Raw genomic sequence first — 67731 nt, 5'->3', positions numbered from 1 at the left:
TCATGACTGGAGGGCAGCTCATGACTGGAAGGCAGCTCATGACTGAAGGGCAGCTCCTGACTGGCTGGCGGCTCTGGCGGCTCCTGACTGGCTGGCGGCTCTGGCGGCTCCTGACTGGCTGGCGGCTCTGGCGGCTCCTGACTGGCTGGCGGCTCTGGCGGCTCCTGACTGACGGACGGCTCTAGCGGCTCCTGACTGACTGACGGCTCTAGCGGCTCCTGACTGACTGACGGCTCTGACGGCTCGGGGCAGACGGGCGGCTCTAACGGCTCGGGGCAGACGGGCGGCTCAGATGGCGCTGGGCAGACGGATGGCTCAGATGGCGCTGGGCAGACGGATGGCTCAGATGGCGCTGGGCAGACGGATGGCTCAGATGGCGCTGGGCAGACGGATGGCTCAGATGGCGCTGGGCAGACGGATGGCTCAGATGGCGCTGGGCAGACGGATGGCTCAGATGGCGCTGGGCAGGCAGGCAGCTCAGACGGCGCTGGGCAGGCAGGCAGCTCAGACGGCGCTGGGCAGGCAGGCAGCTCAGACGGCGCTGGGCAGGCAGGCAGCTCAGACGGCGCTGGGCAGGCAGGCAGCTCAGACGGCGCTGGGCAGGCAGGCCGCTCAGACGGCGCTGGGCAGGCAGGCCGCTCAGACGGCGCTGGGCAGGCAGGCCGCTCAGACGGCACTGGGCAGACAGATGGCTCAGACGGCGCTGGGCAGGCAGGCAGCTCAGACACTGGCTGCGCTGGAGAGGAGGAAGGCTCTGACAGCGCTGGACAGGTGGGAGCAACTGGAGAGAGAAGACGGAGAGACAGCCTGGTGCGGGGGGCTGCCACCGGAGGACTGGTACGTGGAGGCCAGATATGTAGAGCCGGCTTCATGGCACTTGGCTCAATGCTCAATCTAGCCCGGCCAGTGCGGGGAGGTGGAATAACCTGCACCGGGCTATGCACACGTACAGGAGACACCGTGCGCTCTTCCGCATAACACGGTGTCTGCCCGTACTCCCACTCTCCACGGTAAGCATGGGAAGTGGGCGCAGGTCTCCTACCTGACGTCGCCACACTATCCTTTAGCCCCCCCCCCCAATACATTTTTGGGGTTTCTTCACAGGCTTCTTACCGCGTCGTCGTGCTAACCTCATTCGCCGGTATCCCTCTGCACATTGCTCCATCGAATCCCAGGCGGGCTCCGGCACTCTCCCTGGGTCAACCGACCACCTGTCTATTTCCTCCCAAGTGGTGTAACCCAGATCCGGCTCCTGCTGCCGAGCTAGCTCCTCGAAACGCCGCCTCTCTGCTTTTGCTGCCTCCAGCTCTGCTTTGGGGCGGCGATACTCCTCTGGCTCAGCCCAGGGTCCTTTTCCGTCCAGCTCGTCCTCCCATGTCCATTTCTCCTGGTCCCGCTGCTGCTGCTGCTGCCGCTGCTGCCCGTTGCTACGCTGCTTGGTCCGAGTTTGGTGGGTGGTTCTGTAACGGCAGCCTTCCCTCTCTTCACTAGAAGAGAGAGTGTAGCAGGGATCGGACCAACACGCAGCGTAGCCAGTGCTCAACATGTTTAATAACACTAATAAACAGTGAACACTTAACAAATAACAAAATAACAAAATGTGGCAAACCGATAACGGTCCTATCTGGTGCAGAACACAAACACAGAGACAGGAAACAACCACCCACAATTCCCAACACAAAACAAGCCACCTATATATGATTCTCAATCAGGGACAACGATAGACAGCTGCCTCTGATTGAGAACCATATTAGGCTGGACACAGAAACAGACAAACTAGAGACACAACATAGAATTCCCACCCAGCTCACGTCCTGACCAACACTAAACAAGCAAAACACATAAGAACTATGGTCAGGACGTGACATCCTATTACCAAGTCATTTACGGTTTCTATGCCTTTATTTTTCCATGTGGGCCAATTTATCGATGAATTCTGAAAAGCTATCCAATGATTATTCCATAAGGTTGTGTTTCTACTTATGAGTAGTTATTTATGATGGAAAGTGATTTGTAGATTAGTCAGTTGGCACTGTCAGCTGCAATGTCGAACAAGCCTATTGTGACAGGGTTGGAATCTAAGTTTTGGTCAGTGTTTCCTGTGGGACCCTAATTAGTGTGGACTGTATAAAGCACAACTATTCTGTTTCAGTTTAGGCGTGTGTGTATGCGTGCATACTCGTTCGTGTGTGTGTGTGTGTGTGTGTGTGTGTGTGTGTGTGTGTGTGTGTGTGTGTCTGTCCAGTTGCTGTGCTACACTGAAAATATATATAAACGCTACATGCAAGAATTGCAAATATTTTACTGAGTTATAGTTCATATAAGGAAATCAGTCAATTGAAATAAATTCATTAGGCCTTAATCTATGGATTTCACATGACTGGGAATACAGATATGCATCTGTTGGTCACAGATACTGTACCTTAAAAAAATGTAGGGATGTGGATCAGAAAATCAGTCAGTATCTGGTGTGAACACTATTTGCCTCATGCAGCGCGACACATCTCCTTCGCATAGAGTTGATCAGGCTGTTGATTGTGGCCTGTGGAATGTTGTCCCACTCCTCTTCAATGGCTGTGCGAAGTTGCTGGATATTGGCGGGAACTGGAACACCGTGTCGTACACGTCGATCCAGAGCATCCCAAACTTGCTCAATGGGTGACATGTCTGGTGAGTAAGCAGGCCATGGAAGAACTGGAATTGTGTACAGAATTGTGTACAGATCCTTTCGACATGGGGCTGTGCATTGTCATGCTGAAACATAAGGTGATGGTGGCGGATGACTGGCTGGACAATGGGCCTCAGGATCTCGTCACTGTATCTCTGTGCATTCAAATTGCCATCAATAAAATGCAATTATGCTCGTTGCCCGTAGCCCGTAGCTTATGCCTACCCATACCATAACCCCACCGCCACCATGGGGCACTGTTCACAACATTGACATCAACAAACCGCTCGCCCACACAACGCCATACACGTGGTCTGCGGTTGTGTGGCCGGTTGGATGTACAGCCAAATTCTCTAAAACTACATTGGAGGTGGCATATGGTAGAGAAATTAACATTCAATTCTCTGGCAACAGCTCAGGTGGACATTTCTGCAGTCACCATGCCAATTGCATGCTCCCTCAAAACTGTGGCATTGTGTTGTGACAAAACCGCACATTTTAGACTGGCCTTTTATTGTCCCCAACACAAGGTGCACCTGCTTAATGATCATGCTGTTTAATCAGCTTCTTGACATGCCACACCTGCACCTGTCAGGTGGATTGAATATCTTGGCAAAGGAGAAATGGTCACTAACAGGGATGTAAACTAATTTGTGCAAAACATTTGAGAGAAATACGTTTTTTGTGCATATGGAGAATTTCTGGGATCTTTTATTTCAGCTCGTGAAACATGGGACCAACACTTGCGCTTATATTTTTGTTCAGTGTATAATAAGCTACATAAAATTGGCCCCCACACTCTCAGTCTATGGGGAACCGGCAGCATACATCCGTCTGTTAGCTATCTATTATAGCCCTATTCCCCAGAGCCAAAGAGACATCTCAGAAGCAGAGAGGGCAGCCAGAGGAGATGTTGAGGAGTATTTCTGTCTGTAATAAAGCCCTTTTGTGGGGGAAAACTCCTTCTGATTGGCTGGGCCTTGCTCCCCAGTGGGTGGGCCTGGCTGCCAAGTGGGTGGGCCTATGCCTTCGAAGGTCCACCCATGGCTGCGCCCCTGCCCAGTTATGTGAAATCGATAGATTAGGGCTGAATGCATTTATTTCAATTGACAATTGACAATTTCCTTATATGAACTGTAACTCAGTAAAATCTTTGAAATTGTTGCGTTTTATATTTTTGTTCAGTATACACTACCGGTCAAAAGTTTTAGAACACCTACTCATTCAAGGGTTTTTCTTTATTCTTACTATTTTATACATTGTAGAATAATAGTGAAGACATCAAAACAATGAAATAACACAAATGGAATCATGTAGTAACCAAAAAACTGTTAAACAAATCTAAATATATTTTATATTTGAGATTCTTCAAAGTAGCCACCCTTTGCCTTGATGACAGCTTTGCACACTCTTGGTATTCTCTCAAACAGCTTCACATGGAATGCTTTTCCAACAGTCTTGAAGGAGTTCCCACATATGCTGAGCACTTGTTGGCTGCTTTTCCTTCAGTCTGCGGTCCGACTCATCCCAAACCATCTCAATTTGGTTGAGGTCGGGGGATTGTGGAGGCCAGGTCATCTGATGCAGCACTCCATAACTCTCCTTCTTGGTCAAATAGCCCTTACACCGCCTGGAAATGTGTTGGGTCATTGTCCTGTTGAAAAACAAGTGATAGTCCCACTAAGCCCAATCCAGATGGGATGGCGTATCGTTGCAGAATGCTGTGGTAGCCATGCTGGTTAAGTGTGCCTTGAATTCTAAATAAATCAGACAGTGTCACCAGCAAAGCACCCCCACACCATAACACCTCCTCCTCCATGCTTTACGGTGGGAAATACACATGTGGAGATCATCCGTTCACCCATACCACGTCTCACAAAGACACAGCGGTTGGAACCAAACATCTCCAATATGGACTCCAGACCAAAGGACAAATTTCCACCGGTCTAATGTCCATTGATCATGTTTCTTGGTCCAAGTAAGTCTCTTCTTAATATTGGTGTCCTTTAGTAGTGGTTTCCTTGCAGCAATTCGACCATGAAGGCCTAATTCACACAGTCTCCTCTGAACGGTTGATCTTGAGATGTGTCTGTTACTTAAACTCTGTGAAGCATTTATTTGGGCTGCAGTTTCTGAGGGTGGTAACTCTAATGAACTTATCCTCTGCAGCAGAGGTAACTCTGGGTCTTCCATTCCTGTGGCGGTCCTCATGAGAGCCAGTTTCATCATACCTCTTGATGGTTTTTGCGACTGCACTTGAAGAAACATTCAAAGTTCTTGAAATTTTCCGCGTTGACTGACCTTCATGTCTTAAAGTGTCACGGCCGTTGAATGAAGTGGACCAAGGTGCAGTGTGGTGAGCGTACATTTTCTTTTTATTAGAAATGGCGCAGACAAAACAATAAACAATACAAAACAAACCGTGAAGCTTAAGGCTATGTGCCACAAACAAAGTCAACCTCCCACAAAGACAGGTGGGAAAAAGGGCTACCTAAGTATGGTTCTCAATCAGAGACAACGATAGACAGCTGTCCCTAATTGAGAACCCTACCCGGCCAAAACATAGAAATACAAATATTACAACCAAAGAACATAGAATACCCACCCCAAATCACACCCTGACCAAACCAAATAGAGACATAAAAAGGATCTCTAAGGTCAGGGCGTGACAGTACCCCCCCCCCCCCAAAGGTGCGGACTCCGGCCGCAAAACCTGAACCTATAGGGGAGGGTCTGGGTGGGCATCTATCCGCGGTGGCGGCTCAGGTGCGGGACGCAGACCCCGCTCCACCACTGGCTCACCCCACTTTGGTGGCACCTCTGGTGCGGGGACCCTCGTCGCCGACCGCGGACTGGGGACCCTCGTGCCATGGATCATCACTGGAGGCTTCTTGCCATGGATCATCACTGGAGGCTTCGTGCCATGGATCATCACTGGAGGCTTCGTGCCATGGATCATCACTGGAGGCTTCGTGCCATGGATCATCACTGGAGGCTTCTTGCCATGGATCATCACTGGAGGCTTCTTGCCTTGGATCATCACTGGAGGCTTCTTGCCTTGGATCATCACTGGAGGCTTCTTACCATGGATCATCACTGGAGTGAGGAGACGTATGGGCAGTCTGGTACGTGGATCTGCCACAGGGCTCACCAGGCTGGGGAGACATACAGGAGGCCTGGTTCTGGCAGCAGGCACAGGACTCACCAGGCTGGGGAGACATACAGGAGGCTTAGTTCTGGGCGCAGGCACTGGATACACTGGGCCGTGGAGGCGCACTGGAGGTCTCGAGCTTAGAGCCTGCACAACCCGTCCTGGCTAGGTGGTTATCTTCACCCTGCAAATGCGGGGCGCTGGCACAAGACGCACTGGGCTGTGCAGACCTATCGGAGACACAGTGCGCAGAGCCGGCGCAGGATATACTGGGCCGAGGAGGTGCACTGGAGGTCTGGAGAGCAGGGCTGGCACAACCCGTCCTGGCTGGATGCTCACCCTAGCCCGGCAGATGCGGGGAGCTGGGATGTAGCGCACCGGGCTGTGAATGCGCACTGGAGACACCGTGCACTCCACCGCATAACACGGTGCCTGACCAGTACGACGCTCGCCACGGTAAGCACGAGGAGTTGGCTCAGGTCTCCAACCTGACTCAGCCAATCTCCTCGTGTGCCCCCCCCAAAAAACATTTTGGGGCTGCCTCTCGGGCTTCCTTGCTAGCCGTGTTCCGTCGTAACGCTGCCGCTCTGCTTTCGCTTCCTCCAGTTCCTCCCGTGGACGGCGATACTCCCCAGCCTGCCTCCAGGGTCCCTTACCTGTCACGCCCTGACCTTAGTTCCTTTTTTATTTCTCTATTTTGGTTTGGTCAGGGCGTGAGTTGGGGTGGGCATTCTATGTCTGGTGTTCTATGTTGTCTATTTCTTTGTGTTTGGCTGTGTGTGGTTCTCATTCAGAGGCAGCTGTCTATCGTTGTCTCTGATTGAGAACCATACTTAGGTAGCCTGTTCCCACCTGTCTTTGTGGGAGGTTGACTACCCGGCCAAAACATAGAAATACAAATAATAGAACTAAAGAACATAGAATACCCACCCCAAATCACACCCTGACCAAACCAAATAGAGACATAAAAAGGATCTCTAAGGTCAGGGCGTGACATAAAGTAATGATGGACTGTTGTTTCTCTTTGCTTATTTGAGCTGTTCTTGTCATAATATGGACTTGGTCTTTTACCAAATAGGGATATCTTCTGTATACCCCCCTACCTTGTCACAACACAACTGATTGGCTCAAACGCATTAAGGAAAGAAATTCCACAAATTCCCTTTTAAGAAGGCACAGCTGTTAATTGAAGTGCATTCCAGGTGACTACCTCACGAAGATAGTTGAGAGAATGCCAAGAGTGTGCAAAGCTGTCATCAAGGCAAAGGGTGGCTATTTAAAAATCTCAAATATAAAATAGATTTAGATTACTATAACACTTTTTTGCTTACTAGATGATTCCATATGTGTTAGTTCATAGTTTTGATGTTTTCACTATTATTCTACAATGTAGATAATAGTAAAAATAAAGAAAAACCCTTGAATGAGTAGGTGTTCTAAAACTTTTGACCGGTAGTGTATATTATTTTCAAATAATCCTATCATCTCAGCAGTGGAGGCTGCTGAGGGGAGGACGGCACATAATAATGGCTGGAACAGAACAAATGGAATGGCATGAAACACATGGAAACAGTTTGATATATTGGAAAGAATGCCACCTATTCCACTCCAGCTATTACCATGAGCCCGTCCTCTCCAATTAAGGTACCCCCAACCTCCTGTGCATCTCAGGCCTCTAAAGTCGAGACATTTGTTGCATGCAGCACTGAGGTCCATGACTGTTTACAGTTTTTGTTTTGCCACTTGTGTATGACATAATAATATTATTTTTTTATTCATACAATGGAAACATTATACCAAGCCTTTATAACTTTGATCTGGTGATGATAACCCTTAGTGGAAAGGTTCCCAAACATTGTGTTATTGTGATCTCTAGTGGTAGACTGGAATAATAGAGGTGAGTTGATCTCGCTGATGGCTCATAAAAAAAGCAGTGAAAAAATAACATATCTCTCTCTGTTCAGGTTAGACAATTACTAGTTGTTACAACATCCCTAACCCTAACTTCATGTCCACATCCTGGTTCAACCATAACCCTAGCATCAACCACAACCCTAACCTCTTAGCTTCAACCACAACCCTAACCCTAACCCTAGCTTCATGTCCACATCCTGGTTCAACCATAACCCTAGCATCAACCACAACCCTAATCCTAACCATAACCTTAGCCCAAACCTAACCCTAAATACAATGTAAGTACGGCGCAACAATGGGTAATTACAAAACTTGTTAATGTAATTATAATTACACAGTAATAAGGGAACTGTAATATAAAGTACATTTATTAAGCTACCATATACACTGTTTTAGGACCGTTCAATATAATATGGAACTTATTCACATGTGTTGAATTTACATTTACATTTACATTACATTTAAGTCATTTAGCAGACGCTCTTATCCAGAGCGACTTACAAATTGGTGCATTCACCTTATGATATCCAGTGGAACAACCACTTTACAATAGTGCATCTAACTCTTTTAAGGGGGGGGTTAGAAGGATTACTTTATCCTATCCTAGGTATTCCTTAAAGAGGTGGGGTTTCAGGTGTCTCCGGAAGGTGGTGATTGACTCCGCTGACCTGGCGTCGTGAGGGAGTTTGTTCCACCATTGGGGTGCCAGAGCAGCGAACAGTTTTGACTGGGCTGAGCGGGAACTGTACTTCCTCAGAGGTAGGGAGGCGAGCAGGCCAGAGGTGGATGAACGCAGTGCCCTTGTTTGGGTGTAGGGCCTGATCAGAGCCTGAAGGTACGGAGGTGCCGTTCCCCTCACAGCTCCGTAGGCAAGCACCATGGTCTTGTAGCGGATGCGAGCTTCAACTGGAAGCCAGTGGAGAGAGCGGAGGAGCGGGGTGACGTGAGAGAACTTGGGAAAGTTGAACACCAGACGGGCTGCGGCTCATTTACAATGAGAGGACTGCATGTGGGCAGAATGGCCAGTAGATGGCACTATGAGCCATATATACTTCGTAAGAGAAATCCTTTGAGAGTGATCCTAGTGATTTATTCCCCCTCCACTACTATCTGTGTCCTGCCTCCTTCTCCCTCCCTCCTGCTCCCTATCCCGTTCTACATCTTTCTCAACTGTTGTAATATGTTTGGGCCTGACTAGCCCCATATGGCATTGTATGGTATGACGTGCTGCACATATGTCTATCTATCTGAGCAGTGTGAAAGGACATGGTGACAATGACTATAACCGACTATAACCCCATGTATCCAATCTCTCTCTCTAGGGGCAGCCGGCAGCCTAGCGGTTAGAGCATTGGGCCAGTAACCGAAAGGTCACTGGTTTGAACACCGGAGTCGACAAGGTGAAAAATCTGTCGATGTGCCTTGAACAAGGCACTTAACCATAATTAGCTCCAGAGGCACTGTACTACACATTTCACTGCACCTAACTGGTGTATGTGACAAAAACATAATTGTTTTCTTATACAGCCTCAGCTGCCTTGCTTCCAGCACTGTGGCTGCAAAATCAAGTACAGCCCTTTAACCATTACATGTTTGAGGCTGCAATTCAATCACACCTGGGTGTATGCTGCACTTGCTTAAAAATACTCTCCGGGATCTTAAGCACAACAAATTCGTATCATATTGCACACATTGGATTCGTAACATATCACACTAATTGCAAAAATCACACATCATACATATTGTAAAATTTGTGACATGGATGATGTAGTACACAATTAGATGATGTAGTACACAATTTGATGACGTAGTACACAAATATTGGGACCCGTTTTGGCTCCTGAACACCACTTTCAAAACTAGTGGCTGAAATTATACAAAAGTTTGAGAGTGCATCTTTAATACAAGCAAGACTTAGACTTAGACTCCCAAAGCTGGAACAACTACAGCGCCTTCAGAAAATATTCACACCCCTTGACTTTTTCCACATTTTGTTGTTACAGCCTAAATTTAAAATGGATTAAATTTAGATTTTGTGTCACTGATCTACAAACAAGACCCCATAATGTCAAAGTGGATTTATGTTTCTAGAAATGTTTACAAATTAATAAAAAATAAAAAGCTGAAATGTCTTGAGTCACTAAGTATTCAACCCCTTTGTAATAGCAAACACAAATAAGTTCAGGAGTAGAAATGTACTTAACAAGTCACATAATAAGTTGCATGGACTCACTCTGTGTGCAATATGTGTTTAACATGCTTTTTAAATGACTATCCAATCTCTGTACCCCACACATACAATTATCTGTAAGGTCCCTCAGTCAAGCAGTGAATTTCAAGCACAGATTTAACCACAAAGACCAGAGAAGAAGGGCACAAATTGGTAGACGTGTAAAAAAACAAAAACAGATATGGAATATCCCTTGGTGTTAATAATTACACTTGTATCAATACACTCAATCACTACAAAGATACAGACGCCCTTCCTAACTCATTTGCCAGAGAGGAAGGAAACCGCTCAGGGATTTCACCATGAGCAGTGGTGTAAAGTACTTAAGTAAAAATACTTGAAAGTACTACTTAAGTAGTTTTTTGGGGGCATCTGTACTTTACTTTAGGATTTATATTTTTGACAACTTTTCCTTTTACTTCACTACATTCCTAAAGAAAATAGTGTACTTTTTACTCCATACATTTTCCCTGACACCCAAAAGTACTCGTTGCATTTTCAACGCTTATCAAGAGATCATCCCTACTGCCTCTGATCTGGTGGACTCACTAAACAGTGTGAGTGTTGGAGCATGCCCCTGGTTGTCCATAAATAAATAAAGAAACAAGAAAATGGTACCATCTGGTTTGCTTAATAGAAGAAATTAGAAAGTGTTTATACATTTACTTTTGATAGTTAACTATATTTTAGTAATTACATTTATTTTACTTTTTAGACTTTAACTCAAGTAGTATTTTACTGGGTGACTTTCACTTTTACTTGAGTCATTTTCCATTAAAGTATCTTTACTTTTACTCAAGTATGGCAATTGGGTACTTTTTCCACGACTGACCATGGGGCCAATTGTGATATTAAAACAGTTACAGAGTTTAATGGCTTCGACAGGAGATAACTGAGGATGGATCAACAACATTGTATTTACTCCACAATGCTAACATAAATGACAGACTTAAAATAAGAAAGCCTATATAGAATAAACATATTCCAAACATGCATGCTCTTTGCAATAAGGCAAAGTAATACTGCAAAAAATGTGGCAAATAAATAAACTTTTTGTCCTGAATACACATTTGTATGGGGAAAATCTAACACAACACATGACTGAGTACCACTCTTCATATTTTCAAGCATGGTGGTGGCTGCATCATGTTATGGGTATGCTTGTCATAAGCAGGAACTATGGAGTTTTTAGGATAAAAAGAAATGGAATAGAGTTAAGCACAGGAAAAAATCCTAGAGTAAAACTTCTTTCACCTTTCAGCAGGACAATTACCGAAAACACAAGGCCAAATATACACTGGAGTTGCTTACCAAGATGACATTGAATGTTCCTGAGTGGCATAGTTACAGTTTTGATTTAAATCGTCTTGAAAATCTATGGCAAGACTTGAAAATGGCTGTCTAGCAATGATCAACAACCAACTTGACAGCTTGAATAATTTTTTAAAGAATAATGGGTAAATATTGTACAATCTAGGTGTGCAAAGACTCACAGCTGTAATCGCTGCCAAAAGTGATTATAACATGTATTGATTCAGGGGGTTGAATACTTATCTAATAAAGATAGTGTTTTATTTTCCAATTATATATTTAAAAAATTGACATTATGGTATTTTGTGTAGTTCATTGACAGAAAACATAAATTAAATAAATTTTAATCCCACTTGTGGAGAAAGTCAAGGGTTGTGAATACTTTCTTAAGGCACTCTATATAGCAGAGAAAGACTTGCAGTCAGTTGTGCCAGAGAAAGAGCAAGTAAGTGTTTTCCTTGGCTCATGAACACTTAGTGGAGGAGATCCAATAGCAGTCAGCACTCCTGGTCAGGTAGACTGATGAGAAAGAATAATTAGTAATACAAACCACCTCATTCCCTCCGGGGTGGCTCAATACAAGTACAACTCTCCTACAATTTGCCACTGATGTTTGAGGGCATGATAAGAGGGTGTACGTTCACGTTGTCTATATTGAAAGGCCTGAAATGAGAAAAGATGGGCTGGCCGCCAAATGCAGCTGTATAATTAGTTGCTTACCTTAGCACTGTACTGTATTGGATGTAAATGGCCTGCCGTAGGGCCCTGCATGGCAGTGACACCAGGTCTATAAATAAACCCCAGGCTGAGGCTGTGTCCCAAATGTCACCCTGTTACCTATATACAGTAGCGCACTACTTTTGACCAGTGACCTATGGGCCCTGGTCAAAAGTAGGACACTACAAAGGGCATAGGGTGCCATTTGGGATGTAGCCTGAGTCCTCCAGGCTGACTGAAGGTCCCTCACACAGCCAGGCAGGCAGGCAGGCAGGGGAAGACAAAGGGTCTACACCAGTGACTAATGAGTCTGGCTGATCAGTTACCACAGAGGTTGACAGCTAAGGACCCTCTCTGTGGGAGAGGAGAAAAACAGGGAGGTACTGTATGTGACGAGGTGAGCCCAGGAGAGGCAGGTAGAGAGAAACTAGGATCCCTAACGGAGCTTTCTACACTGTACAGGGAACAACCAACCATGATCAGAGGCTCACATTTAGAGTTGTAGTGCGGTTGAGAGTTGTGTTTAATTTGTCATTAGAGTTGTACATTTCTGGTTCAAATCAAATACATTTTTATTGGTCACATACACATGGTTAACAGATGTTAATGCGAGTGTAGCGAAATGCTTTAGCTTCTAGTTCCGACAGTGCAGTAATATCTAACAAGTAATCGAACAAATTCACAACGACTACCTTATACACACAATGTAAGGGGATGGAATAAGAATATAAATATATGGATGTGCGATGGCCATGAAGCATAGGCAAGATGCAATAGATGGTATAAAATATAGTATATACATATTTTTTTTAAATGTAACTAGGCAAGTCAGTTAAGAACAAATGCTTAATTACATTGACACCCTAGGAACAGTGGGTTAACTGACTTGTTCAGGGGCAGAGCGACAGATTTTTACCTTGTCAGCTCAGGGATTTGATCTAGCCACCTTTCGGTTACTGGCCCAACACTCTAACCACTAGGCTACCTGCCACCCCTGAACAACAAGTTGAGTTATATGAGTTGAGTAATGTAGGATATGTAAACATTATTCAAGTGGCATTATTTAAAGTGACTAGTGATACCTTTATTAAATCCATTTATTAAAGTGGCCAGTGATTTGAGTCTGTATGTTGGCAGCAGCCTCTCTATGTTATTGATGGCTGTTTAACAGTCTGATGGCCTTGAGATAGAAGCTGTTTTTCAGTCTCTCGGCCCCAGATTTGATGCACCTGTACTGGCCTCGCCTTCTGGATGATAGCGGGGTGAACAGGCAGTGGCTCGGGTGGTTGTTGTCCTTGATGATCTTTTTGGCCTTCCTGTGACATCGGGTGCTGTAGATGTCCTGGAGGGCAGATAGTTTGCCCCCGTTGATGCCACACTACCGTCTGGAGAGCCTTGCGGTTGAGGGCGGCGCAGTTGCCATACCAGGCAGTGATACAGCCCGACAGGATGCTCTCAATTGTGCATCTGTAAAAGTTTGTGTGTTTTAGATGACAAGTGTTTGAGTGTTGAGTGTTTTAGATGACAAGCCAAATTTCTTCAGCCTCCTGAGGTTGAAGAGGCGCTGTTATACCTTCTTCACCACGCTGTCTGTGTGGGTGGACCATTTCAGTTTGTCCGTGATGTGTACGCCGAGGAGCATAAAACTTTCCACCTTCTCCACTACTGTTCTGTCGATGTGGATAGGGGGGTGCTCCCTCTGCTGTTTCCTGAAGTCCACAATCATCTCCCTTGTTTTGTTGACATTGAGTGAGAGGATATTTTTCTGGCACCACACTCCGAGGGCCCTCACCTCCTCCCTGTAGGGTGTCTCGTTGTTGTTGGTAAGAAAGTCTACCACTGTAGTGTCATCTGCAAGCTTGATGATTGAGTTGGAGGCGTGCATGGCCACGCAGTCATGGGTGGACAGGGAGTACAGGAGACGGCTGAGAACGCACCCTTGTGGTGCCCCAGTGTTGAGGATCAGCGGGGTGGAGATGTTGTTTCCTACCTTCACCTCCTGGGGGGCGGCCCGTCAGAAAGTCCAGGTCCCAGTTGCACAGGGCGGGGTCAAGACCCAGGGTCTCAAGCTTAATGATGAGTGGGAGGGTACTATGGAGGGTACTATGGTGTTCAATGCTGAGCTGTAGTCAATGAACAGCATTCTTACATAGGTATTCCTCTTGTCCAGATGGGATAGGGCAGTGTGCAGTGGGATGGCGATTGCATCATCTGTGGACCTATTGGGGCATTAAGCAAATTGGAGTGGGTCTAGGGTATCAGGTAGGGTGGAGGTGATATGATCTTTGACTAGTCTCTCAAAGTTCTTCATGATGACAGAAGTGAGTGCTGCGGGGCGATAGTCATTTAGTTCAGTTACCTTAGCTTTCTTGAGAACAGGAACAATGGTGGCCATCTTGAAGCATGTGGGGACAGCAGACTGGGATAGGGATTGATTGAATATGTCCGTAAACACACCAGCCAGCTGGTCTGCGCATGCTCTGAGGACGCGGCTAGGGATGCCGTCTGGGCCGGCAGCTTTGCGAGGGTTAACACGTCTAAACGTTTTACTCATGTCGGCCACGGAGAAGGAGAGCCTACAGTCTTTGGTAGCGGCCCGTGTCGGTGGCACTGTATTGTCCTCAAAGCGCGCAAAGAAGTTGTTTAATTTGTCTGGGAGCAAGACGTCGATGTCCGCAACAGGGCTGGTTTTCTTTTCGTAATCTGTGATTGTCTGAAGACCCTGCCACATTCGTCTCGTGTTTGAGTCGTTCAATTGCGACTCTACTTTGTCTCTATACTGACGCCTGCTTGTTTGATTGCCTTGTGGAGGGAATAACTACACTTTTTGGATTCGGTCATGTTTCCAGTCGCCTTGCCATGATTAAATGCGGTGGTTCGCCCTTTCAGTTTCAGTTTTGCTAAACCATCAATCTACGGTTTCTGGTTAGGGAAGGTTTTAATAGTCACAGTGAGTACAACATCTCCAATGCACTTCCTAATAAACTCACTCACCGAGTCAGCGCATACGTCAATGTTATTGTCTGAGGCTACTCGGAACATATGCCAGTCCACGTGATCGAAGCAATCTTAAAGCGTTGGATCCGATTGGTCAGACCCGCATTGGATAGACCTAAGCACGGGCGCTTCCTGGTTTAATTTCTGCCTATAGGAGAGGAGCAACAAGATAGAGTCATGGTCAGATTTGCCGAAGGGAGGGCGGGGGAGGGCCTTGTATGCATCGCGGAAGTTAGAGTAGCAGTGGTCCAGTTATTTGCTAGTGCGGGTACTACAATCAATGTGCTTGTAGAATTTAGGTAGCCTTGTTCTCAAATTAGCTTTGTTAAAATCTCCAGCTACAGTAAATGCAGCCTCAGGATACTGTATATGGTTTCCAGTTTACATAGAGTCCAGTGAAGTTCTTTCAGGGCCGTCGAGGGATCTGCTTGGGGGGGATAAACACGGCTGTGACTATAATCAACGAGAATTCTCTTGGGAGATAATGAGGTCGGCATTTGATTGTAAGGAATTCTAGGTCAGGTGAACAAAAGGACTTGAGTTCCTGTATGCTGTTATGATTACACCATGAGTCGTTAATCATGAGGCATACACCCCCGCCTTTCTTCTTACCAGAGAGATGTTAGTTTCTGTTGGTGCGACGCATGAAGAAACCCGGTGGATGTACCGACTCTGACAACATATCCCGAGTGAGCCATGTTTCCGTGAAACAGAGAATGTTACAATCTCTGATGTTTCTCTGGAAGGCAACTTGTGCCCTAATTTCGTCCACCTTGTTGTCTAAAGACTGGATATTCTACTAATATGCTAAGAAGCGGTGGATGGTGTGCTCGCCTTCTAAGTCGGACCAGGAGGCCGCTCCGTCTGCCTCTCCTGCGGCAACAACGTTGTTTTGGGTCGGCTTCTGGGATAAGATCCCACGTCCAGGGGGGAGGTCCGAACAAAGGATCCGCTTCGGGAAAGTCGTATTTCTGGTCGTAATGTTCTTAAGTTGACGTCGCTCTTATATTCAATAGTTCTTCCTGGCTGTATGTAATAACACTTAAGATTTTCTGGGCTTACAATGTAAGAAATAATACATAAAAAAGCGAATTACTGCATAGTTCCGTAAGGACTTGAAGCGAGGCGACCATCTCTGTCGGCGCCATCTTTTTGGGGGGATATATTGAAGAGTTTGTGTAAAAGGGAAAATGTAGTTGTCTGTAGAGTCTTATCTCTGGATTGGGTTTCCAGGTTATGGTATGGAGCCAGACGATGATCTGAGAGACATGAGATCAGGGCTCAGGGTGGACAGCTGAACCTCACATTCTTTACCGGAGTCAAACTCACTAGCCTGTCCCACCACCATCTGTACCCCGCCACACTTTCACCACCATCCACATACTCTACCCCATGCAGAGGGATCAATTGACTTTAAACATAGCTTGTTGGTTATTACAATGAACAACATTATTTTATCATAAATCGAAAATACATCAATGGCCTCTACCTAAATGCACATTGCTGAATTCCAAGTAAACAACACAACTGCTCTCAGGTAAAAATACATATATATATATAAACATTTATATACATGATATACATTATATACAAAGGCACAAAAAGTAATGTATTTATTTTGACTGCATCATGAGTGAAATCCCTAAGAATTGGGGCATGGATAACCTCCAACACCTGAAGAGACAGTGTCCACTGGTGCCATTTGTTGTTGTTTAAATATTGACTGACACCCAATTATACCACTAAGACTCCTGATGAGATGTTTCCATTTGCTCTATTTAACTTTGTAGACTTTGATAAGGTCCACGCTTCCATTGGAGCTGGGGGTTAATGCTGCTGTTGCCGGGACAGGCGTCTGGACCACTTCTGTTGCCCAATTTCCAGCCCAATTCAGGGGGACAAAGGGAGAGTAGGCGCCTGGTTGTCCATGAGCACTCTCCATCATGTTGGGCTCTCAGTAAGAGACACGGAGACAATGCATTGAGAGGGCAGGGGGCAGGGGCACACAGAAGCTGGGGTGGAGGCAGAGAAATGGAGCCTGCCCTGGGGAGCAGGGTGTCCTTCTCCCCAGAGAGTACAGGCACCAGAGGCTGTGCGAGAGGCAGATTGCAGATCAATGAGAGAGAGGAGGAGTGGGTGTGAACCCGCACCTGTTTAATAAATCACTATGGAATCTGGGGTCTGTGGAGGCTCGGTGGCAGACAGTGTTAAAGGGCTGAGCTGCTCTGGACTGTGGATCACAGTGGAAGGCTATCTTCATCATCAGCAGCAGTACATGTACTGTAGCAGCAGCAGAATATCATTATCCTTTATCATCATCATTATGATTATAATTCTCTTCAACAGGAGGAGAAGCAGAGATAACAGTAAAAGATTAAAGTCACAACCATAATAATCCTCATCATTATCCCCTTGATTACAGTTCTGTTGGTCAATAACAACATATGCCCTCTGTGATGTAGTTTTCATCAATTTGTGTTAGCCTACTTAAAGGCAACACATGACATTAATCATTTCAGCCAATTGACAGGCTAGGATTATGTTTATTGAATGACCTATAATTGCTTTGCCATACGATGTTAGGCCCATATGAGTTGGGGAAACTGACACCTGCAATTACTGTAAAGATTGACATGGCTGAAACACAGACCTTTAGGTTGTGAATCATCTCACGGTCATCTAGCCATGCGTAGCGCAGCAGAGGGATATGAAGTGGCAAGGTCAGAGCCTGCACAGATGTCGCTCCTGTCTCTTTAAGAATACATCCTCGTATTTGTGGTTTTGTAGCTGAGAGCTGTGTACGCAGTTGATTCAGCATGTGCGTCGGGTGCCATTCGTAAAGTGGTGGTCTCTTATTCCAGGCACACATACAGAGATGCGAGCGGGAGCGCAACTTCTCCGACGAAGCTGTCTTCTTTATATTTTATAGATTAATATATTTACGTATCGATTTCTTGTTTTGCTGAGGACGTTTCGCTACAATATGATTTCATTGTGATTTTGCGTGCATAATGTACGGGGCGAAGTGATGCGGCGATGTATTTCTTCGGGCAAAATTGTCACGGGTCCGGAGAGCTGTTGTCAAAGAAGTTCTGTGGGGTAATTTTAACCGTTAGAAAAAAATTCAGCTGAGCTCGTAGTAAGCACTGTAATTGTTTACCTTTGATAAATGTGGATACTGAATGTGACTGAGGGTTGAAAACCAGTTTGGACATAGACAGACCTGTCACTACGCAAAAATGACCAACTACAAGAATTTGGAGACACATACCACGCATATTTTGCTATTGGCGGTATCAATCATCTGTACCGCCTTGGGTAAGAGAGAAACTACAATATGAACTCTTCCATCTTTTCAACTTTTACGTGTAGCCGATGCATCAAGTACAGGTAACTGCCAAAATAAAGGAAACACTTGCGTAAACTAGGTATACAAGATACATTGAAAGTAGGTGCTTCCACACAGGTTTGGTTCTTGAGTTAATTAAGCTTTTAACATCCCAGCATGCTTAGGGTCATGTATAAAAATGCCCAGTTGCCCATTATTTCGTCCACCATGGCTAGAAGAGATCTGAAACAGGTTCTCAAAGGTGCATAGGGGGGTTAAGTGTGTGTGTGACCAGATCTCAACCCAATTGAACACTTATGGAAGATTCTGGAGTGGCCCTTGAGGCAGTGTTTTCCAACATCATTAACAAAACACCAAATTATGGAATTTATTGTGGCTGAATGTTGTTGCATCCCTCCAATAGAGTTCCAGACACTTGTAGAATCTATGCCAAGGCGCATTGAAGCTGTTCTGGCGGCTTGTGATGTCCCAGCACCCTATTAAGACACTATGTTGATGTTTCCTTTATTTTGGCAGTTACCTGTAGGCTAGGCTAAGGAACAATGTTTTGATTGGTATTAATATTCAGTAATGCAAACTGTTGATTTCTCTTCATTTTTGTTTTACATTATATTTATTATTTTAAAAGGCTATATATCACAAGGGTATGCATCACAAGGTTATGCAAATCACTGTATTATACTGTAAAACACTGCTTTTATCCAAAACATAGCTCTATAGTGTGAAGTGTATGGAATCACATTTGATTTTAAAACATTATTGTGAGTTATTTTTCATGAGTCAAAATACTTTTTCATTTTTAAATGGAACATTCAATATATTGTAAAGTCCTAAACATATTGAGAGGAAAACAGTAATTATAGACAAAATGTTATATTTGTAAACAAAAACTAATATAAAGTTATTGCAAGCCAAAAATAAATTATATCACTGATAAAAAAGGAAATGAATATGTTCATGTCACTAGCTAGGTTTCCATTCAATTGGAGACAGATGTTCATGTGACTATTTTAAAATCTGCATAAAAACAATGGTACATTTTCCCAGCAGAGATGTTAACATCAAATTCACTTGTTGCAGATAAAAGGCTGTGTGTGATGACGTAGTGCACATAAAAATAATTTTTTCCTTTAAATTCCCATGTACAGAATAAAAAATAAGTTAAATGGGTTTCCATCGCATTTTCAGCTCTGCACAAAATTTTTTTTTGCGTTTATTTAGTGAGGTATTGGCACATGCGCTTTAAAGCTAATTTATCCTTGCTCTTGTAATATAGTACGGAGGGTGTGATGCAATTGTGGATCCTCCGAATGCTTGCGGTGGCCTAATTGAGCTCCGTTCCGCATCGCCATCTGCCTCCAAATTTTGTAACAATGTGGAGGGCTCCATATAGCTACACATTGACATGATTGGGTGACGGTGGGTGGGGGTGGGAGGTCCTGTATAAACCCAAACTCAGCTCCGCAAAGTACAAGAAGTATGAATGCTCTGACTTCTGCGGAGGCTGCATCAAAGTAAATGCGGTATTTACATTTTTTTAACTAGGCAAGTCAGTTAAGAACAAATTATTATTTACAATGACGTCCTACCCCGGCCAAACCCTAACGACACTGGGCCAATTTTGCGCCGCCCTATGGGTCTCTCAATCACAGCCGGTTGTGATACCGTCTGGAATTGAACCAGGGTCTGTAGTGACACCTCCAGCACTGAGATGCAGTGCCTTAGACCACTGTGCCACCCGGGAGCCCACTCAGGCTTGTAGTAATTATTTTGGTCTGACATGTACTTTACTCGTATAAAAAGATTGGATGGAAACCTGGTTACTTACAAGCAATCTTCTCTGCTTGGTTCGCAACTTTTCCTCACCTATGCTTGCATTTCTCAAGTCTCTTCAAATCACATTTCTAAGGTTACAATATTTCTTTCCCCAGCACTTACATTTTTTTATTTCTCTGTTGGGTTTAGAAGGGAGCGAACTAAATTGGTTACTGTTGGTCAATACATTTTGGAGTGAGAGTTCAGCAACCACTCCCACAGAACGCATCATCAACGCTGTCATCCTCTACCAAGCTACATCACTCGCTGTACTGCGGAACAGTAGTGCTCCGCAAGCGGGAGTGAAAGACACTGCCCAGGTGTCGTACTGTCGGCTTGCAGAGCATATGCCGTGTTCAAGACAACTGGGAATAAAAATAAATAAAATGTTTTCAACTCGGAATTCGAGGTCGGAAACTCTGACTTTTTCACAGATGTCATGATTTTACCTCGTTTTTTTTGTGTTCCCAGTTGCTCCAATACTCCCCCCATTGAACAGTAGACTCTATGTATCACTGTAGCATCCAGATGGTCACTACTAATATTACAAGTTATTTCTCATGTAGGCTGCCTTCCTACTCAAAATAAAATCAAGTGGGATGGAACAAATTGGCCATAGCTACTGCAGGTGACATGTGACCATACAGCTGAGCAGCATGTAGGAGGGAGGGTCCAAGGTGTGAGAAGTGTGCAGAAGGGCATGAGACAAAGGAATGTGTAATATTGGGGAAAGTAATGGAATGTGTTAATTGTAGGGGTGCGCATGGAGCTGGGGATCAGAAATGTCCCGTGCGATAGAGGCAGGTTTAGGTTTCCAGTGTTTGAGTAGTGCAGAAGTTGTCATATACAGAGGCAGTGAAGATGGGTTAAGGGGGAGTAGTGGTGAGAGTAGTAGAGATATACCAGTACAGGGGAATAGGCCAAAAAGTGATATATGTTTCAGTAAGATTGGATTTTTAGCATTTATAGCAATGGTTATCAACTGTACTGCAGGGATGGAACGGAAGTTCCAGAAAATTGAGGTTGAGATGGCAGCTGCAGAGAGGTATTTGGGTGTGCGAGACTTGACATCAGAAGAGTTACAGGGTGTGTTAAGTGGTGATGGCATGAGGTAGGAATAACTACATTTAATTAGTGGAGTAGGGTGGTGTTCATTTTATTTTATATAATTTTGAAATTAGTGAGTGTAGTGTTAAATGGTAAGGTATTTATTTAGTACATTTTTATTTTTCAAGCAAAGTATAAGGGAGTTGTACTCCAGTCTAGTAGGTGGCGGTAATGTAACAAATTGGATGCCAACTGCCGTTAAACCTCATAGAAGAAGACCATACAGCTGCCCAGTGGGAAGCAACTCACGTCGGGAAGCACCTCGATGCAACACCGGTGCACTGGTCATTCACACCGTCTTGACTTGCTTCCCGTGAGCAGAAACGTTAGCTAAATAATTGGCATGTTACGGTGAAATACATGGTGATCAATATTACAAGTTAATTATCCCTTTGCCTTGATGACAGCTTTGCACACTCTTGGCATTCTCTCAATGATGAAACTGGCTCTCATGAGGACCGCCACAGGAATGGAAGACCCAAAGTTACCTCTGCTGCAGAGAATAAGTTCATTAGAGTTACCAGCCTCAGAAATTGCAGCCCAAATAAATGCTTCACAGAGTTCAAGTAACAGACACACCTCAACATCAACTGTTCAGAGGAGACTGTGTGAATCAGGCCTTCATGGTCGAATTGCTGCAAGGAAACCACCAATAAGGGGCCAAACACCAGTGGAAATTTGACCTTTGTTCTAGAGTCCAAATTGGAGATTTTTGGTTCCAATCGCCTTGTCTTTGAGAGACATGGTGTGGGTGAACGGATGATCTCCACATGTGTATTTCACACTGTAAAGCATGGAGGAGGAGGTGTTATGGTGTGGGGGTGCTTTGCTGGTGACATTGTCTGATTTATTTAGAATTCAAGGCACACTTAACTAGCATGGCTACCACAGCGTTCTGCAGCGATACGCCATCCCATCTGGTTTGAGCTTAGTGGGACTATCATTTGTTTTTCAACATGACAATGACTCAACACACCTCCAGGCTGTGTAAGGGCTATTTGACCAAGAAGGAGAGTGATAGAGTGCTGCATCAGATGACCTGGCATCCATAATCCCCCGACCTCAACCAAATCAAGATGGTTTGGGATGAGTCGGACCACAGACTGAAGGAAAAGCATCCAACAAGTGCTCAGCATATGTGGGAACTCCTTCAAGACTGTTGGAAAAGCATTCCAGGTGAAGCTGATTGATAGAATGCCAAGAGTGTGCAAAGCTGTCATCAAGGTAAAGGGTAGCTATTTGAAGAATCTCAAATCTCAAATATATTTTGATTTGTTTAACACTTTTTTGGTTACTACATGATTCCATATGTGTTATTTCATCGTTTTGATGTCTTCACTATTATTCTACAATGTACAAAATATTACAATTTAAGAAAAATCCTTAAATGAGTAGGTGTTCTAAAACTTTTGACCGGTACTGTAGTTTGTTTTAGGCTTGCAATACTTTTGATTCGTTTTTGTTTACAATATTTATTTGTTTCCTCAATACTTTTTGAACATTACACTATATTTCTTTTTTTTCATTTAAAAATCCCAAAGTTTTACGACTCATGAAAAATGACTTACAATTCTTTCTTTAATCAAATGTGATGCCATAGGCGTGCGTGTGTGTGCATGCTTTCATGCGTTTGTGCGTGCCTGTGTGTAATTGACATTATATCCCCCAGACACCCCTCCCATCAAACTCTTTTTAAGTCGCTGTCAGATCACACTGGTGCCGTATGGTATGAAGTGTATTGAGTGATATGCTTCACACATCTTGAGTTTTGTTATGCATGTTTCCACCAGAAGTATTGTGTTGACACTGACAGGGACTCACAACAGACTCATATGACTTCAATGCAGCTGCCTCAGTCACTGTGAGCATCTATGTCATAGGCTACTGTAGGACCTCAAGAATTCCTATGATCCTTTGATAGACTGGCAATCCTATGATGAAAGGATAAGTACTACAATATTTGGAAATAATGACCCTGAGACAGGATGATTGATGTCAAAAACATGAACTACTCGGGTACAATTTAAACCACGGTCATGTTTTTTTTTTTTTAAACAAGCTTTTACTTTAAAGACACAAATGATAGACACTTGTGTACTACAGGGGTGCATGTAAGACAATTCTGCATCATCATGTTAGCAGCAGTGGTCTTGGTTGACTTTGGCCTCCACTTTTAGAGTCAGTCTCTGAAAATAGCACTACCTTACTTTATTGTGAGAACAGGGCTGTTAATGCATGGTCTCCATCCTCTCTCTGGAGTCCATCAATATGCCAATACTTTCCTAAGTTGTTTTTGAACTTGTGTGTTGCATGTGTCCTCCTAAGCCTCTGTTTGATTGCATGAAAAAGAGGGACCCTCCACAAATTGCATTCGATTGAAGGCAGAAAGGGGGAGAATTGTGTGCCTCGGGTTGAGCAAGACAGAGTTGCCAGAGCTAACGGTCTCTGCTTAACATATTGATTGCAGTCTCAGCACTTAACTTGCCTCACCAGAGTGTTTCACACACACAGACTAATCAATCTGATTCAGGTCGGAATTAAATTGTTTTACTCTATGTAACGACAAATCACTGCTATTTCACTGAAGTTAAGTTGAATAAATTCAGAGCACTTGTTGTGCTTGGCGTTATACTAATCCAATGCTAAACACCCTTCTAAAGACGACAGTTAATGAAATAGCCAACAGAGATATCTGTCCAATTCCTCCTCCCCATGGTTACTTAGCTAGTGAAACATCATGGCTGCAGGTTCACCCAAAGCCTCTCAGAGCTGCACTTAATGAAAATGGTCTCTGGTCTGGATGATGAAACCACAAGAACAGTGTCTGCTCACAGCCTACTACTGTAGTACACAGCCTGGCTTGAGTCATATCACTGAATAATGTCCTGCTTCTGGGACATGCTGATGACATCACTGAGATGAGTCATGGGCAGTAAGGGCAACTGCCAGGCAAAGGCCCTATCTCAGATGGGAACTATATGAGACTAGCACATACACAGACCACTTGACTTTTTCCACATTTTGTTACGTTACAACCTTTTTCTAAAATTGATTAAATACACACAATCCCCCCTAATGACAAAGCAAAAATAGGTTTATAGATTTTTTTGCAAATTTATAAAAGATTTAAAACAGAAATCCCTTATTTACATAAGTAATCAGACCCTTTTCTATTAGACTCGAAATTGAGCTCAGGTGCATCCTGGCACCATCCCTACGGTGAAGCATGGTGGTGGCAGCATCATGCTGTGGGGATGTTTTTCAGCGCCAGGGACTGGGACACTAGTCAGGATCGAGCGAAGAGTGAAGGGAGCAAAGTACAGAGAGATCCTTGATGAAAACTTGCTCCAGAGCGCTCAGGAACTCAGACTGGGGCAAAGCACACAGCCAAGACAATGCAGGAGTGGCTTCGGGACAAGTCTCTAAATGTACTTGAGTGGCCCAGCCAGAGCCCGGACTTGAACCTGATCGAACATCTCTGGAGAGACCTGAAAATAGCTGTGCAGTGACATTCCCCATCCAACCTGACAGAGCTTTAAAGGATCTGCAGAGAGTAATGGGATAAACTCCCCAAATACAGGTGTGCCAAGCTTGTAGCGTCATACACAAGAAGACATGAGGCTGTAATCACTGCCAAAGGTGCTTCAGCAAAGTACTGAGTAAAGGGTGTAAATAATTATGTAAATGTAATATTTAAGTTTTTTATTTTTAATACATTTGTAATATTTCTAAAATCCTGATTTTGCTTTGTCATTATGGGGTGTTGTGTGTAGATTGATACAAAAAAATACATATTTAGAATAAGGCTGTAACGTAGCAAAATGTGGACAAAGTCAAGGCGTCTGAATACTTTCCTGAATGCACTGTAACATGCGAGTCAATGGAAGACTACAAGTTTAAGACTGAGAACATTACTTGAGTCTGCCCTTCAAAGACCATTTGACAGCGTGCCAAGAGTAACCAAACTTTTTTCCTTATGACTCTCGAATGCTTCTCAAGGGCTTTTGGGTCCATTCCATTATGTAAATGATATAAGAAGTGAAATCTTAATGAATAAATCTCAATGGATAGCAACCAGCCCCCAAGGTAAACAGCCCCTACAAATTTGTGTGGTGGTGGCCGAATGTATCCTTGTGTGCCAGCTACATTATTACCCAACAGGTACACTCTGTCTCTCCTGATTTTTGTATACTGTGAAAAATATAGGAAACAGTGTCTGGGGTGTAGTATCTCTGTTTTGAGGAGTGTTGTGTTCCCAGCGCCGACCTAGAGGGGTACTCTTACCCTGAACAACAACAGGATTTGAAGTGAAGCAGGACGTAGTTCTCCCTCTGGTTTTGTTGTTTTCACACCATGTTAGCATGACGGGGGTACACTTATGCCCTTGGGGAAGAAAGACACTGACGCATGCTTAATATTTGTAAATATTAATTAATGAAAGAAGCCCAATTACGTAATGTCATAGCTAGCAGCCATAGGCCAAATATAGCCTTGATCAACAGGGCTGTAAAGATGGGGCTTGATCTTCCCCTAAGCTCTTCTCCTGCTAACTCTGCCTGCTTAATAAGACAGAAGTGTATGAGAAGCCATGAGCCAATATGTGGGTGGGTGTCTGAAGTTGCAATTAGGGCCAATTCAATAGCTTGTCTATCAGATAGTGCTTGGCTTATTTTGCTGTCACTCTCTGACAGGGCTTGGTTGCTTGCTCTGCTGTGGATGTTTCATGTTCTCCATGAATAGCTTTTACTATCTTAATAAATCTACAGTGTAGGATGATGGATGTTATTTAGACTCATCATCCTTGCATAATGAGTTAAACATTATCTATAAAATGATTAGCTCTTTGGACTCCGTCGCACAGTATGCGAGTTGTAGATGTAAATGGAATTGTAGTTGTGTTACTACATCAAGGTTAGTGCTTTATTAATCTAACGAGGGGAGAGAATGTCAGCTTCATTCTGGAAATCTGCACAACATCTATCTAATGAGGTATGACCATAACAGGAGCAAGCTATTTGCTTTAAGTTTCTTTCCTACCAGAGATACAGGAAACTTTAGTAGGCTTACAGTGCTCCAGACAGATTCTCTGTTACTCTGTACACAACCTTCACTGCTGCGTGGAGATATCCTTGAGAGGCTGGTAGAGAGTGATCACCTTGTTTGAGACCAACAGCCTCTCATTCAATAGGCCCCTCCCTCTGGAAGACACTTCAAGGTTGCCCACAATTCAGTCTTATGGACAACCCAGGCTCCTGCTCTGGCATTTGATAGCGCTGGAAGCTTCTTCTGTGTGGCGTGTGTTGAGTGAAGGAATAGTCTGATTGTGAAGTGGGTGTATGTACATTATTTCTCCAGTGTGTAGTATTACAATAATGACACAAACCTTACATAACTACTTATTGGATCAACACAGATGGGAGCGTTTTGTGACAGCACAGATTTAAGATTTAGCTCTGTTCTGTGTTTATTCATTTATGTGGACATTTGGATTCATGAATATGCCCTTCCCTTAGCTGTTCACCCTTAGTGTGTTTCATTTTGTTAGTTCATTTGGAAACAAGGATTGACCTAGAATTATAATTTGGGTCAAATCAAGTCACATCAAAGCATTTTTAAGAATTCCATATGCACATTGAACTCTCTGAGGACCCACCATGCTATTTATTTCATGTGGTTGAATGCTATCCAGGCCAAATGGGCCATGAGTATTAGCTGAATGTTTGTACCGCTTTATAAAAGCCTCCAATATCGGCAAATACGTGTTTTTCTCTGTCACAAACATGGTTGGTTGCTCATGTTTCTCTCTTTGAAAGGTGCACTCAACTGCCACCCACAATCTTCTTGTCATAAACCAAACAGCCTGATTACACATCAAAGCAGCCTTACAACGTGACCCAAATTAACTACCCTCCAGTGCATGACTCCCTGTCTTCACTAAAAGATCCCATGGCAGTTACCGTAAGAGTAGGGGTGTTAACCCTGGTGTCCTGGCAAAATTCCCAATCTGGCCCTCATACCATCATGGCCACCTAATCATCCCCAGCTTCCAATTGGCTCATTCATTCCCCCTCCTCTCCCCTGTAACAATTCCCCAGGTTGTTGCTGTGAATGATAATGTGTTCTCAGTCAACTTACCTGGTAAAATAAGGGTTCAATAAAAAAATGTAAATACATTATAACATTGACTGAAATAGTACTCATACAACTATGTCATGTTTCAAAAGGATTTCTTTATCCAGATGAAGGATACTGCTATGGGATCCCCGATGGCTCCTAACTATGCAAATATGTATGTGCGTTACATGGAGAAACAGTCAATTCTCAATCCTCTCAAAAATGATTTGGACACTGTACATTGATGATATTTTAGTTCTATGGAGGGGTGATGCAGAACAGATCTAGGTGTTCCATGCTTTTCTTAACGCTGGGTCTGAGCACCTGAGATTTACTATACAATCTAACACGTCAAATCAGTTTCCTTGATCTTCTGATTATTTGTGAGGTTAATGTTCTATACACAGATTTTTTCAAGAAACCCACTGGCTGTATCAGTTTGTTGAAGGCTGATAGCTGTCGCCCTCGTCCCTTGAAAAACAGTTTGCTCTACAGCCAGTTCTGTCGAATCAAAAAGAATTTGCAAAAAACAATCACACTTCGACAGAAACATGGTTGCGATGCAAAGACATTTCTATGAAAGGGGGTACAGAAATGGTCAGATCAATACTGCCATTGAGGAAATCCAAAACAAATCGAGACGAGATCTCTTTCAAGGACAGTTTCGCAAAAATAACCATTCTTGCGTTCTCACTACACACTAAGTGCTCTGAACAAATTAAGGGAGTCGTTCACAGAAATTGGCACATGATAAGATCTGATGACCGTATCGGTAATGTGTTTTCGAAACCTCCCTTGGTTTTATTCTCGCGGGGCAGAAATCTCAGAGATGAATTGATAAACTCTGATTTACCACACCAAAATACGTCCGCACAACATCTCAAGTGTTCAATGAAATGGCACTTAAAAATGTAGATCCTTCAAACACCCCCCAAACAGGGAAACAAATCCCAATCAAAGGTGTTATTACATGCTCCACTAAGGCAGTTATTTATCTTATATGTTCTTCTGGTAAAACTCATGAGAACTAAAAGTAAGAATCTCTGAGCATCGTAGCACCATTAGGTGCAAAAACTCTACGTACTCAGTTGCTGCCCATTTTTTGGAAGCAAACCACCCTATTTTGTCCCTTCGTTATATCGGCATAGAACACGTCACACTTCCTAGGAGAGGGGGGGACTTTTACAATTTATTGTTAAAATGAGAAGCCGACCTGGATCTTTCATTTAAAGACCATCGATCCCTTCGGTCTCAACGTAGAGTTTGATCTGAAGCCATTCCTGTGAATTTTGCTATCCATTGTAAATTATATTGTGTTTTGTAGGTCTATGATGTAGCCTAATTGTATCTATGATCATATGTTATCCATTCATGCTTTTTTTATGTACTGTTGATATTTGTAAATTGACCAATGAAATCAGGGCCCAGCTGTCAACATTGGAAACACATTTATTGCATTTGAGTGTGCGGCTTTCCTTTTACTTCATAAAGCGAACATCCTGATTGTACACTGAACAGAAATATAAACGCAACATGCAACAATTAATTTTTTGCAGTTCATATAAGGAAATGAGTCAATTGAAAAAAATTCATTAGGCACTAAATTATTGATTTCACATGACTGGGAATACAGATATGCATCTGTTGGTCACAGATACCTTAAAAAAAAGGTAGGGGCGTGGTTCAGAAAATCAGTCAGTATTTGGTGTGACCACCATTTGCCTCATGCAACGCAACAAATTTCCTTTGCATAGATTTGATCCGGCTGTTAATTGTGGCCTGAGGAATGTTGTCCCACTCCTCTTCTATGGCTGTGCGAAGCTGCTGGATATTGGCAGGAACTGGAACACGCTGTCGATTTAGAGCTTCCCAAACTTGCTCAATGGGTGACATGTCTGGTGAGTAAGCAGGCCATGGAAGAACTGGGACATTTTCAGCTTCCAGGAATTGTGTACAGATTCTTGCAGCATGGGGCTTTGCATTATCATGCTGAAACATGAGGTGATGGCAGCAGATGAATTACACAACAATGGGCCTCGAGATCTCATCACGGTATGTCTGTGCATTCAAATTGCCATCGATAAAATACAATTGTGTTCATTGTCCGTAGCTTATGCCTGCTCATACCATAACCCCACTGCCACCATGGGGCACTCTGTTCACAACGTTGAGATCAGCAAACCGCTTGCCCACACGACGCCATACATGCGGTCTGGCATCTGCCTCAGTACTGTTGAAACCGGTATTCATCCGTGAAGAGCACACTTCTACAGCGTGCCGGTGGCCATGGAAGGTGAGCATTTGCCCACTGAAGTCGGTTACGACGCCGAACTGTAGTCAGGTCAAGACCCTGGTGATGACGACAGGCACGCAGATGAGCTTCCCTGAGATGGTTTCTGACAGTTTGTGCAGAAATTCTTTGGTTGTGCAAACTCACAGTTTCATCAGCTGTCCTGGTGGCTGGTCTCAAACTATCCCGCAGGTGAAGTAGCCGGATGTGGAGGTCCTGTACTGGCGTGCTTACACATGGTCTGCGGTTGTGAGGCCGGTTGGACGTACTGCCAAATTCTCTTAAATTACGTTGGAGGCGGCTTATGGTAGATAAATTAAATTCTCTGTCAACAGCTCTGGTGGACATTCCTGCAGTCAGCATGCCAATTGCACGCTCCCTCAACTTGAGACATCTGTGGCATTGTGTTGTGTGATAAAATTGCACATTTTAATGGCCTTTTATTGTCCCCAGCACAAGGTGCACCTGATCATGCTGTTTATTCAGCTTCTTGATATGCCACACCTGTCAGGTGGATGGATTATCTTTCCAAAGGTGATGTATGGAACATTTCTGGGATCTTTTATTTCAGCTCATGAAACATGGGACCAGCACTTTACATGTTGCATTTTATATTTTTGTTCAGTGTACATCAAAGTATCTTCTGAGAGAACAGGTGTTGTGATGCCCTTGGTGCCACAGAGTTTGCACGGATGATACACTTGTCACAGAAGTTTGATGTTGTCACAGGAGTTTGCTGCTTTTGGTTGTCACACAGCCAGATAAAGGTGTTTGCCTTTCAACTATGGGTGAGCTGTCTGCTATTCCCCAACAAAATTATAAAACACATAAGCTTTATGGCCTGGCCTGTTGCTCCTGCTATGATGTAAGTACCCATTAGCTCTCAGTAATCCCAGAGAATGGCATTATGGGAAAAGCAGCAGAGACTCTCCTCTATTGTCTGATTTAACTTCTTGTGGGGGAACTCAGCCAAATATGCAGATCAGGTCCCAGCATCTGTGAACCATAGGGGAGATGAGACTGGTCATAACAACAACTCAGCTGGAATTGTATTAGAGTTGAAAAAGGGAAAGAGCGATGGAATGTGTCATAATGAAGGCTGCAGAGAGATGAGTCGAGAGGGGAATAGTTTAAACTGAATATGAAATGTGCAATAATATTTTCAAATGTTACTTTTTTTCTGTTGCCTTGTTTTTTGTCATTATGAAAGCAATGAGAGAGGTTGAAGGTGCTACAGCTCATCTGATATTACAAACACTCATCTGCATCCTGCATTAGTATTAGCTGCCCTCGTGCGTAACCTGTGGGTTTTAGCTGGTACAGCTACCGTGATGGGATTGTTTGGGTGTTTTCCTCAGGTTCATGGCATGTTGGTCAGTGTTTCTGAGTTCAGAGTAATTCCACATGAACGAAATTCCGATTTTTCACTTTAAAATGTATGCCAAACAAAAAACATTAGTTAAAAAAAAAAAAAAACATAACTCTATGCACAAGGACTTCCACCAAAAATGTGACAAAAACACATTTACTTGAAGAACAGTGCAGATGCAAAGTTTGGTAACAGAAGGACTGCACAAACAGCACAAACCATATGGTTTGTTCAACTTTTCAATAAATTTTTGTTTGTTATACATTTTAAAAGTGACATCTGAGTTTCAGCATAATTCCGTTACCTTGGAATTGCCTGTCATAAATCAAACAAATCTGCTTACAGCTAAAAGCTTGGATTTGAACACACGCCTCAGATGTAACTACTACAGTGTAGCAGCAAGCATGTATGTCAATAGGTTGCGGTATGCTCCTCCCCACCATACGCTTCTGGTAATGAAGGTATTCATTCCACAGGAGATTATAGACGGACCGCAGTAAAAATAACACAACATTCAGATTCGGATTCAGAAAGTCTTAACTGTTGCATTGTGGGGCTGGCTATTCGGTTGAAGCAGTTTAAAAACAACAGGCAAACAAGTAAACAAAAAATAAGATGGACAAGAAAAACATAAGCTGAAAATTAAACAAAGGAGAATCAAATGTTCTACTGCTTTAGAAGCCTCTGTTATTCTCAGTGACATGTTTTTCTCTTAGTAACAAACAGCAAGCTTGGTTGATTGTCTGTGATTTTGTCTTTAAAAGGTGCACTCAACTGCCGCCCCACAATCTTCTTCTGAACACAAATATAAACGCAACATGCAACAATTTCAAGGATTTTACTGAGTTACAGTTCATATAAGGAAATCAGTCAATTTAAATAAATAAATTCACCCCTAATCTATGGATTTCATGTGACTGTTGGTCACAGATACCTTAAAAAAAGGTAGGGGTGTGGATCAGAAAACCAGTCAGTATTTGGTGTGACCACCATTTGCCTCGTGCAGCGCGACACATCTCCTTCTCATAGAGTTGATCAGGCTGTTGATTGTGGCCTGAGGAATGTTGTCCCACTCCTCTTCAATGGCTGTGCGAAGCTGCTGGATATTGGCGGGAACTGGAACACGCTGTCGTACACGTCGATCCAGAGCATCCCAAACATACTCAATGAGTGATATGTCTGAGTATGCAGGCCAGTTCATTTTCAGCTTCCAGTAATTGTGTACAGGTCCTTGTGACATGGGGCCGTGCATTATGCTGAAACATGAGGTGATGGCAGCAGATGAATTGCAAGACAATGAGCCTCAGGATCTAGTCATTGTATTTCTGTGCATTCAAACTGCCATCGATAAAATGCAATTGTGTTCATTGTCCGTAGCTTATGTCTGCCCATACCATAACCCCACCACCACCATACTGGCACTGTTCACAACGTTGACATCAGCAAACCGCTCGTCCACACAACGCTGTCTGCCATCTGCCCTGTACAGTTGAAACAGGGATTCCTCCATTACGACGCCGAACTGCTGTCAGGTCAAGCATGCAGATGAGCCTCTCTGAGACGGTTTCTGACAGTGTGTGCAGAAATTCCGGGTGGCTGGTCTCAGACGATCCTGCAGGTGAAGAGGCCGGATGTGAAGGTCCTGGGCTGGCGTGCTTACATGTGGTCTGCGGTTGTGAGGCCGGTTGGATGTACTGCCAAATTATCTAAAATGACAGAGGCGGCTTATGGTAGATACATGAACATTCAATTCTCTAGCAACAGCTCTGGTGGACATTCCTGCAATCAGCATGCCAATTGCACGCTCCCTCAACTTGAGACATCTGTGGCATTGTGTTGTGTGACAGAACTGCACATTTTAGTGTTCGTTTATTGTCCGCAGCACAAGGTGCACCTATGTAATGACCGTGCCGTCTAATCCGCTTCTTGATATGCCACCCCTGTCAGGTGTATAGATTATTTTAGCAAAGGAAAAAGTCTCACTACCAGGGATGTAAACAAATTTGTACAAAATTTGAGAGAAGTGAGCTTTTTGTGAGAATGGAAAATATCTGGGATGTTTTATTTCAGCTTATGAAACATGGTACCAACACTTTACATGTTGCGTTTATAATTTTGTTCAGTGTAAATCAAACAGCCTGATTTATTAATCAAAGCAGCTTCACAGGTGCCCTTGGTGCCACAGAGTTCTCACTGATTATACAGTACACTTATACACTTATACAGTGTCACATAGCCCTTCAACTATGCCTGAGTTGTGTGCTTTTTCCACAACAAAATTATAAAACACAAAAGCTTTATGGCCTGGCCTGTTGCTTCTGCTATGATATAAGTACCAAGTTTGGGGTCAATTCTAATTTAATAAAAAATTGGAATTCCTGAATTAACGTTGAATTCAAATGATTGCATTTGAATTAGACTGTTTAAATTGGAATTGTGAAAACCTTTAATATTTGGAATTGTATTGGATTTCAGTATTTATAAATTTCCCAGTTATTTCCCAGAAATTAAAGAACTTAGTATCAAAAATGTACAATAGGATTTGTTTTAAATCATTTGTGCTTGGCTGTCTGAACAGTGAAATGTTCAGCCTGAGGGAATAGTATTTGAATTTGTGGAATTGTTCGGGATAATATTGAATTGAGAAATTCAATGAGCATTAAAAGTGCTACAGCTCATCGGATATTAGGGCCCTATAAAATCTTAGTTGCAGATGGAATCATGAAATCCAGACATTAAAACGGAATTCAACAATATTAAAATGTTTTATTGAACTTATTAGGAAATGCATTAATTTGCCCAAGTGAATCATAAGACATGAACAAAATGCATCAGTGATTCATATTTTCCTGCAACTTTCTGAAACGGCACAGGAATGCCCCTGTCTGTGTGTGTGTTGTGCGTGCATATGTCTACACTTTGTATAGCCGTTAGCGATGATGCTAATGATAACCTTCTTCTGTTAGAGATAGAAAGGCTTTCCCAAAATCTTCTCACTTAAATGTTAACTACAAAGTAGCCTATGCCTACCAGGCAGAATGATATCATGATTATTTGTGTCAATCCAGTGGGTATTTGTTTTGCAAACTCTGCATTTACATGAGCGCTACAGCAACACTGCTTAACCAAACAAAGATGTCTTTCTGGTGCACACTTGCATTTAAGGGTAACATTTCTCAGACTTAAAAAAATTGTCTCCTTGTGTGGTTTAAACATTGTTGTGGACTTAGAACACATCCAATGTTGTTGTTCTTCTATAAAAATTAAAAAAATGTAATGTGAATTTGATAGGAGAAACAAAATGGAAAAATGGAAACCTGGAATAACAAAATTGAATTTTGGGGAAAAAATGACAGAATCTGGCAAAAAACAGAACAGATTTTATGTGGCGCTATTCAAGCATTCATCCGCATCCTGCATTAGTATTAGCTGCCCTCGTAACCTGTGGGTTTTAGCTGGTACAGCGACCGTGGTGGGATTGTTGTTTGGGTGTTTTCCTCAGGTTCAAGGCATGTTGGTCAGTGTTTCTGATGTGCATCAAATGAGGTCATAAAAAAACAAATCTGCTTACAGCTAAAAGCTTGGATTTATACACACGTTTCAGATGTAACGACTATAGTGTAGAAGCCAGCATGTACAGTGAGCCCCAAAAGTGAAATGATAAAATGACTGAGGTTTAAGTGTAGACTGTCTGCTTTAATTTGAGTGTAATGACATCCGTTTAAAAAAATAATAATAATTATACGTTAAGCTTGTGACTCTACAAACGTGTTGGATTCTTTTGCTGTTGCTTGATGTTTCAGATGATTTTGTTCCTAATAGAAATGAATGATATATAACATATTGTGTCATTTTGGAGTCACTTTTATTGTCAATAAGAATAGAATGTTTCTGAACACTTCTACGTTAATGTGGATGCTACCATGGTTACGGATAGTCCTGAATGAATCCTGAATAATGATGAGTGAGAAAGTTACAGACCCACAAATATGTGAACCACCGGTTCGATTCGGTTTTATGTAGCAACATTTGAAATGGTGTTTTTTTTAACGTTGGATAAAAGTAGAGACTCAGAGCTAGAAAATGGTATATCATACAATACAGTTGTGGAACAAGGGGAAAATATTTCTGCTTTGAAAGTTGATAAACTTGTAAACCCCCCGTGAATATTTTGATACACCTTCTGGAGAGCTCTTCTTTGTCTACACCCAGTTCATACCCTCTTAAGCATTAGCCCCAACCATCTCTTTAAGGATTCACGTGAGGCCATGTGCTATACAGAGGCACTACTTAGTGTACTAAGCAACCAAAGATTTCAAGACTAAAATCTGGTTTATACTACGTCTATCGACATGTCTATATACAGTTGTCGCAGTGACATCATGAACATTCTATTGTCGTAGGACATCAAACTTGTCGTTATGAAAACGGATGAACATAAACATTACAGGCTGCATGACATCAGCAGCCTGGTGGTCCAAAATAGCATAACTGGTGTATTTTAACACAAATAAACCCATCCATTTAAAAATAAATGTAGTATACTTGTAGTATACTACCACTTGTAGTATACTACCACTTCAATCTCTATTGGCTTTCTCTCTGTCTTGTTTTAGTTAGCATGTCACTGGCCTTCATGTCTTCTCTGCTGAAATCCTGACTGACATTGAGATTGGCCATTACCATCTCCTGTGGCTTCTTCCTCCTTTGAAAATACCCCATCAGAATAAAACCTGTCTTCTTCAGCAGGCTACCAACCATTACTGACAAATGACATTTCAATGGACGAACAAAGTTGGTTAAAAGGCTAGAAGTCATTACAGTGTGAAGAGTATACAAGCAGGATACTTACTTACCTATGCTCAAGGGAATGTCTGATAAGGTGTTTTGTTAAGCACTAGAATAACAGAGGCCCAGAAGGTAAAACAAAGATGTGATTTATCTCTACGGAGTGGGAAGAAACAACAACAACAACATGAGATCTTCAGTACCAAAGTTCTGATCCTTGTTGTCAGCTTTACTATCATGGTGCATCAGATCTCAGTGGTGAGTGACAGACATTTCTCTATTATTGTCCAACCCATCTGTCTCTCCCTCAGACTTCATGTATCTATACGTCCATGTCAGTGGAGATGGATTTGGGTTAGCCTGCCACAGAGCTTTTCTACTGCCTTTTTTCTCAATGGGATTACATTGTGTTGTGATGTTTTCTTTCAGAGATTGCAGGTTTGGGCTACAGTATGAATGACTGATAGACAGCTGCATGGATAGTAAACTTCTTTCACCTCACAGGGTCCCGTGCACGTTTTGAGGACAGCCCACCTCGGATCTTGGAAGACCCCTCTGACTTGATCGTGTCCAAGGGGGAACCCGCAACCCTCAACTGCAAGGCAGAGGGGCGGCCTAACCCCACTGTGGAGTGGTACAAGGACGGGGAGCGGGTGGAAACGGACCGGGATGACCCTCGATCTCACCGAATGCTCCTTCCCAGCGGCTCCCTCTTCTTCCTGCGTATCGTCCACGGACGACGCTCTAAACCAGACGAGGGCGTCTACACCTGTGTGGCACGTAACTACCTTGGAGAGGCTGTCAGTCGAAATGCTTCACTGGAAGTAGCCAGTAAGTCTTTGTCATTTTACTTGCTGTCAATGTCACCCCATGACCTCTCTCTGTCTCTCTATGTCTCTCTCTCTGTCTCTCTCAAAGCACAACAGGTGAAGAGAACCGGCTTTCAGCTGCTATCTTGAACTTCTGAAAATATGACCATTTAGAGAGACTTGTCTATTATTGTGGCCCTTAGGCTCATGTGGTCGTCACTAGTTGTCACAGTCATAAACCCTACCTATTTCTAAAATTATATATGTTTTTATCTGATTTTAACCCTAACCTTAACCACACTGTAACCTTTTGCTTAACCATAAATTAAGACCAAAAATAACCTTCTTTTTTTTTCTTTTTTTTTAATATAACAAATTATGACTTTGTCTGTGGTAACTAGTGACAACTGCATCACTTGCCACTTTCTCTCTTTCTCCTTGTAATTGTGGCAGTGTGGCGTGACCCTGGGCTGAACGCAGGTCCTTTCTGCCGTTAGGAAATGGATTAGCGGAGTGTGCTGATTAGGAAAAGGAGCGTAACAGATTAGGGAATGTCTCCTCTTTTAAAAACACAAAACAACAATTTGCCTGCATCTTATTTTCCACCAGACCACAGAGCCAGCCAAGCCTCCTCAGCCTCAGCCTCTAACTGCTCATAGCTCACTGACTTCCACAGCTCATGTTCAAAAATAGGGCCAGCTTTAGTTCAGCTTCCACACTGAGTGATATATCCACACTCATAAGCGGCAGAACATGAAATATTAGAGAAAAACTAAAAATATTAGAGCAGAACAGCTTCCAGAGAAAAACATTTAAGCGCCACAGTTATATTGCTGTTTTTGATGATGAATTCTCCTCAGCCAGTGGAGATGTAGCCGGAGATGACAGTCCTACCAGTAAGGCTATGCATCACCTAGATGCAAGCACTCTAACGGTGACTAACTGCAGTAATGACTATTGTCCTAGGTCTGGTGCCTCTGGGTAGCTGGTGAATATGTTGATTATGATTGATTAGGACTGAATTGCTACCATGGTAACGATAGTGAAATAACACTGAGATCAATGCAACTCCTGGCTTGGGAGTAGCTCAGAGGAAAGATATATTGAATTGCTGTGGCATGTAGGCATGCCTAGATCTGACCTCTGAACCATGACACCTCACCCTGCCCTGCCTGTCATGGGGATTGGCTACAGTAGAGTATTACCTCAACAGGGTTGTCGAATTTAGATTTCTACACAGTTCATTCCTTCCACACAATCAGTCCCTTCACTGCACAAATGCATCGGAAGTGACATGTATTTCATGCTTAAATGTTTTTCGCCTTCGGGGTCCACATCTCAGGCTTCAGTATAACTAGACACTGTTGCTTCATTTGACTTCCTCAGAATAACTTTCATGTTGGGTATGGACATACTAAACAGTCAATTATTGCTGGCTGTGTTCTTGTTGTTGGCATGAATAAGCTGTAAGCGACCAGCTGAATAGCAGGGCTGTTGAAGCGCCTAGATAATGAGATATTGTGTATGAATCGATTCACATATTCCTCCCAGAAATAGCAGTGTTCTGCTCTGTCGGTTAGCCTTTATGTAAGAAGAAGAGGAAAGCGGTATCTATTTCAAAGCCATGAATGTGAATGTCTGTCTGAGGGAGCAAACAGCCGCGTTCTTTGAGCTGGATTAAAATAAAGTAGGACAAATGAAAAATAAAACTTGCTTAAAAGGCTTTAGGGCCAGATGTCCCTCTTTCTCCTGATGGGGGGATTATGAAGGAATGACATTTTGGGCTGCAGCTTGTTTCTTGGCCTCTTCTACACTACGACTGTGCCACTGGTCTCTTCTTTAAACCCTGAAGAAGAGATACAGGAGACATGTTTTCTGTATGGACAGATATCGCAGTGGCCAAACTGTTCATTTGAACTCTCTTTATTGTTACTACAACACCTTACCCATTTTTTCTTGTCATAATCATTTACATAAAGGATTAGAGATTTTGAATAATCAAGTTGGCTTTAACAAGTGCCTAAGGATGAATTTTGTAGGCATGAGTTGACCACTCGTCCAACCATTGAAACACAACAGGCTCAGGAGACCTGGCACTGCCTGAGTCCCTCTTTAACCTCAGTAAACACAGACAATGGCTGGATTAAATCAATCCCTCCTCTCGACAGGCGCCCACTGGCTCTATTAGCCATGACACGGCAGTAGCAGAGAGATAGGATTAGACCACCTCTAATGGGTGTACTCCTACTGTACTGAGACAAAAGAACAATGACTGACTGACCATCAGGTCACTTTGCTCTAGGACCTGCTCTCAGCTAGAACACGTCCACTTGCCTGCCAGGCTCCCATCCCATACACATCTTCATCTACATTGACATTTTAGTAAATTAGCAGACGCTCTTATCCAGAGCGACTTACAATTAGTGTGTTTATCTCAGATGGCTAGGTAAGACGACTACATATCACAATCGTAGCAGATACATTTTCCCTCAATAAATATGTTATTAGCAAAGTCAGTGCTAGTAGGAAAGGGGTGGAGGGTGCCAGGACAGAGAAGAGCTCTGACTGGGCTGAGCGGGAGCTGCCTTGCGCTGCTGTACACAGCTTGCCACTGTGTCCTCTGGTTAGTGTTTTTTCATCATAAATCTTGTTCTGCAGAGTGGTCACTAGCTGGCACAGCCACAAAGTCATAAAATCATATTTTAACCTTAACCACACCACACCTAATTCCTAACTCTAACAATTTAAGACCAAAAATCAAATTTTTGTTTTCATGCATTTTTACAATATAGACAATTTTGACTTTGCAGCTGGCTCATCTAGCGAATATCGCTCAGTTCTGTCTCAAGGGCAAGACTCATCCCAATTGAAGTCAACCTGTCCCTCCAACAACTCTGCCCAACCTCTCAACCCTGTCCCTCACGTCACCTTTAGAGTGCCCCCTCCACCCTCACCTTCTCCCTACACTCTTCCCCAATCCTGTCAACCCTACTCCTCCATCCTGCCTTGAGAATGTTCAGTGAATCTGATCACTGACTGATGTTTAGTCTAGTGGTGTTCATAGTGAACTGACTGACAAGGGCCACACGATGCAAAGCAGCCTATTATTGCCATGACTACTCTCCCATCTCCCCACTTAAAAACATTAACAGATGGCCACTACGACTTGCACTAAAGCTGCACTCTTGCTAAATGCTAAATATTGAGATTAATGTCACTTAAAAATACAGTGCTGAATATTCTGAGGATATTCTTAATCTCTTAATCTGTATATCCCTGAAGCATTACAATTATGAAAATAAATGGCACTGTCCCAGAATAGGAATGTAGCAGTAACAGTAAAGTATGAAAATGTATGCACTCAATGTAATTCGCTCTGGATAAGTGTCTGCTAAATGTTTAAAATGTAAATGTAACAATTATTACGGTAGTAACCATAGAGCATGATGGTTAGTCATTTAACAACATTGTTTAAGCTGAGCTAAAGAAATAGCAGGAGGTAGATGAATATGGGCTTTATTTATCCCCAGGCCAGGACCTTAGGTGCCCTCTTCTCCACTCCTGTCACCGTAAGGTGAGGTTGGGATAGTTCAGATTCAGGATGTCCTGGTACTTACTCACCACCATTGGGAATCACAGTGTGAGTCACGTCTGGTACAAAGACTGTGTTTTGGACGTTACCTCAGGAAGTCCCCTGGCCATCTGTCTGTCTGAGAATATCAGAGGTTCCTGTGGTGCCATCATCATTTCATAAAAATATAACAGTGTGTGAATTCTGTGAAACGACTTTTAGCATGTCAGCCTTTAAAGCCTGGGTGCAAGAGGGATCATATTTACTTCCAACAGCTTCAAAGAGTTGCTCTTGGCTGCTCGCACTGCACAGAGTTGGGGGGAAATTATCTGAGGCTACTTTCCGCTCTCTGACACTTGTTTCAAGCCCTCAAATGGTTCACATTCTGGGACTTCTGTGGTTGAATGTGTGGGTGAGAGTGGAGAGGTGTTTGTGTGTGTGGATTAGCTCATTGGCTCCTTAGCCATGTCTTCTCTTCAGTTCCCTCGATATGGCTGGGTAGTGATGGTCTCTGTGCTCCTGGTCTCGTCTCCACACCGGCCCTTTACAGACGGATCTCTAAAAATAATTCACCACTTTCAATTAGCCCTCAGCTCTCTGAAGCTTTTCAAACAAGCAGCTAGCTGAGTGGGGACTACTGAACAGACTGTTGGGAGGGGAAGGGTGTGTGCTTTGTCAGGTAATAGCTCATCCATCAATTGTCTAAAGGGGGTTCTTTAATTGTGTTGGCGTCTCCTTTTGTTGGGTTTTGGGGGCGGGTGGGACGGGAGCTCAGGGGGTTCCGTTATACCCCTGAAGGGACAGATGTTCAGGCAGCGCGTGCCTGTAAATGTTCCCTTAAACTGCCCCCCTGCCTATGTACTTAACTCACCCCAGACTGTAGGGGCGCAACTGCTACTAGTTGGATGAGCTGATAGGCCTTGTGTATCTTAGATTCAGATGAGGTGGATGTATTACAATCTGGGACAGAAAAAACTCCAGTTGGATGTGATGAGGAATACTGACAAGGTTTTTCATGTTCTGAACAAGTCTTTACTTTTGAAACAAATGGGAAACAGAAATCGACTTTTCTAAAAGTTTAAATGTCACGTCAATGACAAAGTCTAGTCTCAGCTGAGGAATTAAATGTGCTTCATTATAATACAGAAAAAATGCCTCCAAATGATCAAAAGTAGAGATACTGCTGCATTTGAACAGGCAGCGACTTCAGGCAGCCAGAGAGTGTGTGACAGATTGTCTCATATTGGGGGGCTGGCGAGAGGGGGGAGGTTGAGCAGATCGACAGATGACCACTTCAATCATGACAGCGGATCTGAAACGCAGCCGGCTCAGCGACGGCTCAGCCACCATTTGTCTGCTTCTCAGAGATTGGAATATTCATAGCAACACGTTTCCCAAGATAATTGCAGCCCTTACAACTCAAGATAGAGGAGAGCCAGTCTCTACGCTCTAGATGGCTGTGATAAACTAAATGAGATGGTAGTCAGTCAGTCACTGTAGTTGTGAATATAAATGCCATTTTAAAAGACACAGGTAGCTGCTGTCTTGATGAGGGATCTGTCAAACACACGTCAGGTGATAAGTGATGGGGGTAGTGTGGCTTAGCTGGAGAGACGTCCAGTTGACAGACAGGTGATGAGTTCACTAATGTGTTTAGTATAGATTAACTGATGTTTGAGATTGGACTAATTCGCAGCATATTTGCAGTCCTAATTGATTTGATTGGGTGTTGATGCATTACTGTGCTAACAGATGGATAGTTTAACAGGCAGGTAGATGTTCTTGGTCTGATTGTTTACTTTGTAAAATGCCAACCTAAAATATAAGAAGATATGTTATTCTGGAGTAGTGTGTGTTGGTCAAGGGAAAAGCCAGAGGAAAGGGTTCATAGGGAGGGTCACCTGCAGACCCTCAGAGTGTGTGTGTGTGTCTGTGTGTGTGTGTGTGTGTGTGTGTGTGTGTGTGTGTGTGTGTGTGTGTGTGTGTGTGTGTGTGTGTGTGTGTGTGTGTGTGTGTGTGTGTGTGTGTGTGTGTGTGTGTGTGTGTGTGTGTGTGTGTGTGTGTGCATTTTCAACGCTGGAATAGTAGTGCTGCACAGGTTTCCTGAGGCCTCAGCCAGGCATCAGAGTGCATACCGTTTCTTTCCTCTGTCAATCATTGCTGGGATTTAATGACAAAGGTTGCTGCCAAGTCAAGCCTCTCATCCTGTCTTCCTTTGCAGAGAAAAGGCTGCTAAACTCAGTGACATAAAGATCATGTCCCCTTTTTTTTGTTATGTCGTCGTTGTGTCACTGTCAGATTTGTAGTGCGAAAATGTGAGTTAGCATAGTTTCCAGTGTGAGGCAGAAGCATTGCATTAATGTGTGATGCCATTTTTCCCTCTGACAGGTTAAATTATTAATGTGTTTGTATTTGTTTGCTCTGTGTTGGACTGAGAGTTGTGCATTATTCATCCACTCTGACAGTAGAGACTGCAGACTAGGATGCGGCACAGGAAACATCAAAACACTGCACAACAAGGAAGTTGCCAGGGATTTGAACAGTCATGTACAAGCACAAAACACAATGTACTGCTTTCACCCAATCAGCTTGTTTTCCTCTCATCTAACCTTCAAACAGAAACTCTACATATGTAAAATATGCTCAAATTGATTACAAGGACAATATTTGAGATTACTCTTGTGATGACATTGACAGAATACCGCATTGGAGATGGATGTGTACTCCAATTCTGATGTATATATCTCATATTGTTTGCATTTGAAAGACAACATATTCTCAATTACATACACTACCGTTCAAAAGTTTATGGTCACTTAGAAATGTCATTGTTTTTGAAAGAAATGCAAAAAAAATTGTCCATTGAAATAACATCAAATTGATCAGAAATATAGTGTAGACATTGTTAATGTTGTAAATGACTATTGTAGCTGGAAACGGCTGATTTTTAATGGAATATCTACATAGGCGTACGGAGGCCCATTATCAGCAACCAATCACTCCTGTGTTCCAACAGCGTTGTACGAGATCTTCAGTTTCTTGGCAATTTCTCACATGCCTTCATTTCTCAGAACAAGAATAGATGGACGCGTTTCAGAAGAAAGGTCTTTGTTTCTGGACATTTTGAGCCTGAAATCGAACCCACAAATGCTGATGCTCCAGATACTCAACCAGTCTAAAGAAGGCCAGTTTTATTGCTTCTTTAATCAGAACAACAGTTTTCGGCTTTGCTAACATAATTGCAAAAGGGTTTTCTAATAATTAGCCTTTTTGAAAATGATAAACTTGGATTAGCTAACACAACGTGCCATTGGAACACAGGAGTGATTGGTTGCTGATAATGGGCCTCGGTACGCCTATGTAGATATTCTATTAAATATCAGCCGTTTCCAGCTACAATAGTTATTTACAACATTAACAATGTTTACACTGTATTTCTGATCAATTTGATGTTATTTTAATGGACAAAAAAAAATGGATTTCTTTCAAAAACAAGGACATTTCTAAGTGACCCCAAACTTTGGCACGGTAGTGTACATATAAAGGTACTAAATTAATAGATAAAAAACAATCTGCTATATAGTTTGACTCTGTCTATTTTTCCTAATGTGTTTACCTACCGGGTCAAATAAAAGTACAGTAATATGAATAGATAGACTAAACCATGTCTATGCTCTCCTCTTCCCAGTCCTGAGGGATGACTTCCGCCAGGCCCCCAGTGATGTGGTGGTGGCAGCCGGTGAGCCAGCGGTCCTGGAGTGTGTTCCCCCCCGCGGTCACCCTGAGCCCACCGTCTCCTGGAAGAGGAACAACGCCCGCGTCAGCAACAAGGATGACCGCATCTCTGTGAGTCTCGCCTATACAGTTTTTCACGGCACTGTATGAACCCTGAACTATGACCCCTAGTTAAGTTAAGTAAAACCCTCTAGAGTTTGCCTATACTAGAGTTCCAACCCACTCAAGTTCCAACCAAACCTCACTGAGCTCAGTGCAGTTAAGTCCCAAGTCAACCCAAACTGTCTCAAAGGCCATTAATATAATTAATGATGCATGCTGATGATGGTGGAATCCTTAATGATACATGCTGATGAAGGTGGAATCATAAATTATACATCCATTTTGAAGTGCTGATGTCAGATGGTGGAAGTACTGCCTCTCCTCTGAAAAGCCCAAAGGCTAATACATGGAGTGATATGATGACCTGTCATCACTGTCTTGTTTTTCAGATGCTTGGGGGCAAGCTGATGATCTCCCACTCCAGGAAGAGTGATGCTGGCATGTATGTGTGTGTGGGCACCAACATGGTGGGAGAGAGGGACAGTGACCCTGCTGAGTTGGTGGTGTATGGTGAGTCTCTCACACACGTTGGTGTGTGTGCGTGCATGTGTGCGTGCGTGCGCGCATTACGCTTTCTTCGTGTGTGTAACTCTGGGTCTCTCTATGCAGAGCGTCCTGTGCTGATACGGAGGCCGGTGAACCAGGTGGTGATGGAGGAAGAGACCGTTGACTTCCTGTGTGAGGTACATGGAGACCCCGCCCCCACAATACGCTGGCATCGAGAGGAGGGGGAGCTCCCCCGCGGGAGGTGAGGACACATTTACGGACAGGTCCACTCACTAATAGAAAATAAACGGATTGATTGATTGACATCTGAGGAGATAGACAAAACACTCAGTGACACATTGATTGATGGAGTGCTGGAGGTACAGACTGACAGAATGAGGAAAGCCCATTCACCAGGAATGCACAGACATGTGCACAGATAGGGCTCTACCTGTGCAGAGCTCGTGCCCTTTTCCTCTTCCAGTCTCCGAAGTGCCCTTTTTGGTGGTGGTATAATCTTCCCCAAAATGAATTTGTTGTATAAATATTGTGTCATTGCTGTTCGCAATTTGTTGTGGCGTCATCAAGTTTGCCAGCCCCCTAGTTTAAATTTCAACATTTGAGTAACACTTGATTTAGCCTCCATCAATAATATTCGCTCTGGTTGGCTGATACACATAGCAGAGAGAGGCAGAAAGATGTAGAGAGGAGATGCTGCATCAACGACCCTCGGACTCAACTCCATCCGTTCTTTAGTCGGGAGTTGCACATGTATGTCAGGGCAGCAGCAACTCAGGCAGTCTAGACTCTAGCTAACCACCATATACTAAAATATCAACAGAAGCAACTGACAGCCAGCCATATATCATGAGTTAGAAGATTATTAATATTATATAATTAAGTTATTCTTATTATTTGATATGAGCATTGAATATAAATCATAATCAGTAAAAGAAATCGCTCTAGGTCACTAGCAGATTTACATCAATCATCAATATCAATGATCAATTGATAGCCCACCCTCTTTTTCGATGTTGTCGTGACTTTACTTTCATTAATCTGATGACTGTTATTTAATGAATCAACTAACTATGTTTAATTGTTACCTGATTTAAATTTATCATGTAACAATGAACTCATTAGGAGTTTGGGGCACCATGAGAGCGGTTGTTAACAGAGTTACCATCTCTCGAATTAACTCTAAAGGTCTTTACCTATCACATCCATAAAACAGTCAACGTATTAAATCATAACCTCTTATCATATCATCATTTTGAACAGTCGTAACCTCATGCATCTGCAAAAAACCCAGCTTTACTTACGATTCAGCACTACACAAATTGGTTTAATTATTTATTTACTAGCTAACTAAATAATAACACATACCCACTTAATACATGAGGAAAAGGTCCCTAGCGGACTGACACAATATGGTGGCTTTTTACACAACGACATGGAGAGAGAGAGAGAGAGAGCGAGAAAAAGAAAGAGACACTTATCGTTGATACATTTTAGAAACTTTTCTCGCATTAATCATATACTTTGCACACAAACCGCCACCCGTTTGAAGTAAGAAATCATGAATGTATTCACTGGCCTTTCAGCGGCACGCTTGTATGGCTCTGATTATCCGAAAGGGATCTTCCCTTTCCCGTCTTCTACTGTTGTTCACTCTGGAAGATGCTCCTTGGAAGGTGGCTAGCCAGCCGTGTCGACGGTTCCCATTGGCGATGAGAGTAGTAGAATATGGTGATTTGAGAAGAGTAGTAGGATGGTCCCACTTAAATTCACTTTTCTAGATATTTGACGTAGAACAGCTAATTAGCCGTACCAGTGATTGTCTGGAAGGTGAGCTTCTCACCTCTTCGTCGTGTTAATATTCAAGGTTCAAACCACTCTGGACGTGAGCTGCAGCTCTACACGCCTCTCTGGTCTGGGAGGTGAGTTTATTTTCTCCACCTCATGTTGAGGTTCAATGTTCCAACCATTTCAAATGTGTAGCTACCGCTCCACGCATTTCTGGTCTAATGTTAATTTCTCCACCAATTATTTTATGCTCTCTGACCTCACTCTGGGCGTAGCTACCTACCATGCACAGTTTATAGGAGATAGATTATCCTATGGCTCCTAAAATCACATTCCTATCTTAACAAAAAATAATTTTCCATATTTCATATACAACGTTAAGGATGGAGACTTCATACCTGTAGTGTGTATACTTTTCAAGTTACAGTATTTCCTTTAAAACCTTTTTAATGGCTTTACAAAATAACAACCCATATGACATGATTATTCTTTAGATCACCACTGACCATTCCCCACATTCTTATGTTAGAAATATGTTCCAGTATTCACTTTTAGGACGTGTTAGAGAAATCAAATCAAAATCAAATCGAGTTTCGGCGGGAAGACTGTCTGTGTAGACAAAGCACATTCCTTGGTGGATTTTGGAGAGGAACAATGTCATGGTGACGGAGGTGACTCACTCTGCCCATTCTGATTGGCTATTTGACCCTAACACAGTTGACTTGTGCATCTCTCTCTGCAGATCTATTAAGTTATAGGGTTGACTCGTCCTTTATGTATTTAATTGTTTTTTTATCTACAGTTTCAGATTACCTCATACAGTTACATTTTGATGGGTCAGAGGGTCAGGTACATTCAAGGTCACTTTTACATAGTTCAAGGCAGTGCTTCTCACACCTGGACGGTGTCCAAAATCTGTCTTGCCTACTACTAAAACTACATACTGTGTACTAATCGTACTACATACCATTTAGAACATACTGTGTAGCAAAAACAAATGCAGTAAGCAACAAATATCATCATACTGGGCTCATCTTACTGAGAATGTGCCGTCTAATGCACAATTGCGTTGATTCCCTCCATTCGTTCATTTGAGTACAGCGCGTTCCCTTATTTCATTATTAACTGATTATCACACGTGAGTCTGGAATGACGATTCTCTTCTTTAAAAGTGTGCATTGAATTCTACTAGATGAAAACCTGAAATGAGTATAACATCCTGGCATTCTAAAGCTTACTTGTCTCGAAATTTCACATGCTATAAAACGTTCTATTTTCGCGTACCTAAAATGCCTACTATTTAGAACGGAAGTATGGGTATTCTGACATGGGCCTGGTCTTTCTGTCTCGATGGTTAGATTCATGAAAATACTTTTGACTCTGTGTGTCTCTGTTCCAGGTTTGAGATCCACAGTGACAACAGCCTACGTCTGACTAGGGTGAGAGGGGAGGACGGGGGAACTTACACCTGTATGTCTGAGAACAGCGTGGGCAAGACAGAGGCTTCAGCCACGCTAGAGGTCCATGGTAAGAAACAAAGATTCTCTCTCTCTCACTCAATCACACACACTGATATGTGTTCTCACCCTTCTCATACAGTACAGTACGGTCACACACTGTTATGTCCACTTCATTTGACGGTGGTCATTTAGAGTTGTCAAAGCTCTGCCCATCCATCCGTGTGTGTTGGAATACGTGTTGGCATATCAATGTATTTGTGGCGGGCTCTCTTCTCTTCAACTCCACTGACTGAAGCTTATGCTAAACCGTATGTATTACTCCCTCTGACAGCTGTTTGGGAGATGGTGCACTTTAACACACTGCCAAAAAGCAGGACCACTATTAATAAGAAGTGTGTGTGTGTGTGTGTGTGTGTTGGCTGAGTGGGCAGCAGGGTTGACTTCATCCTCCATTGCTTTTGTCAATCCTGATGAAATCTAAACCCTACCTCTTCAAACAATGCATTCCCTTCCTTCTGTTCCATGTTTCATTGACTATGTAGTAGATGTCATGTTTTCATTTTACTGTAGTCAGCCATCTCATTCCGTTTAATTGTATTTCCCCCACACCATTCTGACTTTGTTTTGTAGATTTTTTTCAAATACATTTTAAAAGCAAGGGGGGTTATAATATTTAATGCATTCAGTATCATCAGCACCTAATGGTTTAAAAGAGCCTGTAAACATGACTTACTGCATGGTCAGGATTCTAGTCTACTGGCCTGTTGCAGCACTCAGGCAGTGTAGTAAGTAAGCCTGTACTCTGACACAGTGACTTAATGTGTACCAGATTAAGGACGGGTATCAAACAATCTGCTGTTTTTACTCTTATTAAAGAAGTGTGTTGAGATATGAGGTCACAAAGTTCAGACATTCACTTTGTTTGTTACCATAGAAACCCATGATTCCTGAATGCGAAATTATTCCAATGGAAAAATACCACTATTCATTTATACTGTAAAAGAAAATTGAAATATTAAAAGGTAACAGAACTGCCTATACATGTTCACTCTGATCATGACTCTATTTGAAGTGAACATAAACCACATTAATGTTTAGTAACATGGTTTCTCTACACGGTTCCCTGTCATAGTTACATCCCCCCCTGCTGGCTGGTTAGTGGTGTTAGTGTAGTGAAGTCAGTCTCTCTCTCTGGCTGTGTGTGCGTGCTCCATCTCTGATGTGGGAAGATCTGCTGTGTTCTCCCTCAGAGTGAAAATCAAGACACGACACAGATGACTCAGTTCCCTTGAGGATTTAGCCTGATCCCATGTGTGTGTGTGCGTTGTGTGTATGAAGACAGGGAAGAAGCCTGCTGAGGAGAGTAAACAGCAGGAGAGCTCCGAATTGGAATTGGAGTCAATGCTGTCATTGTGCAGTCAAAGTCTATAGGAAGACAGGATGTGGTGGGATCAGAAGCAAGCTGTGGCCACAACACACAACCTGACTGCCAGTTCATTTCCACTGATATCACTCCAAAGTAAACCCACTAATACCATCACAATAGTTTAAGATTGGAATTAGATGATGACTCGTCTCAGTATAAAAGATATGCATCAATGTCTTCACTCATAATGTAAAAAAATGAGAAGGCAGATTAATCAGAAAGGGAAACCATATCAACTGGTTTAGGGTTAAAGAGAGTTAAAGACAGCAGTCAAATTATGGATTAAAAAGGGTAGTTATATATGCTAAATGTTGAATAAATACTGTTCTGGAATTACATAGTAGGTATTGATTATGCAGGGAAGGCAGGAGAAACTGTGAATTTAAACGCTATAATTTAAAGCCTAAAATCTGAATCTTCTAACCGAGTGTCTCTGCTCTACTCTCCAGTGCCCCCACAGATCACCATTAAACCCCAGGACCAGATCTCCGCTCAGGGGTGCAGTGTCACCTTTCACTGTGGCACCAGAGGAAACCCCTCACCTGCCATCTTCTGGAAGAAAGAAGGAAGCCAGGTAAAAATGATGGCACTTCCTGACAAACAGGAAGTGAGTGGTCAAGAAAGACTACTTCCTAAATAAAACATTTTAAAAAATGACTAATAAAATTCCAACTATGTACTGTAGAAACTACAACATACATTGTCATAGATAAATGGCACTTTAAACTGATCAACAAAGTAATGATGTTATGTCACATTTAAGTAGGATTTTGATTTGTTTTAGCCTTATTTTGATCAGCAGCAGACAAATAGTTTTCTCACCATGTTTGTTTGGTGGTGACTCATTTGATTTCTCTCAGCTTGAAACAAGCTGGGGAATTGTTCGATTTAACAATGCTTTTCACACATTTTTCTTGATTGCCCGTGCTCTTAAAGAGACGTTGGCCGAGGTGAAATGAGGGAGGGAGCTCGTTTGTATTTGGCTGTGAGAGGCGACAACCAATAGGTGTTGGAAGAAATCACAGGAAATGCGTTGGCGAGGAAGTCACTGTTACCTGCAGACAGATGAAGAGAGGGGGAGGAAGGGTAGATGAGGGGAGTGACTCAGATGAGCTACATCAGGTGGGAGAGGAGCTGCCTCCTTCGGAAATAGGCACAGAAACACTATGTTTAAAACCTTCTATCATTATAACTTACTATAAATACCTAATGATAACATTCTGATAACAGCGGGGGAACAATCAAGATTACTTAGTCTAGATGGTTCTAGTAGAGAACATAGAGGAGTTAACCCTCAGATCCACCAGGCAGGGGGAAGTTGGCCTGAGGCTCTCTGAATAAATTTCTATGTGTTCCAGTCTATTTGATAGTTGATGTGCCTGGTCCCCTGTTTGTGAAGCGGTTTGCTGTACTTTTGGGATTATCTTGTGACCTTATAGCCCTGGTCCTCTCACTCAGTCTAAGCCTCTTAGAGGAATGAAATGGATGGATGGATGGAAGGCTGTCCCTTCCCCCTATTCATGCCCATCTCCCCCTCTCATCACTCTGGCCGTGTGTAAAGCATCTGTCAGCTCACATCAAGCCAACAGACCAAACCAAAAGTCTGTAGTTCTCCTGCTATTCTGTATTGTGTTGGAAAAGTGATGGCTATATAATGCATGGATACACCATCTCTCTGATTCATCACTAGCTAAGATGCAAGTTTTTCTTTCTCTGTGTGTGTGTGTATAGATGCTGTTGTTTCCTGGCCAGCCCCTCTCCCAGTCCGGCCGCTACTCTGTTTCCATGAGTGGTGAGCTGTCCATCACCGACGTGCACCTAGAGGATTCTGGGTATTATATCTGCCAGGCCATCAGTGTAGCAGGAAGTGTCCTGACCAAAGCCCTGCTGGAGGTGGAAGGGGGTGAGTTTGAGGGATGGAGGGGGTTACTTTGAGACGAGGAAGGACATATGGTACTGGGAGAAGAGAGCCCAGCAAAAATATATTGATATTACAACACACATATATGGATGGGCAGATGGCCTTCAACAGCTCTACATAACCACTGTCAAATAAAGTGGACATTAGTGTGTGTGACAGGACCCACTGACATAATATCCTGTCTGTTCTTCCCTCTCACCCATAGGTCCTTCAGACCGTGTTCCACCAATCATCCGTCAAGGCCCAGCCAATCAGACGTTGGGTCTGGGGTCCGTTGCCCAGTTGCAGTGTCATGCGATTGGTGGACCCTCACTAAGGATCATGTGGGAAAAGGACGGGGAGAGGATTGTGGGGGACGACCCCCGCATGACCCTGATGGAGAACGGGACACTGCAGATCACTAATGTTGAGGTACGTGTATGATGTCATGGAATAAAAATATGGCTGTGATCTGATTGTCTTTTGATCCTCATTAATAAATTAGTATCGCGTGGCTGTACAGAAATGCCTGCCATCCATCATTGTTACATTTGTACTTTTTCCAAAACCAGAGGGCAACCAACAAATGTTTTTATGTTCTCCTCCATTATAAGTACCACTCTGCGTTGAAAAAAAATCAAGGTGAAACTGAATTTCAAACCGACCTCTCCGGCGCGATTACCTGCCTATGCAGTGTGTAATTGTAATGTTAATGAAGGGGCTTGTTTGTAAATGTAAATGTGTTCTGCTTTGATGAAAGAGCAGTCCATGGCCCTTTTGTGCTGTGGCCTCACCTGGAGGTGAGCGTGCGGAGCGGGGAGAGCAGCATGGTTTGTGCTAATTGACTGTGGTCACGCATGATTAACGATTTCAAAGCCTTTAATTACATCTCTGGCACAACTCTCTCTCTCTCTCAGCAGTGGTGCTCAGCAAACTTGGAACATTAACCCAAGGTCCAATGCATCATTGAGGCAGGGGAAATCTGCCATGTCACTGCGCTCAATGGAACAGAAGAGATGCATTAGCTTGGCATGGAGAGAGAGAGGGAGGGAGGGGAATGGAGAGGACGAGATGTAGAGGGAGAAAGAGGGGCTAAAAATATTTAGCCTAGCGATGCCCCCTCCTAGTCTTCAATATTTCAGCAGTGGTTAAACTCACAAAGAGTTCATCTGTCCACATACTACCAATCCACAAACCAGAGGTCGATGCTGTGGTGAATGATCTAACATGAATTTATGTTGGTTACAGTAGACTGGCACTCCGCCAGCCCAGTGTTAGTAACACCATTTGGCCAGTGGAGGACATATATACATACAGTTCTGTGGAAAAGGAGAGCAGGTAGACCAGGGGTGTCAAACTCATTCCATGGAGGGCCTAGTGTCTGCTGGTTTTTGTTTTTTCCTTTCAATTCAGACCTAGACAACCAGGTAAGTGGAGTGACTTACTAATAAGTGAGCTTCATTCATTAATCAAGTACAAGGGAGGAGTGAAAACCCGTAGACACTCGGCCCTCCGTGGAATGAGTTAGACACCTGTGAGGTAGACCATGCACATGGGGAGATGAATCACATTTCGACTGCTGTTCTCTCAGGAGTGTTCAGCGCGTATGACTCCTACTACTACTGTGGCTGAGTGATGTCTGCTTTGTGGCAAAGTGACATTTCATCAAATATTTTAACTTTACACTTCTAAAAGTGAGTCTCAGGACGGCGGCAAAGCAGTGAACAAAGAAGCAATTCATAAGTAAAAAGAGGAGCTCCGCTGAGATTTGCTCCACTCAGATTAACAAACACAGAAAGTATCTAAAGCACTGTGGTTCCAATGTTTTGGGTCCCCTCTCCTCATGAAAGGGAGCTAAAATGCACCTTTCTGTTGCTAGAATAAGGATTCGGGAATGTACACTTGTGTGGTGTCCAGCGCCACGGGCGAGTCGAGCTGGAGCGGGACACTCACCATGAGAGGTAAACACACACACTCCCCTTGGCGCCTCACAAAACCATACAAACCCCATTGGTTTCAAATGATACAGTACATGTACATTATACTTTATGGAAACCTACTTTCCTGCTTTAGCTACAGTATTTATCACTACTGTGTGTAGATATCAATAGACTTGAAAAATAAACAGTCAAACTCAGACTATATCCCGGTACACCAAGTTACCATTATCACACACCACCACTGTGTCTCATGTTATCTCATGCCGTATCCCTGTTTGTGTTCCAGAGGACGGAGCCCCTGGGTCATCAGTTCCCCGGGTGTCAGAGTCCATCCAGCTGCCAGGGCCGCCCCAGAAGCCTGTGGTGACGGATGTGACCAGGAATACAGTCACCCTCACCTGGCAGTCCAACCCCCACGAGGGTGGGGCCGCTGTCACCTCCTACATCATCGAGGCCTTCAGGTACGGTATGACATGCAAGGACTGGGTAACAGAGACATATATTTAGAAACCACACCAAACACCAACCTCTCTTAATACATGGCTCTGCAGGGTACTATATAAATAGGGGATTTCTATTTCAATGCTGGGTACTGGGGTCTTTCTAGGTCTGTTGCTATATCAGTTGTGTCCTTGATTTGTATTCACATACAGAGATTCTCCATTTGGTTTAACATACATGTGCTACAATGGCAGGAAATAATGACGTGAAGGGAAACGCGCCATGGCAGATTAAATAAAAGCATAAAGCATAGAATCAGTTGCATGAAGAAAAAAGCATCATTTTCCCTGTGGTCCTGGACGGCACCGACCTGGGAAGGAGAGACTCTTATCGCAGAGAGGGCAGAGGCTCTGGGCAGGCAGAGCCAGACACACATACAGGCCAACAAGCTGCCTGGCACTGAGACTGACAGCACAGTTTGAGACAAGACATTCCCATGGGTAGCTGTTAGCTACTTTCCTCAAACTTCATCTAACAGAGTCTTTAAATAGAGCTATCTGGATGTGGACGTCTCCTATTATTCCTCCACTAACCCTCCTAGGGCTAGAGAACAGGGCTTAATGGAAGAAGAGAGGGATGGTTGGAGGATAGCAGAGGGCAGATTGTTACTCAGGTCTTATTTTTACCTTTATTTAACTATGAACAAATTCTTATTTTCAATGACAGGAACAGTGGGTTAACTGTAAAACAACCGTTTTTTTTTTTACCTTGTCAGCTCGGGGGTTCGATCTTGCAAACTTTCGGTTACTAGTCCAACGCTCTAACCACTAGGCTACCTGCCGCCGCTTATCTGACACCTATTGTAGTTAAGGAGCAGGTCAGAGTTCTAGCGCTGCTTCCTTAAGGCGTCCACATGCTTTCCAGACAAAACAAATCAAATCAAATTTTATTTGTCACATACACATGGTTAGCAGATGTTAATGCGAGTGTAGCGAAATGCTTGTGCTTCTAGTTCCGACAATGCAGTAATAACCAACAAGTAATCTAACCTAACAATTCCACAACTACTACCTTATACACACAAGTGTAAAGGGATAAAGAATATGTACATAAAGATATATGAATGAGTGATGGTACAGAACGGCATAGGCAAGATGTAGTAGATGGTATAGAGTACAGTATATACATATGAGATGAGTAATGTAGGGTATATAAACATAAAGTGGCATAGTTTAAAGTGGCTAGTGATACATGTATTACATAAAGATGGCAAGATGCAGTAGATGATATAGAGTACAGTATATACGTATACATATGAGATGACTAATGTAGGGTATGTAAACATTATATTAAGTGGCATTGTTTAAAGTGGCTAGTGATACATTTTTACATAATTTCCATCAATTCCCATTATTAAAGTGGCTGGAGTTGAGTCAGTATGTTGGCAGCGGCCACTAAATGTTAGTGGTGGCTGTTTAACAGTCTGATGGCCTTGAGATAGAAGCTGTTTTTCAGTCTCTCGGTCCCTGCTTTGATGCACCTGTACTGACCTCGCCTTCTGGATGATAGTGGGGTGAACAGGCAGTGGCTCGGGTGGTTGTTGTCCTTGATGATCTTTATGGCCTTCCTGTGACATCGGGTGGTGTAGGTGTCCTGGAGGGCAGGTAGTTTGCCCCCGGTGATGCGTTGTGCAGACCTCACTACCCTCTGGAGAGCCTTACGGTTGTGGGCGGAGCAGTTGCCGTACCAGGCGGTGATACAGCCCGACAGGATGCTCTCGATTGTGCATCTGTAGAAGTTTGTGAGTGCTTTTGGTGACAAGCCGAATTTCTTCAGCCTCCTGAGGTTGAAGAGGCGCTGCTGCGCCTTCTTCACAACACTGTCTGTGTGGGTGGACCAATTCAGTTTGTCCGTGATGTGTACACTGAGGAACTTAAAACTTTCCACCTTCTCTACTACTGTCCCGTCGATATGGATAGGGGGGTGCTCCCTCTGCTGTTTCCTGAAGTCCACAATCATCTCCTTTGTTTTGTTGACGTTGAGTGTGAGGTTATTTTCCTGACACCACACTCCGAGGGCCCTCACCTCCTCCCTGTAGGCCGTCTCGTCGTTGTTGGTAATCAAGCCTACCACTGTAGTGTCGTCCGCAAACTTGATGATTGAGTTGGAGGCGTGCATGGCCAGGCAGTCGTGGGTGAACAGGGAGTACAGGAGAGGGCTCAGAACGCACCCTTGTGGGGCCCCAGTGTTGAGGATCAGTGGGGTGGAGATGTTGTTACCTACCCTCACCACCTGGGGGCGGCCCGTCAGGAAGTCCAGGACCCAGTTGCACAGGGCGGGGTCGAGACCCAGGGTCTCGAGCTTGATGACGAGTTTGGAGGGTACTATGGTGTTAAATGCTGAGCTGTAGTCGATGAACAGCATTCTCACATAGGTATTCCTCTTGTCCAGATGGGTTAGGGCAGTGTGCAGTGTGGTTGCGATTGCGTCGTCTGTGGACCTATTGGGTCGGTAAGCAAATTGGAGTGGGTCTAGGGTGTCAGGTAGGGTGGAGGTGATATGGTCCTTGACTAGTCTCTCAAAGCACTTCATGATGACGGAAGTGAGTGCTACGGGGCGGTAGTCGTTTAGCTCAGTTACCTTAGCTTTCTTGGGAACAGGAACAATGGTGGCCCTCTTGAAGCATGTGGGAACAGCAGACTTGGATAAGGATTGATTGAATAAGTACTTAAACACACCAGCGGCTGGGAATGCCGTCTGGGCCTGCAGACTTGCGAGGGTTAACACGTTTAAATGTTTTACTCACCTCGGCTGCAGTGAAGGAGAGCCCGCAGGTTTTGGTAGCGGGCCGTGTCAGTGGCACTGTATTGTCCTCAAAGCGAGCAAAAAAGTTATTTAGTCTGTCTGGGAGCAAGACATCCTGGTCCGCGACGGGGCTGGTTCGGAAGAAGAATCGAAACAGTTCGGAAGAATTCGTGCATATATTATGACAACATTTTCTGATGTGTTTTTGTTCGTTTTGTACTTCAGAAAGGTTTTTTCGCCTGTTCGGGCACACATTTTTCTTCTTCGGAGCCGAAGTTTTCATCCCTTCATCAGTGATTGGTCAACAGTAGGGATTCTTATTTTTTGTCATTCAACCAGAGACGACTCGTTTTCATGCAAATTCTTTAATTGAGAAAGACTACACCAAACATCTTAGTAGTAAATTACGCAACTAAGAAATCCTCCGCAAAAACGTCAAAATTAATGACAGATTTCTGGAGTTATTTTAGATTAATTCAGACTATTTTGAGGAAGTGTTTACTGGCTACGGCTTCTAAAAATGGTCAAACAGTACTATTGACGCTTTTTCTTGTTTTTCAAGTGAAGGTCTTTTAAGGGAGTTTGCGAGCACACATTGCGAGAAATGAAGCATGCTAACGCATTTTGACTGGTCGGTTATCACTCACTGGGTAATTGACTGGACAAATCATACCATAGACTAGGTAATATGTACTATAGGTCCTCACTGGACTGAGACGATAATATCATTAATTTACCCAACATTCATCTATGCTAGTGGACCCAAATTGTCAAACCACACTCATTGTTGCGTTATTTATCATATCAGGATAAGGACAAGGCCAGACAATAATCCCAGAATTCAACCTGTAATTGATTAATGTTATTTCCCAGCCAATCCGTTGGCAGTGTGTGGCAGACGGTAGCTGACCACGTGAAACAGGAGAAGCACACCGTCATCGGCCTGTACCCAAACACTGTCTACCTGTTCATCGTCCGAGCAGTCAACTCCTACGGTCTGAGTGACCCCAGCCCAATCTCTGAACCCATCAGGACACAGGGTCAGTATGGACACAGAACAGCATATAATATGTGTATAATCACTCAATCACTTGGGACTTTTTCGTTGGAAAGTGTTCTGTGATGTTAGGCTGTTCTGAGTGCAGTGTGTTATGACATTAGGATGTTTTCAGTAAAGTGTGGTATGACATCAAGCTTTTCTCAGTGCAGTGTGGTATGATGTCAGGCTGTTCTCAGTGCAGTGTGGTATGATGTCAGGCTGTTCTCAGTGCAGTGTGGTATGAAATCAGGCTGTTCTCAGTGCAGTGTGGTATGATGTCAAGCTTTTCTCAGTGCAGTGTGGTATGATGTCAGGCTGTTCTCAGTGCAGTGTGGTATGATGTCAGGCTGTTCTCAGTGCAGTGTGATATGATGTCAGGCTGTTCTCAGTGCAGTGTGGTATGATGTCAGGCTGTTCTCAGTGCAGTGTGGTATGATGTCAGGCTGTTCTGAGTGCAGTTCTCTTGTGGTGTTGTAGATGGGAGTCCTACAGAGCAGGGGGTAGACCGCAGACAGGTGCAGAGAGAACTAGGGGAGGTGTCTCTCTACCTGCAGAAGCCTGTGGTCCTATCACCCAGCAGTGCCCAGGTCTCCTGGACTGTGAGTAAAACTGAGTGTCATAACCTGGAGAAACAATATGCAACTTGTACTGTGCTCCATACTTTATAATATCTCGGGAAATATATAATTAACCACCTCTATGTCCCTCCCCCTGTGTTCTGTCATTGGTCAGGTGGCACGTCAGTCTCAGTACGTGCAGGGATACAGGCTGCTGTACCGCTCCACTGGCAGTGCCTGGTTAGTCCAGGATGTGAAAGTGGGGCCTGAGCTCACCACTGTCCTATCAGACCTGCACACGGACACAGAGTACGAGGTGAAGGTCCGCCCCTACTTCAACGAGCTGCAGGGACTGGACAGCCCCCTGGTGCAGCTACGCACCCCTGAGGAGGGTAAGGCACGCAGCGGGATGCAGGACGGTCCTTCTCTGAGAAGTCTGTAGGCATACAGCAGTTCACTACATTTTATTGTTGCTGCAAGGGCAGTAAGAATCCATTTTCCTCAGACTTTCCCTTAGATTTATAAAGATTTGTTTGCTTCTAAAATGACTCAATGCTGTGATGTGTTACTGTAGGACACCACAGCACATGCGTATAGGAAAATCTATTTTATTGACCAAAGTCTCTTTTGATTTCCTGGGTCTCATTAACTGACAGCTGTCCATGTTCACATCCTTCCAGTGTTAAGTGCTCCCCCGCAGGCTGTGTCGGTGGTCCAGCTCAGCAACAGCTCTAGCATCAGTGTCTCCTGGGAACCTCCCCCCGCTGATGTTCAGAGTGGTACAGTCCTGGAGTACAAGGTAAGATTACAGAGTGGAGACTGTTGAAGCTGTACCTGGCTGGAGGAAAGTGCTACTCTAGACTACTGTCTGATATTATTTTAGTGAAAAGTGGGCAGTTAATGAGTCACTACAGCTGGTCGTGGGAAAGAGAAAATGTATTATTTGTTTGAATCATCAATGTGCTGATTTTAAGCAGTCGGTTTTATCCTTGTTGCCAAAACATGCTGTGCTAAACAGAAATGCTGTGCTAGTGGTTTTAATTAAACATTGCACATTGCTGCCTGCTTAGTATCAGTTAACAGCAACACTTCTGTAGGATGCAAAAACACAATTTAACTAATAGTCCTCAGATTTAAATCACTTGTCCTCATCTTGTCGATTGGATCTCCCCTTGGTTTGCTTTGCAGTCAACAAAAATAAACGTATTTTCTCAGACTTTTCTGGAAAGGCGTTTTAAAGCCTATCGTATCCCCATGTCGTGCCGGCTAGCAACAAAATATCTCCACTTCTGGTTCAGTTGTCCTCTTGGCAACATGATCGACTTGATGCTTCTAGTGTTATTAAATGTTGTATGTCGTTTCTGCCTCTCTGGAGTTTCTGTCCCATTTCTGTCCCTCCGGAGTTTCTGTCCCATTTCTGTTCCTCCAGAGTTTCTCTCTCCACCACTCATTATCAAGCTTGTTTCTCTGTCTGCCAGGTCTGGTGCCTGGGGAGTGACACTGAGTTGAAGACAGAGAGCCATATCAACAGGACAGTTGATGGAGCGGGGTTCTCCATCCTACTGACTGGGCTGCTGCCAGACCTCCAGTACAGTGTGATGGTGGCTGCAGTCACCAACTTGGGAGTGGGTGAACACAGCCCACCTATAGACCTGGTCCTCAGTGAGTCAGCTGTACCACTAGAAGAGACCCTTCCTTAGATGCAACATTAATAGCCAACATTAATAGCCAATGAATACCCTGGTCCTCAGTCAGTATGGTAGATTACTAAAGACGAGGCTTGAGGTTTTTGAATTGTTTGTTACTGGCATACGGTATATCAACACTTCTTGCTAGAAAACCAATGGGGTAAGTTAGTTGTCTGTTTATTCAGGAAGCCATATTGGAAATTAATTTCCCGGACTGATAACCTGAACTCTCTATCATTCAGCCCTGTCACTGGACATGCCTTCAGACCCTCTGCAGAAAGACAGCAGCCTCAGTCTATCAGAGCAGATCACGGGAGTGGTCAGCCAACCAGCGTTCATCGCTGGGTTGGGTGTGGCCTCGTGGCTGGTGCTCATGGGCTTCAGTGGTTGGCTATACTGTCGCCACCGCAGAAGGAAAGAGCTGGGACACTACACCACCTCATTTGCCTACACACCTGCAGGTATACTGTAACATCCTTAACCTCAACCCCAACATTGTATTCACATAGCATACAAACAATACCATTAGCATTACACCACTAATCTGTTCCAATCCTGTCACCATCACGTTTGCCAAGTCTGGGTATCTGAGTGTCTTAAAATGTGACTTGTTGTAATCTGTGGGTTCAGAATCCTAGTGTTGCTGTGATCTATGCCTTTTAGTGTATCTAGGTCAAACTCCGCAGCATGGCTGCCATGTGTTTGATGCCATTCCCCTCAGCAGCCTCCACTGCTTTGAGTAAGATGTGTTTTTAATTGCAGCCATTGCTTTTGTTGTTTTTCCTGCAGTTGGATTTGCTCACAGTGAAGGATCTGGTCTCAGCAACGGAAGGTAGAGATCTTGGTTTTACTCAGATATTCAATGTAAACAAGAATCAAATCAAATTTAATTGGTAACATACGAGTGTTTAGCAGATGTTATTGCGAGTGTAGTGAAATGCTTGTGTTTCTAGCTCCGACAGTGTAGTAATATCTAACATATACCCAACACACACAAATCTAAGTAAAGGAATGAGTGGACTCTTTTTATTACAAACAGCATAGACTTACAGTAATATCTGACCTTTTAGTTCTCTCCATCTGCCTACAGTAGACCAGGGATGCTGGGCTCCAACATGGGGAACTACCCATGGCTAGCAGACTCCTGGCCAGCCCCTGGTCTTGCCCACAATGGAAAAGACTCAGTCAACTGTTGCTCTGGCAAACTGGACTCTACAGACAGATACTACAATGGTGAGAGCCCACAGTCCCTTCTTGCAACTTAGGGTGGGATAAAATGCAGTAGTTTGAACAGAGGCAAAATTAAAAGTAATAAGCCGCCATTGCTGCTCAAATGATGGAACCTATTTGAGCTTTTGTTATTGACCAGGAAATTGCAGAGGGAAGATGAAGTGGTTCATTCAAGGAAATGGGTTCCACTTTACATTTTTAATTTACTTTCTATTTCTGTCCCGCAGTTGGCATCTCCAATTACCTGAGCCAGTCTGAGAAGTACAGCTCAGTGTCCACAGACTGTCCCATCTACAGCACCATCAATACAGCTGCTGCCGAGGACCTGCAGGGTTTAGCCTACTACAACAAATACTCCAACACCCAGGGCTCCAACACCCCCTACACCCAGGGCTCCAACACCCCCTACACCCAGGGCTCCAACACCCCCTACACCCAGGGCTCCAACACCCCCTACTCCCAGGGCCCTGACCCCTACGCCATTACCCCCGTCCTCTCCAACTCTGGCCTCTTCGGTCTGGAGCAGGACCTGGACCAGTTGACCGTCCAGTCTAGAGAGTACGCCAAGCTGCAGTACGCCAGGACAAGCAATGGTACAGGCAGCTATTACACTTCTCATGTACTGTAGTTAAGGGCTCATGGAATGCTCGTTAGTGAGGATATAGCTAACTCTGTTGCATAGTTAATGTGGGTGTTCGTATGCTGTACACAAACGTATCGTACATACATATGTTTAACATAGCTAATTTCTAATGTTCTCCTCAGCTTGATTTAAATAAGTGTGTGGGTTGTCTGCTGTCTCTCTACTGTAGCCAAGCTGGTGAAGCAGAGGTCCACGGGTCCTCCATCCAAGCCTGCACCACTCAACTGGGAGGACGTGCTGTCTCTACCACTGCCTGCTAATAAAGAACGGGGTTACACAACGAGAGACAGGGATGAGGGGAGGAACAGGTAACACCTAGCGCCATATCCCCTGTAGACACCCTCCCATGGGTCAGCTTGTTAAGTACAGATGAGGGAACTAACGGTGTATGGAGGGAAATGGCAGTAGAGGGAAGGAAAACCAGGAGTGCTGTAGTTGTTACATTTTGAACCTTTTCTCCATAACTCATTGTGATTTTTCCCGATGTTTCCTTTTTTCTATTCTCTGACGCCCTCATTTGAGGGCTATGTTTAGTTTGAATGTATCGCTTGCACTCTATTTGACCTGATAGTTTACCTGAACTATATAGCAAGAGTTCGTGACATTAGGGCCAGAACCTGTCCTCCGATTCAAACCAGATTGTAAACTCTCATGATGTTTACTATGGTTAAAGTTGGAGTTAAAAACATTCTTGTCTGGAGGCTCAGGAGAGACTCTTATTGTGGCTACATCAGGGGGAGTGTAGAGTGTCCTCTAACTGACTGTGACAGATGAGATTGTGACCATAACTGGGGGGACCTAGCTGCTCTGACTGTACATCGTCTTTTGTAATGACATTAGCCACCGTCTGACAGTGTGGATTAGCACTTTCCTGTTTCAATAACATGTCCTCTATTAAATCTGCTCTGATGTCCTCTGACGTTGTCACGGCAACATAAATCATTTGAAGTCACTCTTGTGTTTTGTAACCCAATGCTGCTGGTTCCTCTTTTAAGATGTAACTCTGTCAACTACTGTTACTGTCTCTGTTAATGTGCCTCGAAGACTTTTCTTGATGATGAAGTACAAGTATTGTGTAAGATAGACCCCTTGATTTATACTGGGGTCTTACTGACAATGTTTTTCACTAAATGTGTCAGGTCCTCTTAGTTGTTAAACCAGGGGTCTTTTCTCCTCTTCCTCCTGCTCCCAGTAGCTCAGATGAGGATGAGGAGGACTGGTGTCCCCCGCTGCCAGCCAGGACCTACCTGATGGAAGGCTCCAGGGATGAGTTGCCCTCCTCCAGAAGAGAGGAGCTGACCCAGGGCTCCACCTCCAGCCTGCGGTCCACAGCCATACTTCCCCCCTCCCCTCAGGAGGAGACACACCCCCTCAACCCCAACGACAGCCCCCCGCTGCAGCACTTTGACCTGCTGGCCTGCTACGGGCCCAGTTCCCAGGTCTCCCATTCCAACCCCAACCTGTTTGCCAATAAGGAGGATGTCAGCGGGCCATATGATGTCAGCGGGCCATACCACACCAACCAATGGGGAGACACCTTCATGGGGGAGAGCTATATTTCAGAGAGGAGTGGCGGAGGAGGTTAGTTGTACACACCTGTCCCCCTCTCATAGTTCTAATGCATAGGATAATTATTTATATGTGTAGCTAGCCTCTTGAAAATGACCAGCCTCGTCACAGAACTGTATGTGCCTTAGCCACGTCCTTTGTCATGTATTGCCATGCCATGCATACAGTCTGTGTTTGGCATGATAATGAACTGGACAAGAGGAGTTGGCTAAAGCACACACCGATCTGCTACCAGGCTAATCCATAACTGCATACTTATCCTGAATTATTCAATGTTGTCATGTTATGTTAACACGAAGTATTTGCATATGAAGATGGCGCTGTGTCTTTTATTCCCTCTGAATGTCTACTTGATGATGACATCACTGTTCTTTTCTGTCAGGACAATCTCCTTTCCTGGCTGAGTATGCTCATGCTACTCAGGGGCACAGAACCAGGAGCAAGAAGAAAGTCCTCAGGGAGGGCCAGCACCGACGAGAGCTGCATGACCAAGCAGGTAAGACATATTGGACAGTGGACTACATTTAGGTTATCTTCATATCATATATTCTCTTTGGAGAGGCTTTTATACAAGGCAACACACACAGCTTTTGGAATAACAAGTTACCCCAGCTTATTATTTGCAAGAACTTAGAAATGTCTCTTACTGGCTCTAACTTCTTGGTATTTTGCTAGAGGAGGTTTTTAAATGCACATGAGTAACATTCCCGCCTTGGGATTCAAGCCACATCCTTACAGTACAGTGTATTTACATTTTGCTCATTTAACAGATGGTCTTATCCAGTAAGTATGGTTAAAGTCCTATAGTGTACATCCAAGTGTGAATAGATAGACCGCAGTGCTTAAAAGAGGCAACCTGTTAGGTCAAATGAAGGCAATGTTTTTTTTTATCATGAGCTGTCAATCAGTCTGTGCAGACCTGCCCCCTCCGCCGGCCCCACCCCCTGCAGCAGACGACCCCCTGCATCTCCTGGCTGATGTGCTGGGCTGCAGCCGGACGTCGTCGGCGGACAACTCGCCGACTCTGCAGAGGAGAGGAGACTACCCCTCACCCCATAAGAGGGGGCCTGCCATGTGGGGCTCACAAGGTATGCATCAAACCATCTAATTAATGCTAATGAATACAAAATATGCAAATACACATACATTACAGTATTATAAAAGCCACAACCACAGACACATATTGTGATTGAGGTCTAGTAATGCTCCGTCTACATTCATACGCATACAAATCCTCTGTGGACTTAAAATAATCCATTGGTTTAAGCACACATATCTAGCAGCAATCCCCTCTACTCAGGTGGACAGAGATGGTGGAAGGTCTAGTCTGGTTCAGCACTTAGAATCTGACCCATATAATTCCAGCTGCACTTTTGAGTGATTGCATATTGTCATCTGCAGATGAGGGTGTAATCCTGTACTGCCCATCCAGCTTTTTGCCCCGGGGCCAGATGTCAGGCTACGGTTCCCTTGGTGGAGGGGCCTCCTTGCGGGCTTCAACTGGACAGAGAGGGCCTGGAGCTGTCCGGAGGAGGGACGAGGTGAGTCCAGTATGAAGGGCAGCAGGACTACCTGGTCTGGCTCAGTAGAGACATGATCTTAGTCCTATAGTTGTTATCAGTGTTGTTGTCCTCCTAAAGTCTAGTACTCTAGTGGGTTAATGTAAGGCAATGATTTGGTAATTATCCAAGACAAGTTTGGGTCTTAATAAGTGTTGATTGGTGTGGCACAGAGAGACAAGAGACCCACTGGCCCAAGACACACCTGGCTCTCCGCTGCTTTAATTTCTCTACGAATCTGGTATGGTTTATCCAACATGTTTAATACAAACAATATTAATTCCAAATCAAGACTGCAGTGTTTCCATCTATAGTATGTTGCACAGGGTAGATTATGGACATGTCAAACTAATGTTTTGACAATGGCATAGATGTAGGCAAATATGGGGGGTCAGTAGATTTATGAGAGCTCAACATAAATGGAATAGTTATATTTGTGTGGCTAAACCTTGGCTAAATTACAGTGTCAGGATTTGTTTTTGGCACCAGTCCCATGGGATGATTGTGTTGTGTGTTTGTTTACTTTCAGAACCTCATGTAGCTGGAAGCACATTATGTGATGTGAAGTTCTCCGCCATGTGTTTTTTAAAAGGTTGTTTTGCTGCTTCCACTTTTGCTGAAATCCAGCCTGTTGCCATGGTGTCAAAGAAGAGCTGAATACAAAAGTGAAAGCATTTAGGCTTGCCACCTGCTTTTTCAATATTAGTTCATATTTGTGTTTTTTATTTATTCATAATTTGTATGTGATTTGATGTCCTGCCTCTGTATATAAACATCTTTGCAACTTTTTTTAAACATGACCTGGGATAAAGATAATATATTGTATTTTAAGAAAAGGGAAAGAAAGTCTTAAAATGACTATAGATATTATACATCAGATGTTTGAATGTACCTTATGTTTATTGTTTACCATGGTGATGTTTGTGTAATGAAAGGATATGAGGCAGAAACTCTGTTAACAAGACCTGATAGTTGGGCATCTGTGAGGTTCTGTGAGTGTGTTTACAGTTTCTCTTTCTCTCTCGCGCGTGCTGTCATTGTGGAGTCAACCTCCTGCTTCTTCTAAACAGGCATATCAATCTTTTCAACAGCAGATGAAATAGCCTTGTCATTTTAGGTTGTGATGCTGAAAATGTGTGAACCTATACCCTTGTTAAACACCAATTGTTATGTTCTGTCATCAGTGGAATGATTTGTTAAAAAATACCAATAAAACATTTGTTACTCTAAAGACATGTTTCTCTAGACTGTTTCCTGGAATCGATCTAGTGTAGGTAATCCTATCCTAAAAACCTGCTATATTGATTCACATTTACAAGAAAAAAGTACCCTTTTCCCTGGGTTCTTTGTATTGTGCCACTGCACTGAATTTGATGTAATTGTTAACTGCTAAACCCAGACAGATTTCAGATTGGGTTTTCTACCAGACAGTAGAAAGTAGTTAACAGTAAGGTGTTGAAGGGGACAACCCAACACAAAACTACAGTAGAGAACTGGATCAGGCAGGGATATTCTACAGCTAAAAGGTAGCCAGAGGAGGGAGATGTGTTTATTTTGTGTGAAATATTGGGCAGGATATGTGAGGTGTTAAATCAACTGACATGGCTGGGAGCGTGGTGGATGAGGTTGGGAGAGAGAGGGGCATGTGAGCTGTTCCACCTGAGACACACTATTCCCGGGTCTCTAAAAGCTCCTCTGTGTACAATATGAACCTCCTTTATTCTGTGTCTCTAGTGACTGGTACACTGGTATCAATCATAAATCCATGCAGTTATCTTTCAATACGGTCGGTCTCAAGCCATTCTGAAAACCTCCGCTTAAGATCCTGTTGTTAGGTAAGTACATGTAGGGGTTTGTCTGTATAGAATGTTTTTCCATCATAAATATAAGAACAGAAATAAACAAATATCCACTGAGATGTTTTTATATCCGGGGCAGGGTTGGGGTCAATTTCATATAAATTTGTTAATTCAGGAGGTACACTAAAATTCCAATTCTCTTCAATGCTTTTCGATTCAATTTTATTTTGGAGTTTGTTTTATTTTTTATTGACTGGAATTGACTCCAACCCTGATCAGTTGTATATGATGAACTGATCTGTTGAGTAGAGGATTCATATAGAAAAGGTCAACCATGAACACACAGTAAGAACATAAAATACCTAAATGTTTGATATCAATGGCAGATGATGGGATTATGAATGTAATGTGATTTAGATTATAAATCAAGCACGGTTGTCATCATGGAGAGAATTTGCAGAGATGATCCCATGTACCGTTGACTAAATACTTCAGAGTCCGTTACCATGTGGAGGATGACCAGTTGGCCAGATGAGTAATAGAGGGCTGCGGAACTGGCTCCATATGTGGATGTATGACTTGATAGAAGGCACCATCTAGTGGCTGTTACATAGTGTACATAGGATGTGCAGATAATTTTAAATTTTATTTAACTAGGCAAGTCAGCTAAGAACAAATTATTATTTACAATGACAGCCTACCCTAACCCAGACAAAGCTGGGCCAATTGTGCACCGCCCTATGGGACTCCCAATCACAGCCAGGTGTGATAAAGCCTGGAATTGAACCAGAGTCTATAGTGACACCTCTAGCACTAGAGATTCAGCGTCTTAGACCGCTGCGCCACTCGGAAGACCACATCATGCCACACAGACGCTGTCATAATGGAGCATTTTTTGTCTCTTAACTTGCTCAAGCATGACTCAAAATTTGAGAAAAAGAGCTAGTAAATTAATTCAAAATGTGTACAAAAAATATGTATATATTTATGCACTCACAGATGTAAGTTGCTTTGGATAAAAGTGTATTTATTCTAAATGGCATTTATATTAAAAGAACTCTCAACAAATCACTGGCTGTTGACAGACATCTTCAGCCTAACGAAACACACACACAAATATATATATATATACAGTGGGGTCCGAGATTATTGACAGCCTTGATAAAGATCGGCACCAACGGCTCAGTGGGTTTTGTTCAACATGTCTCCGGACCACATTCATACTCTGGACCTAGTTTTGTCCCGTGGAATAAATGTTGTGGATTTTAATGTTTTTCCTCATAATCCTGGACTATTAGACCACCATTTTATTACGTTTGCAATAGCAACAAATATTCTGCTCAGAC

General features: G+C 43.5%; 1 protein-coding gene across 7 annotated transcripts; it reads left to right on the top strand.

Annotated features, from left to right (window-relative positions):
- Positions 1 to 17764: 17764 nt before the first annotated feature.
- On the top strand, positions 17765 to 65819 carry LOC139548733 (roundabout homolog 2-like). 7 transcript variants are annotated; one of them, XM_071358508.1, is made up of 27 exons: positions 17765 to 18306; positions 36325 to 36651; positions 43889 to 44046; positions 44427 to 44547; positions 44647 to 44785; positions 47729 to 47856; positions 49665 to 49789; positions 50947 to 51118; positions 51342 to 51547; positions 52995 to 53076; positions 53342 to 53516; positions 57175 to 57341; positions 57818 to 57939; positions 58073 to 58289; positions 58578 to 58696; positions 59376 to 59559; positions 59828 to 60046; positions 60375 to 60417; positions 60676 to 60818; positions 61043 to 61408; positions 61628 to 61766; positions 62651 to 63039; positions 63410 to 63523; positions 63936 to 64115; positions 64460 to 64568; positions 64760 to 64827; positions 65116 to 65819. In XM_071358508.1, exons 1-26 carry the CDS (start codon positions 18228 to 18230, stop codon positions 64809 to 64811), a joined length of 4275 nt encoding a protein of 1424 aa, XP_071214609.1. In that variant the 5' UTR covers positions 17765 to 18227; the 3' UTR covers positions 64812 to 64827; positions 65116 to 65819. The 7 variants fall into 7 exon arrangements, with proteins under 7 accessions (XP_071214609.1, XP_071214607.1, XP_071214605.1 ...); XM_071358505.1 differs by having other exon boundaries at positions 17769 to 18306; positions 64429 to 64568; XM_071358506.1 differs by having other exon boundaries at positions 64760 to 65819.
- The last annotated feature ends 1912 nt before the right edge of the window (positions 65820 to 67731 follow it).

Source organism: Salvelinus alpinus, chromosome 22 (assembly GCF_045679555.1).
Source record: "Salvelinus alpinus chromosome 22, SLU_Salpinus.1, whole genome shotgun sequence".
Classification (NCBI taxonomy): domain Eukaryota; kingdom Metazoa; phylum Chordata; class Actinopteri; order Salmoniformes; family Salmonidae; genus Salvelinus; species Salvelinus alpinus.
This window is presented reverse-complemented; position numbering and strand designations above follow the sequence as displayed.

Bases quoted from the DNA above. Each gene is read 5' to 3' on its own strand.
- LOC139548733 (XM_071358503.1), top strand. From the start codon at position 18,228: ATGACCAACTACAAGAATTTGGAGACACATACCACGCATATTTTGCTA. The intron at 51,119-51,341 runs GTGAGTTTGAGG...TCTCACCCATAG, and splicing joins CCTGCTGGAGGTGGAAGGGG to GTCCTTCAGACCGTGTTCCA. The intron at 59,560-59,827 runs GTGAGTCAGCTG...TCTATCATTCAG, and splicing joins ACCTATAGACCTGGTCCTCA to CCCTGTCACTGGACATGCCT.